General features: G+C 41.8%; 4 protein-coding genes across 4 annotated transcripts in view; 2 read left to right on the top strand and 2 right to left on the bottom strand.

Moving 5' to 3' along the window:
• chrnb5a (cholinergic receptor, nicotinic, beta 5a) overlaps positions 1–5881 on the bottom strand; it is an 11194-nt gene extending 5313 nt beyond the window's left edge. The window contains exon 1 of the mRNA XM_030053734.1: positions 5812–5881. Coding sequence (XP_029909594.1) covers positions 5812–5860 — 49 coding nt within the window. The 5' untranslated portion in view covers positions 5861–5881. The remainder of the gene's footprint in view (positions 1–5811) is intronic.
• Positions 5882–24866: 18985 nt separating this feature from the next.
• Positions 24867–50923, bottom strand: rnf38 (ring finger protein 38). Its single transcript, XM_030058203.1, is given in 14 exon segments — positions 24867–27879; positions 28059–28158; positions 28288–28409; positions 28637–28721; positions 28919–29022; positions 29159–29350; positions 30044–30214; positions 30611–30775; positions 31330–31702; positions 31801–31907; positions 31909–32004; positions 37767–37828; positions 49119–49778; positions 50800–50923. Coding segments are annotated over 13 exon segments (2223 nt in total). The 5' UTR covers positions 49702–49778; positions 50800–50923; the 3' UTR covers positions 24867–27816.
• A 7831-nt stretch (positions 50924–58754) lies between these two features.
• Positions 58755–60562, top strand: LOC115364787 (cysteine-rich protein 2). The gene is made up of 4 exons (XM_030059379.1): positions 58755–58860; positions 59849–59943; positions 60045–60099; positions 60225–60562. The coding sequence occupies exons 1-4, from the start codon at positions 58818–58820 to the stop codon at positions 60233–60235; spliced, it is 204 nt and encodes a 67-aa protein (XP_029915239.1). The 5' UTR covers positions 58755–58817; the 3' UTR covers positions 60236–60562.
• Positions 60563–62984: 2422 nt separating this feature from the next.
• Positions 62985–72089, top strand: part of pi4k2b (phosphatidylinositol 4-kinase type 2 beta) — a 19385-nt gene continuing 10280 nt past the window's right edge. The window contains exon 1 of the mRNA XM_030060328.1: positions 62985–63552. Coding sequence (XP_029916188.1) covers positions 63192–63552 — 361 coding nt within the window. The 5' untranslated portion in view covers positions 62985–63191. The remainder of the gene's footprint in view (positions 63553–72089) is intronic.

The raw sequence follows: 72089 nt of genomic DNA, 5'->3' as shown, positions 1-72089 counted from the left end.
TGCTGTGCTTTATTCACTGTTTAAAATCTTTATAATCTTAAAAAGCCTTCCAGCTGAGATACAGTTGCATGTCCCTTTGCTGTGCTGTTTAAAAAGAACTCGGTCATACGTGGTCAGCCAAAAGTAAATGCCAAAACTAAGTAAATGCCATATCTGCTAAGTGGTTTGTCTGTTTACAAAGCAGGAACACTGGGGGAGTGAGATGTGTTCCCCCAAGACGTAACACTGAAGACAGAAATGTCACCACATTGTGTGTGTGTGTGTGTGTGTGTGTGTGTGTGTGTGTGTGTGTGTGTTGCAGTTCCAAATGTGATAGCCTCTCTATCACAATATGTTTTCAGTCTAATGTCATCGTGAATGGGCCAGAATGAACAAGCTGGCTGTCAACCAAATAAACAACCAAGGGTATAAGGCTGAGTGACATATTTGTTTTAAAATCTGTGTGTGTGTGTGTGTGTGTGTGTGTGTGTGTGTGTGTGTGCATACACACCGTGTTGAACTGTGTGTATTCCACAGTATCACCCTTTACTGCAGGGTTTTAGAACAAAAGAACAAAACAAAATCCAGTCATGCGTTCCTCCGAGAGGATCCCCGAAGCTTTGTTTCTCTCAGCCCTAAATTATTGCTTATGTAAAAGCAGTCATATAAATTAATCAAAAGCAAAAATGCTTTTGGTTTGCTCTCTTGGCTTCCTCAGCCATTATGTCCACATTGTCAAACAGACTGACAACAGACAGAACAGCAAGCGTTTAATATTTTCACCTCCTCTGTGCTCTATGACTTGTCTGTTTGTATAAGATTACACACGGTGTTCAGGAAGGGTTGACTGAACATGTACCCTCTGTCTCAGCAACACCCTGCACTTTCAAGTTTTCATGACAGTCTCGACCAGCACTTCCAACTCTGTTAAGACGAAGGGAAACAAGGGAATCTAACAGGCCTCAGCAAAACACTGTGAGGTTCAGTTCACATTTTAACTTCAGAGCACAAGTGGTTTGCCGTGAAATAATGTGAGGGTGCTGCTGCCGTCCACATAAACAACAGTGACAAACTACATAGAAAAACTTTTGCTCAATATGTCATCTACTGTGTGCCATAAAATCAGTGTTTGCTGTCAAAACCTGTTGTTTTAGTGGCTGCACCTCCCACCTTTCCAAAATGCATAGATGACATACAATTTTATACTTTAAGAACAACAAGTGCAACAAGAACAGACAAGAAAATGTCAAAAAGAAAAGACAAAATAGTAACAACATATAGTACAAACAATATAGCCAATATTTTCAGTTTAAATCATTATAGTCCACCCTTCCTTGAGGTAAATTTTCTTACCATTTTTTCATACAGTGTTGTGCTGCCATGACTTGTGGGAAATCTTTTTCTTTTTTCTTTTCTTTCTTTTTTAAATTTGAATTCAAGGTATTTTTTAAACTGGGTTTTAAATACTTCTGTGTTACCTAAAAGAACAACTGTATTTATTATTTGGGGAAATGGATTTCTCAAATCACCTAACACAATATTTTGGGGTGCAGGTTAACATGACATTAACTGAAAGCGAAATCAGCCGATTTTGAATATTTGTGTATTGAATTATCACATGTAGGCAAAAGCAGAACAGAAGCATCTGAGCTTTGTCCTCCTTTACAAGTCTGCATAGTTTTTCGTTCTTTTTTGTTGCAGCAGAATCTTGTTAAGATCTTCCAATGAAAGACTTGAGACAACATATAGAATTCCCCTTGTAGTTGAAGTCAACAGTATAAATAATAATAGTAGTATGAAAAACAATAGTTATATAGTTAAACAGTAGTTATGAAAACATAACTTTGGCTTTAAATTCACTATCAAGCTCTCCTCCCGCACCTCTTTGTTCCTCCTACCTCAACGTGTGTACACCAGATCACATGCACTAACACACAAACACTAGTTAATTACAGGCTTTCAATATTCACACTGGCTATGTTCATGACATCAAGACCACAGTTAATTTACCCTACATTCCTATCAAATTGTTGGTGCATTTGGGTGGTCTTCATAAACTCATAGTCTCAAGTCAGAAATTTTCAAGCTTACCACTGGGCGTTAACACTCAAATCATGGATTATGAAGTTGTAAATACCATCGGCAAACCAGCAAAAGTTCCATGACACCTGAGTTGATGAGTTGTGAGGTATCACCTTGATACATACGGACAATTTCAACACAATGCGCCAAGTCATTGGTAATAATACTCAGATCACTTGCCTCGTTCAGTCATAGCGTGTGTAACAATGACCGATTCTGTCAAAAAGCAAGCAACAGTGATCTAAATCAGTCATGTAGATCTGTTTCAACCAATCAGTATTAAGCCCTAAATTGGATCATTTGTGCAAGAGAATAGCTGGAATAAAACTTGCAGGACAGGGGATCCTTAAAGAGTCCTGACATTCATAGTTTACATCTTTCAGTGGACAATGTCATTGGTCCCAACAGATAAAGGTACAATATACATCAGTGACCTGTTTCCAGCTAACCACAATTACCTGGGGAATGCCGGTTGGCCATGTGACATTTTTCAAACTTTCTGAGTCAATGAGGATTACCTCATTGTAGGTTTATACTACACTTTTCCACCCCTCCCCCTACAGTGCCCTTTTGTGCACTGCTGCATTGCTGGACTGGAGTTAAAAGTTGGGGCTCTGGAGGCACACTCATTCTCTATAACCCAACTGAAGAGTGTCTCTTTAGAGAGGTGAAATGAGAGAACCAGTGATGCTGCAACCACTTCACCACCCGTCTCACATAAAGCTCTGCAACTCATATCTTTAGCTTGGCTACCATGCAGTGTGTGTGTGTGTATGTGTGTGTGTGTGTGTTCACACATGTGCATAAGCAATGGGCTGCAATGAAGATTAAGTGTGTGTGTGTGTGTGTGTGTGTGTGTGTGTGTGTGTGTGTGAGTGAGAGAGAGACAGAGAGAGAGAGAGAGAGAGAGAGAGAGAGAGCTGTTAGCTAAAGTGAAGGTTAACCTTAAGAGTTAAATGCCTTTCACTACGCTTCCATTTCAACTGGCCTCAGGGAAGCGTGACATGTTTTCAGAGTATGTGTATGCCATGAGCAATTGTGCATGTGTGTGTATTGTGTTACAATTATAGCTTTAGAAAAGGGATATGTCAGTGTAAAGTGAGATGACAGACTGTTTGAAAACCATGTTGTGTGGAATTAGTGTGATTAAGTGTTTTGGTACATTAACTTAAGGTAAAATGCCGAGGCTGTGGTATACTTCTAAATCCCATGGAACAGAACACTACAGGGCCAGCTCAAATAAGGCGAAGATCCTTCAGGGAAACACACACACACCCAATATCTTGCATAAGTAAATACAACAACATGGTGAGAGACACAGAGAAGTGCAATATGCCCCCTAGGTGCATTACATCATTTAAATAATTTAGACTCAGATTTCAGAGTATCTTTGCCTTGATGGATGCTGCAGAGCAGAGGTTGAATATGTTGCCTGTCACACAGGGTCTTTGTCAAACAGTCGATTGTTTGGCAAAACCCACTTACACATTGATGGGTCCTGTTGCATTTGGATTGCAAAATCCTGTAGCATAGGAAAGTTTTGATCCTGCTGGATTTAACTATCTAGCCAGAGAAAGAAAGTTAAATAAAAGATAAAGAGAGTCAACACTCCTGACAGAACAAGCATCCAGAAACAGAGGCAAGGTGAAGGTAAACATTCCTTTTGCGACACACCATCTAAGGATCCTACCTGGAAGACAAGAGACAGAGCTTCAGTGGTGGTAGGTAGAAAATGGCCCTCAGTAAATTATTGAGAGAGACCATCTGCCATGGCTTCTGCTTATTTTAAAAGTAAGAACAGACAGAGTTTTTTAAGAACACGACTCTAAGGCCTAAGTTGCTGTAAGCGGTTTCATTGAGGCAGCATTTGATTCAGGAACACAGAGACAAAGACACACACACCGAATCACTAATGTAGCTCTTGTGTCGTACTCTGTTTTTGGTATACACAGGGGTCCTCTTAGTTTGTGTCTGCCTCTTTCTCTCAGTAAGAAAGTTTTTTTCCATTTCCATTAAATCCTAAACCAACTACTTGAATCACATAACACAGAATATGGTGCTTACAGGTGAGGCAGCTAATACTGTCTGATGGGCTCACACTGCTTATATGAGGAACACTGAACTAAAACACACACTGCAAAGTATTTATTATGTTGCCATTTATTTACTGTGATAGAAAATGAATAATGAAAATGGCTAAAGCAGATAGAAAAGGCCATTTGAAAAGCCAAATGTGTCACTGCAGTCGAAATTGCAATAAGCTTTGGCGTTTTGATGAAGAGCATTTTGCGCTTTTGAAAAGTGTTGAATATTGTTTTTTTTTTTATTTGTTTGTTTGTTTGTTTGTTTGTTTGTGCAAGATTTCCAGTCAGGCACTTCTGGTCATTTGTACCAACTGATTGTTTTTTGGAAGTGCTCCCACAATGTTGTCAAATAAGCTGGTCAGTGTAGTTAGCATGGAGATGACTGAACAAAAGTGCAGCACAAAATAAGCGTAAGTTCAACCAGCTATTTCCTTCCCCTTTCCAAAATAAGGTGGGTAGCTTAGAATAGGACAAATACTCAATATCACATCCCATTGTGCTAAATATAAGGTGTTCTTCATCTTGGAATTGCAGTACTTTACTAACAGCAACCTTGGGACTTTGTGGCATTTCTTAGTGTTTAGATATGAATCATATATTTGTGTGAAAGGTGGCACTTTATTGTGTTTTGGAAGCATTTCTTTGTATGTGTTTTTGCATATGTGTGATACTGGAGCACACTAATGATGCAGGACAAATTTCTTAGCAATTCACACAACATTTTATCATATATCAGATCAGATCATGCGGTTTTGTTCGATCAAGTTGAAGTTGTGGGCGCTGGTTACAGTGAGACTTTGTGGTGAAGACTGGCTATGGGAGGCCTTTCAAACATCCAACTGGTGATAATTTCAGGCAACTCGCTCTTCTCCAACTGTCCCCCGGTTGTGTGTGTGTGTGTGTGTGTGTGTGGTTGCTTGACCCCCTTGTCTCTCTATTTGCCTTTTTGCCCTGAGGTAAATACGAGGGACACCTGAGACAGTAAAACTTTGTCTTCTTTGGTGTAGGTCTGTGAGTGTGTGTGTGTGTGTGTGTGTGTGTGTGTGTGTGTGTGTGTGTGTGTGTGTGTGTGTGTGTCCCTATAGACCGTCTGTTCTACACAGACGGTCTATAGGGAAACCATCTGTTTGTGTGTGTGTGTGTGTGTGTGTGTGTGTGTGTATGAGAGAGAGAGAGAGAGAGAGAGAGAGTATGCGTGTTTCTACATTTACTGTTTGCATTTTTGTTTCTCAGGTGTTTTATATATGTTTACGTATATATATGCATAGTAGGATAATGTTAAGCGTCACAAACATACTCACACACACACAAACATCCAAGGGAGAATGTCGCGCATATAATCTTTCTCTCTGAAAAGATACACTTCGGCCAGCGTGTCTATCATTCAGCACCAGGGACAGCGAACTCACACTGCTGCTTTTCATCATGCAAGCTTCGCACAATAAGAAAATTATAAACCTTGAAAAACTGACTCTTTTGTCTTTTGAGTTGTTTTCCCTCATCTGAGCATAATGGTGTTGTCATCATCACTCACCTGCAAAACGTATTCCACCTGAATATCCTGCATAATACTTTTGAAAGCATGCTTAAACACATATAATAAAGAAGAAAAGAAATGAAACATATTGAGCTTATAACCAAGACCCGTGTAAAGTGCTATACTCACTTGTGAGAGACAGGATGAAGAGTAAGAGGACAGTACTGGTCGCAGTCATCTCCTCCCCGGACACTGGAAACTTGGTGGATTTTCAGATTGTCCCTGGGAAAGAACTGGCTTGCGTGCAGCGTGGAGCGGTGGTGATAAATCTCTACTCTGTGATGTTTCCTTTTTTTTATGCTGTCCGCCTGTCAGTGCCACACACCTGCTCACAATCTCGTCCTGCCACCCTGAGCAGCGCAAAAATATGAAGAAACTCCAATATTAGAGACAGACTATATTGCAGTGAAAATGTTAAATTGGTTTAACTAGATACTATTTTGTCCTTTATGTTCTACTTTGCCCACTGCCCGGCGCCGCTGTGTGCCTCCAGACTTGCCGCTTCAGCCACAAACCAGCCGCGTTGACATTTGAGGCACACTCGATCCAAATCCAATAGTCCAAATGAGTACACGGCTGTTGTCGTGGCCCCGAAGTAGGATAACACAATTTCCCGGGTAAAACTTCTTCTGTAAAACTCCTCTAAGCGGTTTGCCAGCTTTTAGTTGGATCTTGCTCTTTTCCCAAAAGAGACACCAACAACTTGTGGTGCGTTAAGCATTTGGCGCGGCTGCTGAAACTGAGACTCAAGGGCGCACCGACAGCGGGCTGGCTGTGCTTTGATTCCTTTGGGTACCTGCAGTCATTTATGGCCGTAGACGTCAGGAACAAATCTTCCATTAAACTCCGCTCTTGCTCCGGTGGAAAGCCTGGAGCAGGAGAGGTGGGGGTGGGGGGTGAGGGGGTTGTTGATTCCTGAGCCTCGGACTAAAGTGGAGACGGTCCACGTCACGGCTTCGACTAATGTTCAGCTGAGTGAGCCTGGCTGCCAGTTCGCTCTCGACGGCCACTGATGTTGCCAGGGCTTCCTGCCAATGACCTGCCGATAGTCTCCTATTCATGACACTGGCTCAACCCTAGATGACAGTCCAAAAGGCTGTGGGATATGACCGAAACTAACAATTAAGTAATGATCTCTTCCCGCAGGTACTGACACTTAGAAATTTGCATATGTTTTACAGACGTGGATTTTATTACTGCCCATCTTTTTCTATACTAGATAGTCTTATATAATAGGCGCCAGTAAATGAACTCTGCAAGAACTTAGTTTGAAACTGGGCATCACAGTTACTGGGACTGTCTTGAACTCATCGTGTGTACCAGACATCGTGTGTCAGGGAGCAGGTTGTAATAATGCAATGGCAAACAAAGTTGCTTCATAATAAAGTTGTGTCTCAGAGTTCTGTGTGAATACAATCTAAACCAAACCAAATTTTGTTAATCTAGCATATTTCATACAATAAAATGCAATGCAGGGTGTTTGGAATTTACACAAAATAGAATAATACGACATGGTATTTAGCAGCAAATCGTTTGTTGTTGAGTTGTGTCTTTCATCTTTATTTTGTTATAAATACAGTTTCTTAATGAAAAACTGTTCCTTTGAAATGTTATACAACCTTAGTCTTTTGGGAAACTGATGACTATAATAAGAAAAGCAAATAATAGCAAGAGCACAAGTCTGTAATCAAATCATATCAAGTGAGTAATCAGTGTAATTAAATTGTATTTGGTTTTATTTAACTTCTGTGCTCACTCTCTGTCTCTTATGATGATGAAACTGATGACAAATCAAGAGATTTACTCCTGTGCAATACCTGACAGGCTCAACTCATACATAAATCACTCACTATCCAGCACAGTACCTGTTTACACGGCCCACTGCAGATCTCAGTCTGTCTTAAAGGAAGTGTGTGTGGCTTCAGCTGGCATACAGAGCACCACAGTTTATATCAGTTCAATACTCTCTCTCCCTCTCTCTCATTCTCTCTCTCTCTCTCTCTGTCTCATACATACACACCCATAAACACAGATCATCATACGTCTTTGTGTGTAGATAGATAGATAGATAGATAGATAGATAGATAGATAGATAGATAGATATGTCTCTCCTCATCTTTGTCTGTTTCATCCATCCTCCCCCATCAAAACCGTATTCCACCTCAGCCCTGGTGTCTTTAAAAAACAGTTTCATCATCCTTGTATTCCTCTGTCATGTCATTATGAAGGATAAATACAAATCTAGAAGAGTTAAAAACAAACAAACAAAAACGAATCCTTGGAAAACTTTGACAGTTATAAGTAGATCATGAAAAATCAGAATATTTTCCTCTAGCCTTTATTAAAGAGGTAAGATAAGATAAGATATTCCTTTATTAGTCCCACGGTGGGGAAATTTCACGTATTACAGCAGCAAAGTGGATAGCAAGATATGAAGCATAATTTACACTATAAACAGTATAAACAGATAATAAGTACCAAAGAGCAATATAAACATTCTAAGCAAGGAATGTAGAAAAATACTATATGAACAATTTAAACAATAGAAGAAAATAACCTAAAACCTGGGGGACAACTTATGGGATCACCCCTTCCCTCCCGTCTTTACGTGTTATCTACCAGTAGTGCAGTGTGTGTGTGTGTGTGTGTGTGTGTGTGTGTGTGTGTGTGTTTGTGTGTGTTGTGTGTATATATATATATATATATATATATATATATAGATAGATAGATAGATAGATAGATAGATAGATATAGATATAGATATATATATATATATATAGATATATATATACAACACACACAAAACAATGTATATGAAATAATGAAAGTACATAAAAATTACAAATATATAAAACTTTTTTAAAATCAAAAATTAATAAGCCATAATGGATATACTAATAACAACAACAACAACAACAACAACAATAACAACAACAACAACAACAACAATAATAACTTCATTTATAGAGAACTTCAAAACAAGGGTTACAAAGTGCTTCACAATAAAACAAATAAGCCAAATGATAAAAGTGAGTTTTATGAAGAAGAGAGGTTGTGAGTTTACCTGCCTGAGATCTCCAGGCAGGGAATTCCACAACCAAGTGGCCAAACCAGAAAAGGCCCAGTCACCCTTTGTTACAAGCTGGGATCTGGGGACCACTAGTTGATCCCTGCTGGAGGGTGTCATGCAGCGATCAGGCTCATAAGGGAGCAACAGTTCATAGATACTGGCAGGAGCCTGACCATTCAATACCTTAAAAACAAGCAGCAAAATCTTAAAATCCATTCTAAAACTCACAGATAAACAGTGAGGAGCAGCAAGGATAGGTGTAATGTAGCAATGGAACCAGCACAATATGTCAACAGGAATACCTGGGTTTTATCCCTCATGACAGCAAGCATCTGCCCTGCTGAGTAGCCCTTGAGCAAGACCATGAGTGCCTACCAGCTCCAGGGGTGCTACTCTGTAGCTTGCCTCTCACAGTAACCTCCTTGTGAAGGGGTTCAACCAAAATACGAGTTTCACCCTGAAGTGTCAATAGGGCAGCACCTAAAATGTGAGTGCAGAGTATTTCAGTCACACGGAGAGTTATCCAGTCATTCACACTGTGAAGGGGTATACTGTATTTTTACCTGTTTTCTCATGCATGCAAACATGCACATACTAGTAATTTACTGTTGACTTGACATGTGCATACTTCAATGTCATTTGTGACGCCTTCATTAGGCACATTCATTTGCACCAGAGTTAATTTCTGTGGTTTAATTTACTATACCTCATTAGCTGTCTTATATCTGCTACTATACACTCAGTTAGTATGCATGCACATGTGCGCCAGTAGTATTTTTAAAAGTGAGACCGGGTGCATTTGTGTGATAGGACGATGAACTGACATGCGAGTAAGAGGAGAGCTGTGTCGCAAACCACTTAGCCATAGAAGTCACACTAGAAAGATGGAGACAAGGCTGGGGTGCAAAAGCAATAAAGAGGAGAAGGTATAAGCTGACTCCACCTCTCTTTTAGACATTTCTTCTTGTCCCTCATAAATAATCCATCTGCAGATTTGATATGTAACTCTGTTGAAAGCATGGATTTGCCTCAGTCGGGGGAGGGGAGAGGTCCTTTTTTGTTGGTTGTTTTACACAGCAGGGTTGTTGTTTACAGGGGTTTTCCCCAGGAGTAAACATGCAGATTTGCACAGCAGATGACAGAAAACTGGAGCATGTAGTTAGAATGGGTTTATCTTAAAAAGTTTGTGAGTGATTAAACTGTTATGAAAGTGAGGTGATAAAACAAGTCAGATACAATGATAAAAAAAACAAACTTTTAAAAATAAAAATCATTATAATATTGTACAAATAGTAATTATGCATACAGCATGGGAAATGTGTAGGACAACATGCACTAAATAAAAAGGAATTTTCCATAAAATAATATAAATAGAAAAATTTAACTTAAGGTACATGTGCGAGTGCATATCTTTGAGTTTGTGGGTGTGTGATCGAGCACTACAGGTGACGTCTCCCACCAGGATCTTTGTAATTCTTTTTTTTTTTTTTTTCTAATATCATTATGTTACTTTTCTCACTTGTCAGGAGACAAAAAATGAATATAGTACAGACTTTGCTTCTACTGACATAAATTATATATGCTTATGAGAAAACATATCGACAAATATACTGTGTGTTCTCAAATATAGGAGAGATTCTTAAAAAATGGATGATGTTAAGATAAAAACTGATGACAAATCAAGAGATTTATACTTGTGCCATACCCGACAGGCTCAACTCATACATAAATCACTCACTGTCCAGCACATGACCTGTTTACACGGCCCACTGCAGATCTCAGTGTGTCTTAATGGAAGTGTGTGTGGCTTCAGCTGGCATACAGAGCACCACAGTTTATGTCAATTCAATACTCACTCTCTCTCTCTATCTATCTATCTATCTATCTGTCTATCTCACTCTCTCTCTCTCTCACTCGCTCTCTCTCTCTGGTAATAAATAAATGATATGATATATGATAATGTAATCATGTCATCAATAATCAATTGTTAATTAATGGAAGTTAATAGTTATTTACACTTAATAAACAATGAAATTTGAATTAATTATGTTCATTTATAGTAAACTATGAAATGTTTGTTGCTGCATACATTGTAACAATTTTTATACTATGTTAAGTAACTGATGATGATTAATGATAAACCTTAAGAATTGTTTGTGAAACAGCTACTAACCTCACATAGATGGACCAGACTTTGTTAATGGTTAACAGTTGGTTACATTATTTGGATAGCTATTATAAAGTTACAACTACTGCTTATGCTTAATTGGCTAATGAATATAGCTACAAGTGGTGACTCCGGGGTTCAACAGCTTCATTAACAATTTTATAATCTTAGTAATGGCCATTAAAACAATGTTTGTAGATGAAGTAGCCAAGACAGTATTTATTAACATTTTAACAAGGTGTTTAATTACCAGTTAGATCTTTATAATAGCCATCCAAATAATGTTTCTAGATACTGTACATACCAATTATTAACTATTCACAAAGTGTTACATATATCTGGTCCATCTAGCTATGTAATGTTTGTATATGTTTTAAAAACAGTTCCGTAGAGATTTACAATTTATTTGGTAATCATTAACAAATACTTTACATATATCGTATAAAATGTTAGGGTTAGGGTTAGTTTGCAGTTTGCTAGCATAAATCCCGTCACCCTGCTGGTGTCTTCTCGTCAGTGTCTTCAGTATCTGTCTCAAAGGTTAATTCAGATATTTCCTGTTCACATAGCATTCATCAAGCATCTTTTTCACTCCTCTGTTTTGTTTTGTTTTGTTTTGTTTCGTTTGTTTTGTTTTACATTCTGATGATATTATTATGGCACAAGCCACATACATGCAACAATTACTGTTTTTAATGCTTTACAAGCATGTAGTTCTACTTGATATGGCTTACTGTTACAACAGTTGTCTGATTTGTGTTTGACACCACTTCATTTGCTTAGTTCTTATTTATACCCTTTTTATCTCTGCTGTGATTCTATTATTTTCTGCTGCTGCATTACATTTTCTCCATGGGGATCATTAACGTTCCATCTAATCTAAGAGCGTGCCACATAAAATCAATCTTTTCTGGAAAAGTCTCTCACAATCATCTAATCAAAAGAAATACACAGTATAGATTCATGGCTCAGTCACTGCCACACCTCTTGGCTCATCAAACAAAGGCCTTTTTTTTTTTTTTTTTTTTTTTTTTTTGGAGGGCTTGCTAGAGAATAGTTTTAACATCACAATTCTGCACAATAGGCACTGAATACCACAAACTTTCTTGGTGCTTTGGATCACTCAGAACAAAAAAACAATATGGAATACATGTAAAACTTGGAATATATACAAACAAAACACAAAATGAATGTCATTATTTGTAATTAGACTATTTCAAACCATAGCTAATAGTAACCATAACCCTGATCTTTTCCTAAGGTTAACTGTTTCCTTTCCCGAACCAAATGTTTTTAGTGGCTAGCAGGATAATGTTCCTCACCGAAAGTTAGCCATGCTCACTTGGGTCATACTAAAGACAGTAATGTTGTATGCACTACTAATTTAGGAAAAGGTCCTGTTGGTCGTATTAGAGGGTTGGAAAAAACAATCTTTGTGGATGTGTGGTTTGGAGGTCTTGTTGGTTTAGATGTGTATGTAAAAAATGGTATTGAGTCTTTATAAAAAAAAACTTTATTAAACAGTGCATTTGTTTTCTCACCAATGTCCATACTCCACAGTGGCTGTGATTTTATGTAATTCAGGAAAAAAAAAAAAAAAAAAACACTTAAGTAAAGCTGTGGAGCACTGAAATTGTTGGTGAACTCAAATGACCATAATTGTTTGTGCCTGTGACAGCACATTGTGTTTGTCAGACAATCTCTATTTGTGACTGGACAGGCAGTGACTGAAACGTACCCCGAGTGCCAGCCTCCGGGAAACACAGCTTCAGTAAATTTAAGATCATTTGGTTGAGTCAAATATAAAACATACCTGTCAGTTTTTTCAGGGCAGAGCTGCACCACAACTGCTTTTGCTGGCATTTTTCCCACAAGCTGTTTGGAAGTGGCGCAGCTCCATTTTAGTGTTTGATCCAATTTTTTTTAACCAGAAATGGCATTTTTCACTGTTATTAAAATACTGTGAAACCAATTCTCAGTAACTCTTTTCTAATAGGTTAGAGCTCTCTGTTATCAAAAAGCCAATGTGAAATGTCATTTCATGCTGCATTTAAGAGTTGCACCTTTCCTTTAGACCTAACTGCACTAACAGAGTAGGAGTATGCCTTTCCATGAAAAACCTCAGTGGAGCATTGGCCTGATCAAGTCCCTGTAATGTATATACAATCTATGTGAAATGAATGAAAATACTTTCAGACACATAGCACTGTTTTCAGTACAATCTACACAACACAAATAGAAATTCTCATGTGAAGACTTTATGTTAAGATGTTTACATATCAGATACAAGATTTCAGAAAACATTGCATCAGTTGTTATATGAAAAATGAGGAGTATCACTTCTCTGAGTTTTTCCCATGGCTGTGTGTTGCTGTCCAGTACCAGAAGGAAGAATGAAGCCAGTTTGTGAAGAATCTCCACAGCACCACCTCAGTGCTCCAGAGTCCTGTGATGTCACAGTCAGCGGAAACAAGCAAGACAGTTCACATCATAACAACTGCACTGACACACCTGGAGGATACACACATTCTTGATAGATGAGGTTTAAGTCTTTGTGTGAGTCTTACAATATGCTGTACTGCAATTGTAATATGCTGTATGCAATGCATCATATGCATAATTTATGGTATTACAGGTCACTATGTCTCCATTATCCAGATGCGGTGCAGTTGAGGTTTCAGTCTATTTAGGCTTAAAAGACACATCTGTATTTTTCTGTTTCAAACAAAACAGCATTTCAAAGTAAATCAGGTGTCATATGTGCAAAATAATATGGCATTTATTTGTAAAACAAACAAAAAAGCAATTCATTATACTTAAGACATAACACAGCAGACCACAGTGTAGCATTTGTTGATCTGATGTCTGGTGAATTATTGACACTTGTAAATGATATAAATGATTCAGTAATACAGACTTCACTCACAATATATATCAGTAATTCATTAGCTAAACATTCACAAATGATTTTTTCATGAATATACAGTAATTAACTCATTAACTCACAACAACTTTGTGACACTAACATCATATTAAATAATCATTAACAAAGGTGTATGTTTTGTTCATTACTTGTTCAGCATTAGCTTATGTCTTATAAATGACCTTACCTTACTAATGGTCGTTATTATAAAGTGTTAGCACATGCACATCCACACACACACACACACACACACACACACACACTCACACACACACACACACACAGGTTAAGGCTACTAAATAAGAGTCAAGGATGTGCCCTATTTATGTGTGTAGCTAAGACACTCTGTGAGTGGTTGCAGCAATATATCAACACAATCCACGAAGGAGGGGTTACATTTTTAGAGTAGTATAAGGAGCATGCAATGTACATGTTGGTTTATAATCCTTATTTATCCAGGGAAGTTTTGCTGAGCCTGCATGGTGGAAAGATTGCTGAGCCTGCAGCGAACACCCTCCTTCATAATTACACACGTTCACACCTGATAGCAGCCCGGTGCAACCACAGCCTTCTACTGCTCCACTGAAGCTGTTGCTCAAGGGCACCTGGAAGGCAGTTGTAGCTGATCAAGAGAATGCATTTACCCATCCAGATTTTGCCAGCCAGTGTGGGATATTTGAACCTGCAGCCCTCTGATAACAGGCCCACTTATCTATCCTTTAGTTTAGGCCATGATTTTCTGTAGAGGTGCAGTGCATAACCACAGAGAAAGCAAAGAAAAGAGCTGGGGCCAGGTTATTTGCTCTTGCAGAAAAGATAGAAAGACAGTTCATGCTTCACAACCGTCCAGTTCAGCACATTTGAACATGCTCCTTTATCTATGGGGCTGCTTGCCATAGATGTTTTTGTCATCATCTTTTAAACTGTCTACATGTGCAAACATGTAGCCATTCGTCAACCTCAGTTTCACAAACTGAAGATCACTGAGCAGTTCCTTGGATTGTGGCATGGCAGAATCCCTGTCAAACTGCATATGCTCCTCAATAATGTATGTAACCATATCATTTATGCTGATAACTGATAACCAGTCAGTCATAAAAGAATGCTGACAATCAGCAAGGTCAGCATGTGAAGCCATTAGTCTATAAAATGACAATCCAAGATCAATGAGTCTGATTCTGTCCTTCAGTAGATGACAGTTTTATGTCTTAGGTATTAAGTGCTAGGGAGATGCACTTCTATAAGAGTAAGGGTTTGTTCTGTTCTGTAATCAAATATTGTTTTTTTTTTGTTTTGTTTTGTTTTGTTTTGTTTTGCTTTGTTTTGTTTTGTTTTGTTTTGTTGTTTTATGTGTGATATGTGGCGTCTGAGACATCACTGCTAGAAGCTTTGGACTTTTTGGCCTGTTGGTGGCACAGTGCTGGGATAATCAGTTCCAGTTTGTGGACACTGAATATCAGTGTAAAAACACATCATTCCCCACAGGCTCATCAAATCTGACCCTGCAAACAGCATGCTCCAAGATACTGAGTGTGAGGTGTTTGTGACCCTGTTGACCTGGCGGCAGGGCTGTGGTAAGACAATCAGGTTTATATTCAAATTGCTGGACCCCAGTGTCAAAATCCATAATTTGCCCAAGTTTTGTGCAAAACACACCAGCGCTCAGAAATCACACCTGATTGATGGAAGGATCCCAGTCCACTGCCCTTTCCCCAGACATTGATCATAGATAGGAAGGAAGATAGAAAGATAGGATGGCTAGTGTGGTTTGCACTGTTTCTGTTACCCAAAAAGGGTTGTGAGTTTAAAAAGCTACTCTGTACCATTGGATTTCCCTTGGGTACTTCCTTGCACAGCCCAGACACATGCAGGTTTGGTGAACTGAAGATTATTAGTCACATGACTGTGAATGTGTTGATGTACTATGGTACATAATATAATATATGTGTATGATGTAGGGTCTGTCATATGTTTATGATGTTGTATGGTGTATGATATGATATGTAACACCCTGGAGACATACTTGTGCTCAAGCAATATATCAATACACCTGACAGTATGTACAGTTTGACCTGCGCACTATGTGCACCCATAAACCAAACGGTACATCACAGGTCACAGACATCATTTTCACCAGCAGATGGCCACATACCAGAAAGTGGCCCTGTGTGAAACTGTCACACTATTTGGGTGGACAGATCGCACTGTAGAGTAATGGAAAAATCTTTTCTATGTATTTGTTGTATTTTTCATGAAATAAACTCATTCCCACTCATTCACCCAAGCACCTAGAAAGCACTTGCACATTTGTTGTTATGTACCTATTTTCAGTAGCTTGCACTGAGCAAATATGTCTACTGGCAGAGGGCCTATGTAATACCATGCAGTCATACAGTGAAATGTGGATTTATTTACTGTGTGTTTTTATATAGGTGAATTCAAATACTGTATTGCTATATTTCTTCAGAGATACAAACTCGACAAAAGGGAGAGAGTTTGACAGAGAGAAGGAGGCCAGCTTTCCACCTGGCTTTTTAACATGCATCTCTGATGTATGCATTGAAATCAAATGGCTCCTTCCCACACAAAATGCAGATTGCAGTACACAACCCTCATCATAGTATTTACATTATTTATAAAGATGGCAAGCAGTTGGGAAATCTCGCTGCCATGTGCTCTTTATACATTTCAAAACAGAGGGACAAGAGGTAGACAGACAGGACAAACAACAGGTACACTACAGACAAAAGTTAAAGAATGTTAAGCAACTGTTGTTTCTACTGTTATTATTTACTTCTAATCATTATTTTCTGTGTTCTGTGGTGGTGTGAAGTCTTACTTGTTTCCAATTCGAGGCTATGCTGAGGCAATCATTACCACATCTATAATAAGTGAGACTAGTGGCAGAAAGAGTTCACTGAGGCAGCAGATCAGCTGGGATCTCAATTTTCAGCATTTCTTGGGTTTTTGGGTTGCCTGTAGCTTCTATACAGTTAATGCCATTTGGACATCTTTCACAGTTTTCATCTGGTATTTTGGACAAGCTGATAAGCTTTGATAAGCAGAGGACAAGTGATGAAGATAAACAGAGGCCTAGCAGACCCTCTGCTGTGTTCTGAATCTAAAGTTTGATCATTTACATTTGCATCCTGTGAAAAGAACAATGAAGTCAGAGGGGGAAAATGGAGAAGCCTATATTGGGAAACCCTGGGAAGAACAGAAGCAATTACTGATGACTTAAAAGATGTTATTTTTATATAGTCAGTGTAATAAATTAATAAATTAATTAATCCAAGCACACCAAACAGTCTTGCAGAGATGTGCACAGTTCAGAGGAGACATGTATGCTTCTAAATAGATTTCTGGTAGTTTTGCTTGGCCTTTCCTCTCCAATATAACAATAAAACAAAACAGAACTATAAGATTGATTTAGATTTGAACTTACCTATTGGTAAAGATGCAGCTGATGCCACCTTCTGCCACACCCAATGGCCCAGCAAAACCAGGTCCCCAGATCAACAAAGACCTTTATAAAGGCAATATGAACTGGCAAGATGTATGTTTATGTCGGGTGAAAAGGGGTCAGAAAAAGATTTATAAACTCAACAGATCATCTGTGTGCTGGCGCCTATCTTATTTTCTCATTTTCTCCATGTTTTTCTTTTTTTTTCCACGTCTGGGAGGACTAGTTAGCTGCAACTGGCAGCTAACTAGTGGCATGCTGATCTAATAAAAACATTGAAAGCAGTGACATAGTGGCATTCTGTATATCTTTACCATGCACCTAAGTATGTTAGCTGATATGTTTTTGTTCAGTGAATCAAGAACAAAGATTTTATTCCTCACCTGTATGCTTTCCACTAGTCCATTTCCATTTCCATTAATATTTTTTCCGATGGTTTTTTTTATCCTTCAGTTCCATTCCATTTGGCTCTGGTTTTCATGTTCATGACTGTTGTCAAAATACTAGATGAATCAGGAAGAACGGAGTCACATTTGACAGCAATAATATTATTAAGTGATCTTAAGACAGACAAAATGTTTTCAGCATTCTGGCACCTTTTCACAGTCACAATTAAACAAATGCTGCTTAAATATAGTTGCAGCATCCCAGGTTCAAGTCAACCTTTCTTTGCTGCATATCACGTTCTTTTATCTAATAATGAAAAATAATAAATAAATGGAATTCTAATTCAAAATAGAAGTACTTTGACTGAGCACAGCTTGCCTACCAGATAAAAACACACTTGTGACTGAGTGGTTAATTTAAATATTAACAGGCTACATTCATACTAACACTGATACTTTGCATATACTAAGCATATTTGCTGCTTAGCGACCCTGTTGTTTAGCTACAGTTCAACTGTGCTTGATACGCAAATGGGGACACACACACACACAAACACACACAGGTTATCTGTGCAATAAAATTACTGTGCAGTCAAATAGCTGTACAGATTATAGATGTTTTGTTATAGATGAATTGTTTGTCCTTGACAAGTGAGACCTCATCTTGGTGACCGTGGCTGGATTGGAACATCAAACAGCCTGAAGTGCCATTAAAAGGTGGAAAGTTACACCTGGATTCATGCACAGTTCCAGTCACACCCCATCTACAGCCTCAACCACAGCTAAAACCATTAAAACATCACTTTAGGGAGCAGAGAAGTGTGGGGGTGTTAGAAAAACAGGGAGGGAAGGAGGGATAAAAATGATGGTGTGGAACTGCATGGGCTTTCCAAGTGTTTTTCATTCCACAGCGAAAACTGAATTCCACTATGAAGATGTACTTGCTTTTAACTTGTTGAAATGATCCAAGAGAACAGAGCTCACAAATTACCATCAGATGAGACTTACTGTCACCCATTTTACCTTAAAAAATAATCTTCTCCTGGCACCATTTGTTCAGTGCTTTAAGCAACTCATCTCATTTCGTGGTGCTCTGGAAGTGTTGTACTTACCTTGGTTGGATTAGCTCAGGGTTGATTTAAACAACACCTTCCCGTCAACTGTGACACAAGCCTGAATCTGTATCAGTCATTCAGACACTTATTCCTAACCGATTTGAAGCAAACATCAGGAAAAGGGAAGTTTAATGAAATTACCAACACATTTCTATGGAATTTATTGAAAAATGATCAGTTTGGAAAAACATCTATAGAAAAACAATGATGATGATTTTTATTTTTTAAATAAAATAAAAAATGAAAAAGACTCGTTAAGACTTGTTAAGTAAAGCATAATTTAAACTATATCTAACCCCATCAATTTGAATAGGATAGTCATGAAATAAAATCTGACAATTCATCGTATTATCTAAACAAAGAGATTTCTTATTTTTATTTTCTAATTGTTTTCATGCAAGTTACTTTTTTCCATTGCCATCACTTTTAGGTTAGAGATTGCTTGCATTAAACAGTAGAGGGGCTTCTGTAAAAGGATAGCTACACATGCTAAATCCTCCTCTGTAATCACAGGTGGAGTCCACCTGCCTCAGTGCATTGAAATTTTAATGAATGTACTCAACCAGTCAGGGTTTGTGAGGGGAGTGTACCTATACACTCTGCCTCCACCAAGTCTTCAGCAATTCATGGAGCAGCAGGATGACACACAGGCTTCACCTTTTAGTGGGATTGGCTAAGGGCTGAGACCTGGTTACTTTTAAAATCTGTCACTTCCCCCAGGCAGGAAGTCTGAAGAGGGCACAATTTAAGGGGACACTCTAAGTGGTCAAGCCAAATCTACAAGGACACTAACACCACAACTTACTCTACAAAGAGGACTACAATGGAGGAATCTGAAATCCCCTCTCTTCTCGCATAAGTAATACATAACCAACAGAGATGAATGGAGAGTTGTTTGCACTGACAGAGGAACAAATTCTTTCAAAGATCTTTGTTGCTGACCCACAATAAATGAGGCAAATGGGGCTTCGTGTTTACTGAACAGACTCTGACAAAGTTATAGGCTTCACATGAGCCCTAGCATTAGTCTCTTTTATGTCCCTTGCCCTGGGATTAGTTATATCCTTGTTTATAAGAATAAACCAGACTTATTAGTAGAGACAGGTTCACCAGCTGGGTCTTAAGACTTCAGGTGAGAATAGAAAAGAAATATAGCCACAAGGTATTCAGCTATTCCAGCAGTGGAAATGAGTTAAAGGAGAAGAATCAGAAATCCTCTCTCATTTGTTTGGATGGAAGAACAGGCAGAAATTAAGCACCAAAACTTGAAAAATGTGTTAAAATTGTTAGATCACTGTCTAAGGTCATTGAGTTGGATAACCAACATTGTAGTCTCAGGAGTTATGGGCCAAAACATAAATACACTATATTATTAGAGTGCCACCATTGGCTGAGATGTGACTCTGCTCTTTAAAAAATGAGGACACACTGGGCCCAGGTGTGTTTCATGCCACCAAGACCCCTTCTGCTCTGGCCTGCAGGCCCTTGTGAAAGAAAACACAAGAAAGAAAACACAAGACAAGTCACCAACAGACAGAGCCGAGTGCCACCCTCCACTTCCCAACTCTGCAACCTGGACGGGACTTCATTCAGTATTATCAGAGCCTTTAATGGTGAATATCTAAAGAATAGGACTGCAAAGACCGCTGCATGAGTCTTTGGTTTGGGCACAGCAAAAAATGCAGAAAGATTAGTTGATTGTGGTCTTTGTAAACCACAAGGGGTACTACACCTCAGGCCACCTAAACCTCAAAGTTCTGCAATGCCTAAGTGGGCACAAGGGCTTCCTTCTGTCACTTACTAGTTGATTTGGTAGGAGTTCAATTTCTTTGAAAAGAGACTGTGTGGGGATGTACTCATGAGAGATGCGATGCTGAAACAAAAATGCATTGACATAAAGTTACAGCACAGTAATGAGTGTTTGGAAAAGGAAATCTCACTCTTCTGAGGTTTGACTCTGTTTCTTGAGGTCACACCTGGCCCAGGTGTGTCTTCATGCCACTGATGACCTTCGCTGCTCTGTCTGCCAGGCAAAGAAAACACAAGACAGGATATCAGCTGGCAGAGCGGAGGGGTGTCACATCACTGAACCCACCCACCCCTTCGTGGGTCTGAACATATTCATGAGCTAAAAAAGCAGTTTCTGTTATTATAGCAATATGATCTGCTATGAGATCATTATCCTGCTCAAGCACAAGTTTTTCAAGTCCTCATGAGAGTCCAGGGGGCATCCAGGTGACTCAGTGGTTCAAGATGCATACCATATAGCTGCAATATCCCTGGTCCAGATCCAAATCAAAGCCATTGCTGCAGGTCAACTCTCTCAATGTTTTCTCTCTCCTCACTATCAACTCAAGCCAAAATGACCACTGTGCAGTATTTAAAAAGACAAACCCTTTGGATAATGCTGGTTTGCCAAGTTTTGACATGTCTGCTCATTTGCTTTTGCTGTTCAGACAAAGAAGCAAACACGATCTTCTTTTCATTGTTAATTCAAGTGTCACTTCCTAAATATTTGACTCTGAATGTCCTCTCTGCAGTGTGTGCAGACTGGGGAAGGACAGGAAGCTTCTTCTGCCCTTAGTCCTGCAGAATATCAGCTGCTCAACTGATAAATGAGCACTCCAAGTTTCAGAAACTAATTTGAACTTGAAAAACGGGGGCAAAATGTAAAATGTACTTGGGATTTGCTGTCATTTTAGAAGACCGGTGTCTTTTATTAAAGATAGTATGTGTTTTTGCCACACAGCTAGGTTGGTGGTATTTGTCTACAGTACACCATGGAAGCTCTGAATACAGGCACACTTTTTCTTTCCTGTTACAGTTTCAAATGTAATTTCATTGTCCCTTGTTCAATGTGCCACATCTAGTCTCCCTGCTGCTCAAAATTAAAAACACAAGCAGAAGCAAAGGATGAATGACCTCTGCTTCACCAGGATGGAGCCCAATTTAACTCAAATCATCCTGCAACATAAATGTAACACGGTCTTTGAGATTTCAGCACAAAATGACATTATTTTTTCAACAGCTGTTCTTTGGAGTCCAGCAACATTTCAGCAGGAGCCCAGATGAAACCCTCCACCATTTCAGTAATTTCCTTTTGGCCTATTATTTACTATTTGTCAATATCATAAATACCCCGACCTCTTCAATTCCACAAATATGCTCGGAACTGAAGGCAGACACAACGCAACACCATCCGGGCTGAGGTATGCACTGGAGAAGTCATGGTGATATTTAAAACCAAGTGATGCTCCATCTTCTCTGGCCTCTGGAACAGGCGATTTTGTTTGCTAAATCATCGTTTCTGGTGTGTCTCTCCACTTGTGGCCGGGGAGTGCGGAGTGTAACAGAGCCTCTGTTAGACTATGGTGGTATTTTTTATTTATTTATTTATCCTTTATTTAACCAGATAAAACTTATTGAGATAAAATGCAATCTCTTTTTCAAGAGTGACCTGGCCAAGAGGGCAGCACATTAAACACATGACCAAACAAGTTCCATGACATGGAAAAACAAAACAAACAAAAAACAGTTACAAGGCTTCGATGTAGTAGGCAGCAAATGAGTAAATGGCATCTGAATACATGCATCTGAAGATATTGTTCAGACAGGATTGCAGTGCCAATGTGCGCATGCAAAATATTGATCCCAGCACTGCAATGCACATAATTACAAGTTACAATTAAGTCAACTAGCCTTTTCACTTGTTTCGACAAGTTGAGTCACTGAAGAGCAGAAAAATAACTGTTTAGGGTAAAACGATGTTATGATTATGAAAACACAGGCAAGCTTTTGTTTTTGTGGAAATGTTTTGGAAAACTATAAATTTGTTTGAATATATTGGCATTTGTGCTGACCGGCAAGGGTTCATTCTACAGTATGCTGCAATGGATAAAAAGCTGAGGTTTCCTCCCTTTCCTCTCTTTAATCAAAAGGTCAAGTCTCAAGTCTTCTTGGGTCAGAATTCACAACGTTGTTCGACATAGATTAGGGCTAACATTTTCTCCAAACCCCGAGTAGTATTTGATTCCAGACAATCACCACATCAGCAGATTTCACTGTTCAGTTCCTCTCTGGTTGAAGGCCTGATAAGCAGTGAAATGAGCGGGTGTAATGTTCGGATGGACTGAACATCTGCATACTCCATAGCACAGAAATGGAGACCACTTGCTTAGAGGAAAGACTGACTATGGCAAATATTTGCACGTTGGCAACATGACGCATGCCCTGTCAGGCATAGGTAATCGGAAACAAAAAATTTCCACTGCCACCTTTTCCCATTGCCCTTCAACAGCACTGTCCACTTGAGGAATTTCCAACTGTGTTGAGGCAAACTTATTTTAGTATTTTTTTTTTAATACAGGAACAGAATGACATGCTTTATGATACCAAACTGCTACCAGCATTGCAGAAAGTAATGGTATGCTGACTCACAAGCACACACAAAGTGGGTGAGATAACAATTTTACCTGCCGTGTCTTTGCTTGTCTCCTCTGTGCCATCTGATGATGCTCCGTCACACAGACTGCACTCTATTAGGACCTGCAGACTGAGGGCTCCTTTGCAATATCGCCATCTACTGGTCTAACAATTTATATTCTATAGATTAAATGTTAGACCAGAGATGGTCTGACATTTTCTTATATCATGAATCTTAATCTGAGGAAATTATTTCCAGTCCAACAAAGAAGAAATTGATGTTTGAACTTTAACCTTGAGATAAATGTGAAATTTCTCAAAAAGCTTTTTGTTAGTATGTCTCATCAGTATCTTTATTACTGGGTTCCCACCATCTGAAAAATATCAATTCATTTACCCAGCATTTGATGTTGCCCTACTGTCACAGGTACCAAGACATTCAGCAGATATTCAATAATGTGGGATATCTGCATTACTGTATAACTATCTCGTGATAACTATCTCATGCTTCATAAATATTTTATTTGCTCCAAAATTATTCTTTAGCTACTTGGTTGCTTAGAAAACTCAGTTTTGTTTTTACGTTCAGTGTAAAAGCATAATAATGATTAACTTGAAAATGCTACAGACTTGATTGCATTTCCTGTAAGAAAATGAGAGGAGCCTTTCATCTCCTGTAAAAACAAGTGAACTTAATCAAATTAAAGTGATTTTGCAGTAGAGGCAAAACACTGAAAAGGACATAGTTGGAAGATGCCTCAAGTTTTATCTCATGTATTGCATTTAAAGCTAACTAAGTTAAGTGTCATTGTTATTCACCTATTTTCTTCAAGATCCAAGCGCCTGCAGTTTGAGGTTAATCTCTGTTCTGGGTGCATATCAGGCAGAGGAGCCTGAAAGTCTGCTCTGCCAAACTCATTCCTCCATTTTTCTCCCTCACTACCACTTATCTCTTGGAAGGCACCAAGGAGAGGAGGAAAGAAAACCTTGGACCGTTTCTGCACTTTTGTCACTGGAGATGGAAAGTCAGTTGATGAAAACCAACGGCCATGCCCATATGTCCTCAGTGTCCTCATAAAGAGGCTTTTAAGTCAATATCTAATGGCATTCAAGCCGTCATCAACTTTAAGTATCTAAAATTGCCAGCTTTTACTGTTTATCCAAACATATCATTCAAGTAGTTGTGACTTCTCATAACTGATGGGCTTTAATTAATGGCATTCAGTCTGGATTCTATTCCTTAAGTTGGATGAACATCACTAGCAACACTGATCACTGAATGTTGCCTTTGCAAATGAATAAAAATGAAAATTGACAAGATGACCTGCTTCACTGTACCTAAATTACCACTCACAGGAGACTCATTTGCACATTTGCACCCTTTACATATAACTTAACTAACTGACACAGAAATGGTAACAGGCGAAACACAGAACATACTGAAAAGGCATTTGAGGTGCAACTAAAACAGAAACTGAAAACAGGGCTTCGCTGGATGCAGACCCACGCTGCCACCAAGAGGTTAGCACTGAAAATATCTCACACAAAACCAACTGGCATCACTTTAGAGACGAAAATGCTAAAAGCCAACAGCGATGAAAGGAGTACTCTTGGAAAAATGAGCAGAAACACAATGTATTAGAAGAGGATGTTATACATTTATTATTGAACCAGCCTTTGAAATCCAAAAGACAGGGGAGGGGATTAAAAAAAAATCATTGCACTACTTAATAAAGTATTACTAGTAATAACTCTCATAAAAAATTTACAAATGTTCGTTAAAAATTTCATCATCATCACCATCATCATAACAGATGTTCAAATGATTTTGGTTACAGATATAATACAGAATGAAACTACTATGACACCATATTTAATGATAGAGTTCCATGTATTTTTTAAGGAAAAATCTTGAGACAATTCAACAACTTATATGGGAACAAAAATCAAAATGATTTAATGAGCATCAATCATACTGGTTGTGCCATATTCTGAAGACATAAATAGTAGAACTGAGGTAATTGCTAGTGTACCAGGCAGAAGAAAGCCGAACATCATCAAAACTTAAAAAAAAAAAAAAAAAAAAAAACAATGACACAAATTGGATGCCTACAGTAACCAAGAAGACCTTTGACCCCAAGAAAGAAGTGAACAGGAAATATAATTTTCCTCCACTACCATGGATATTGCATGGCTTCATACTCTGACAACACTGAAAAGAAGAGTTTTAGACATAAATCGCTTTTCTCCCAAGACACTGAGCTACCAGTTTGCATTTCCTCTAAATGCTTCAGGGTAAAAAAAATTGGTCTGATGTGGTGACAGTGGGTAGATACAACTTGCACTCTGGGAAAATGAGTTTGTATAAAAAGGCATCTCACATTTAAGACACTGTAGGTGCCTGGCTGAAATTTACTCACAATACCCTTTCTCTTTATGCCATTTTATTGGTCTCTGATCAGTGACAAGGCCTAAGTTAGGTTGTCATAAACTTGACACAAAACACCCACTGTGATACATAGTGATAAATTGCATTAGAAAGTCTGTACATAAGGTGAACATTGCAATTAGGTCATGACAGGCTAGCATAGGTCTTAGAGAGGTTAATGAAGATACAGAGACCAAAAAGTCCAAAGGTGAAATCCGAGGGATGTGCATTGAGAAGACAAAGGAACTGACAAATCATATTGCAATGTGTGCTGGAAGTTCACATGAAGAACGCCTATTGGCAAAGTGTGGTAACTTTCTCAATATTTCCCAGCCACTAACCGCTTCACATGAGCATTGGCTGATAAAGGTACCTTAACCTAAAGTAGCTTTATCAGCCCTTCACAATCTGTCAACACTTGTATGTTCATTGCAGGCGTACAGCAGCAAACAATACTGAGTGACCAACACAGCACACAACCACAGCCAAGAACCCTCATCTAAAGTCCACAGTCTTTTAAAATGCATGTTATAGTTGATGTGACACACATGTATTGGTGAAACGGATCAGTGGTTTGTTCAGAATGCCTACAGAATAGAGATCTTAAGCTAATTAAAGTGCTCAAGTGTCCATTTCACGGTCTGATCAGAGATAGAGAGATTGGTCTGTCTGTCTGTGACCCTCACTGCTCCCTTTAAACTTACTCCCTGTCTGTACTGAAGAAAACCTTTATCTGTTTCTGCAAGCACTTATGGACCTGAAAAAAGCTGCTTGGGTGCAAACAGGTGATGATAGAAGCACTTTATCAATGGCCTTATTCCCAAAGTATTCCCAAAGTGAATGACAGTTTTTCAGTAAGCGTTTGGAATCCACTCAGTCGGATATGTCTGATAGAGATGAACTGTCCTGAACTGTTTCCTTAATGTTAATAAAGCAGGAGAGAATGTAAGGATAAGATGTGTGGCCTAAAGTGAAAAAACAAATTTAAAAACATGAGATTTGCATTCTCAGCTTCTCTGGAATTGTACATCTTCCTTCTCGCCTGACATTTCCTTGCCCACCCACTTGGCTTTTCATAGTAAGATCTAGCAAAACTTACAAGGAAGGGAACAAATTTCATCAGTTTGTATTTAGCTCTGCCAAGTTCTGAAGCCACACCTCTACTCCTAGCGAGGCAATCAGAAGCAGAGTGGAAACACAGGAACCAGGAAGTCAGTGTACTGTACCACAAACTGTATAAATAACACAAAGGAGGAGCAGAACACACATACACACACATGCACGCAAGCACACATACACACACCTGCACATGGACATGCGCATCGAGAAAATAAAGTATATTATTCACTTTTTTTCCACTGTTCCAACATAGCTCATTCTTTGACACACAGTGTACAGTGTCTTTGTTTTGACTCAATACAGAATGCTTTTGCACAAGGAATGCTATTATACACACAGAAATTAAAATTAAATGAACATCATTCAGAAACTGCAATTATAATGATTTTTGTGAAAACAGACAGTCTCTCAAAGTCAAGGTGTGAATACTTACTCATGATCGGAGTAATGACGATGAAATAATCCTAATCTTTGGACTTCCAATTCTCCCTCAGGGTTTGTTAGTACAACTACGCAGAAGTTTATCACTTAAATCTTTTTTCTGTCCATCATACAGAAGACTAATTGAATCACTTCAGTTTGGAAGGGCTGGAGCGGAATTCAAAAATATATATATATATGTATGTATATATGTCCACCTGCACATGAAGAGTGAGTGTATGTGTGCGTGTGTGTGTGTGTGTGTGTGTGTGTGTGTGTGTGTGTGTGTTTTAAAGGCCATTAATAGTAAGGAGTAACCATGAGTAGAAGGCAGAGTAGTAGGGGCATAATAGTCCAAGTTAGGAGGCCTGGGAAGTCCAGCGATAAAGTCAGCACAAGTCAGTAGAAAGTTTTCCCACCCCTAAATGCTGATCCCAGGTCAGAAGGACTGTTCAGCATCCTGGGGGCATAAACAGTAAAAGATTACGATGCACTGGTCCCGGATCTATGGCTAAATGTGTGAGCAGAGCCATATGAGAAAAGGAGATTAGTTCACTGATTGGTTTATACATCCAAAAGAGATTCAGTGATTGGGCGGTGGCTGTCGATGTGGGTCAAAGGTCACTCAGAATCTCTCTGGACCTCAGAGGCATCGGCGCGACAGATAGGACAAGTCCGATTAGCCTGGAGAGAGAGGGCAATAGAAGGAGTGGCGGGTTAAACTTTTAACATACCTAAAGCATCAGTGGTGTATCAACTCACAGTATATTTGCTACTACTATGTTCAAAGTTGCATTCGATGAAAGCAGTGATGGAAAAGTGTTTATAAACTTTTATTAAAGTATCAGAGTGTCTTCACTCACCTTAAGCCACTTGTCAACACACTTGGCATGGAACTCATGGTTACAGGGCAGGACCCTTAGGAGTTGGCGAGACTCAAAGTCACACATACATACCACACATCTGTAAGAAAACAGAAGGTTACCACCACGCTATACAGCATGTACATACATTTTAACCAAGGCCATCAGCTTTAAAAAAAAAAAAAAAATATAATAATAAAAAAAAACTCAGAGACAACAGGAAACTCACAGCGTTTGCTCAGATTGGTGGTTGTTGGGGTTGAACCTGTATGATGGTAGCTGTTCAATGTCTGCCTTGGTCAGACCGCGGGGCTTGGCCTCTCCTAGACGCTCTGCTAGATTCAACAGGGCCTGAGTGATGAACGCACAAGGGCCAATGTTAGACGTCAAAGCTAGTGATGGAAATGGTGTGTACAACAATAACACAGGTGTTTAAGATAGAAATACAAACACAAAATAGATTCTCATTAGTCCAGTTAAGATGTTAACATGAGGAGAAAATAAAAAGTAACATCATATCTGTAATACTACTTTTACATATGTTGCTGTATGATGAAGCGAAATGAAATCTGTCCTACCTCATAGTTCTCCACCTCTCCATCATCCACATCCAGCTCTAGACTGATAGTGGGGCCAACGGTGGGGGTCACTGGAAGCATGGACCTGAGATGAGAGGATAGGAGGACAGGCAAAGGAAGAGAAATTTAATTCCAAAAACTGTAATCATTAACTCTCTGTGCCATCTTTATCTACACACTTAAGTTTACACACAAACATGTTGAGTATACTGATCTACATCAGACTCTGTTTAGTATCATTTTTGATTTTGATATAAGCCAAAAGAAGCAGAAAGTGCTTACAAGAAGTAAGGCAGGAAGCTGGGGTGGTAGGGCGACGGGGGTATAGCCTGCTGCGAGCGGTAACGTCGGCCTGTGATTCGACGAGGCATGAAATGGGGGTAGGGCTGTAGGACAAGAGAGTAGGACAAGAAAACTCACTTATTCCAACGGACATAACCAAAAATGTCAACATCAAAACATATGCAAATACAAACTATGAGAGTATTTAGGCAAATGTGTGCATTTTATTGATATGCTGACCACTGTGAAGAGCTCCTGGGACAGGGGGTCATGGTGCGAGAGGAACTGCAGTGGGGTGGAGGGGGGCAGGGTGGAGGGAGGCTGGTGGTGATGGTGGTGGTGGTGGTGGTGATGGTGGGCGTAGCTGAAGCCCCCACTCACTGACAGCTGCTCCCCAAGAAGCTCGACCTCATTCTCAATCCTCTGTAAGGGCTGGAAAGAAACACACTATGTTAGAAACTATGGCGATTATGCCATCATGTGAAGGTACAACACCTGGGTCAAACAGTGTTTGCAACTATTTATGTTGTATGTCTGTCATTCAACTGTGTGAGTGAAAAGTCACACTAGTTGTTTACCCTCTTGGCGCACTCTTGTACAATTTCCCAGTTCCCCAGTTTTGGGGAATTTCCCGGTTTGGGACCAATAAAGTAAACCAATAAAGATCAATAAAGTAAATCTATCGATCTATCTATCTATCTACAAGCTGACATAATTTTACAGTCCTGTTAAACTGTAACTGTCAGGAAATTCCTGATGAATGTCAATGGCCAATACATGTTGGTGACAAAATAAACAACATATTGTCCAACTAATAATATATAAATGTTTATGATACAGTATTCTCCAACAAAAAGGCTTCAAAACACACATTAAGAATCAAATGCAAATACTATGCAGAAACCAAGGTATTTTCTGGCTAGGAAAAAAAAATCAAAAGGATAAGCTCGTACTCTTTAATACCCATAAATATATTAATAACAAAGATCCACTATTTTGACGACTACAAAAAAAGTATTTCTTTTATTTGTTTATTTTAGTTCCACCATAGTCACTGTGTTGTAATTGTGTTCATGACAAACTGTCACTAGTTTTAATACAGCTAAATGATAGTTGCTTACTCACCGATCGTGGCTGTTGCGTCTGGAAGGGCAGGAACTGTCCAGGTGGAGGGAGGTGAGGTGGGTGGTGGGAGAGGTGGGGTGGAGGGGGAAGCAGGAACTGAGGGTCACTGGACAGCAACGAGGGAAAGGCATAGGGTACTGGCAAGTGTTGCATCGAACATGCCTGCAGCATCTGGAGGAAGGCAGACGGTGAGAAAGAGAGAAAGAAAAACCCAAAAGAAAAGGTTCAGTTGGATATTTTTGCAATGAAGCTGATTCCATGCTGACTGTCGCCACAAGGTGGCAGCCAATAACTAAAAGCTTATCAGGCCACTTCAACCACAAAATACTCTCCATGTCCATGGTACATCTCCCCCCCCCGCTCTCCTGTAACTGACTTTGTTGAGCAGATTTACAAACTGTACACCGCAGATAAAGTTCTGTACAAAGTGTAGTCTATTTGTATTCTATGTATATATACATACACACACATTTTATATACACACACATACATATGTGTATGTGTGTGTGTGTGTGTGTGTGTGTGTACACACACGCTCACAAAATCACACTCCTGTCCTCTTCTCACCGGGTGGTAGTGCTGTCCAGTGCTGAAAACCACACTGCAGGCAGGAACCTGCTGTTGCGAGGAGCAGGTGGGGGGAAGGTGTTGACTGCTGCACAAAGGCGCAGCCAGGCCGTGAGGAGGGACTGGGGTCACTGTGTAGGAGACTGGGACGCTACCCTGTTGCAGCTGCAGAGAAATGAGAGTTAATATGCAGCTGCACAAACAAACACAACAAACAACTACAGAATATCGACTATTACGGATAGCCCAGTCAATTTTGTCCCAAATCCTGATCCTGGGTTAGGGTTAGTAATTCAATATTTAGTATGTGCCGAAACCAAGTCCCGATCTAAATTCTCTCTCTCTTATCTGTGTATATATGAATGAATTTCCACTTACAAGATGGTTAAGATTAAGCAGTTACTGTGCTTTAAGAAAAACGGCCTACAGCTAGAATCTTTCCTTCAATGTTTTTTATTGTATACCCCTATAAACAGAAAGTTAAAAATAAAACTAAAAACAGTAATTAATTAAATAAGTTACTTAAAATGTTATTTTAAATATAATTTGTTTGAGGATCTGTTGTTGCCTCTACAAATGCTTGTGTTGTTGAATTTGATCCTTTATATCATTCTGTAGCTGATCCTGACCCTTTAAAAATGCCTGAATCAGGCCCCAGAACTGATGTTTGATACAGGTGATACATAGTAGTGAAAGGTTGAGGGTTTTCACAAACACACCTGTTCATGTAAGTCCATGACCATGGCTCCTTGCTGCTGTTGTGTGGCATGGTGCTGTTGCTGATGGTGGTGATGGTGGTGGTGGTGAGCAGCTGGATGCAGAAGCCGTGGGGACAAAGTAGGAGGGTGGAAAGCCCGCGGCTCCTCTGACGCTGCACCTCCGCTCCCTGCTGAGGGAGGCTGGCCGTATGTGCTGGGGGTGTGCGTTGGGTATATCTGATGTGTGGAGAGGTGAGGGTTGTGGTGGTAGTTCTCGTCCTGGAGCTCCGATGGCGACAGGCGAGGTGTGGGGCCTTGCGTCGAGGGGTGGTGATGGGGAGGTGGGTGGCGAGTGGGTCGAGAGAGACGGCCACGCTGACGCCTTGCTGGTGGGCTGCAGGTGGAGAACAAAAGGAAACTTGGTTAATTTTGGGACTGAGCTATTTAAATAGTTAAATTACAGCAGTACATAATTCGTTCCCCTCATCTTACCTGCGCCTGTGCCGGGCAGGCGTGTGGCATCTCTCCTGGTGGTAGTGTGTGTGGGAATGAGGTTGCCTCCGACTGGGGGGTCCTAGCTCCCAGGGGCGAATGGGGGGGAGAAGGGGTAGATGGTGGAGGTGCAGATGAGGACAGCTGTTCCAGGACAGACTGACTGGACAGCCTCTGGCGTTTAGGACTGGGACTGTCTTCACTCTGCAGAGGGAACAGCAGGAGGAGGACGAGAGGCAGGAGGAAGGAAAAAGGGGGCAAGAGAAGGGATGGGCATTATGGTTAGTGACCCATAGCATTCATACTTGTATCAAATAAATCAATTTTGCTATGCTTTACACTCCCTCTAGCCTGCAATCCATACTATTGCACAATCAGACATTGTTCTCCTTTGTGACTTATGGCATTTCCTGTGTGGGCCAGTGTATGTGTATGCATGTGTGTGTGTGTTCGCCACCAGTGCTCTGTGGCCCTGAGGGTTCAAAGTCACTTCCTCTTGGAGTGAGGAAATCCAAACACAAGACAAGCACTCACAGGCCCACATGTACGTCACACATACACACCCCAAACTGGAGAGCTTAACAAATACTTTCTCAGAGTCGTGGCAAAAAACAGAGAATAAAAAGAACCCGCTGATGCGTACAAGCAGAGTGACATTGCTGTGTGTGTAGTCATTCAGGTTTAGTTCAACTGTCCTGGAGGAGTTATCACAAACTCTCTCTGTTTCAATCCAATCTACTCATCTGTGAGTCACTTCACTTACTGGCAAGGGCTGACTCTCACACCCGGCACTTCGCAAAGCATGAACACATGCACAAACACATGCGCGCGCGTGTGTGCACACACACACACACTTTATCCCCTCCTACCCCCACCTCCACCCTTCCCCTCATCGTGGGAGAGGCACGTTTTAAAAGTGTGATAAAAATGACTCAGCGGCTGTGACTTTTAACACACACACACACACACACACACACACACAGCTCAGCAGCCTTGAAAGCAGCATGATAGCTAACAGGAAACAGCTGGAGAGCAGGCTGCAGAAACACACACACACAGTTATGGAAACACCCGCAGACATGCGCAAATTCACATTCACACATCATGGGCAGCTGCCACTGTTTGAGTTCGTCAGCCTATAAAGCACAATACCTTCTGAAGCCGTTTCATTTGGAGCAGATTCTGCTGTACGAACAAAGCTGAACAAAATGTATTTTTACTGCCAGGCCAAACACACTGTAGCTATGCCACTCTCCCTCTCTACTGTCACACACACACACACACACACACACACACACACACACACACACACACACACACACACACACATCAATCGTATGGTGGCACTGGATTTGACCCTAGCTTGGCCAGCTTATGGGAAACTCTAATGATAACAATGACCTCACTTAGTCTTGAAAGCAGTGGGCTATATGATAGGAGACGACTGGAGAAAAGAGAGGGGATCAAAAGGAGTAGAAGAGAGAGAGAGAGAGAGAGAGAGAGAGAGAGAGAGAGAGAGAGAGAGAGAGAGAGAGAGAGAGAGAGAGAGAGAGAGAGAGATGAAAAGCAGCGGAGAAGGAGTGAGGTCAGAAGCTTGGCGGAGCCTCAGGGCCCACCAGACCCTTCATGACAGGACAAATTTGGGTTGTAGCTGAGCATTACATACCATGGCATGATTCTAATGTGCATGTGTGTGTCACCATGTCTGTCTGTCTGTCTATAAGATGTGTGTAAATCACCATGACTGCACATTTGGCTCCAGGGGGACCAGTGCATCAGTAAGCCTCTCCCTCTCCCAGCCGCATAGATGCCACAACACTTTTCAAGCCATCCAGCCCTGCCCTATCCATCTCTCAAAAACATTTACTTATTCCTTCCTTCATTGTCAACTCATAGCTGCCATCTTTTCGAGGCAGCTATGAGTTGACAAAAGCATATGATAGGTTAACAAGTAATGGCCTCATTTCTTTGACAGTCAGCATATGATAGGTTAACATGTTTGAAAGTTTTTAGCTGCAACCTGCGAACAGTCAGTCCATTCAGCTAGTCCCCAAAATTTACTCTACATATGCATAGCTCTGGACTGCATCACTTTGACTATGAATGTAACTATGCATTGTGGCATGCAAACCATTGTGTGAACACAGAATTTATTTATCAACAGTTACTATTTAACTATTCATTTTTATATGCAAAACTAACAAACAGTTGTGTGGCATTAGTTCAAAAGGCCACGATCTTTATGTGCCTGGTCTATTCCTTAGGCCCGGGCAAATCAATTAAAAGTGAATTTCATTCAAAATTTGAGAACTGTATCTCTTGCAAATATAAGGTTCCTCAAACCTATCTTGAGAAAATGAAACCTGAGTATTGTAATGGAATCTGGAAGTCAACTGAACTCAGCTGCACAATAAATGAAGAGATGCTTTTTTATCGATTTAAAAATTATCTTGTAAAAACTCAAAGCTTAGAGTATGAGAGAGAGAGTGAATAAGCTGAGATATTTTTAAAAATTTAAAAGGTAACATATCATTATCTCTGGGGTGGTACTCATGCAGAAAGGGGAGGTTAATGATTCTCTAAGTCTATATAACTAACTTTAGCGACAAGACGACTGTTGTTTGATTTAATTAATATTCTAACACTGTGAACTGATCCTAGCACTCATTCAGAGTTCATTTTCAAAATGTTACAAATCCATTATTTATTTTTATTTTTATTTATTTTTTTTGGTAAAGTTACCTACTGTTTAAAATTTATCATAAATTACTGTACCATAATTGTACTATCACAGACATTACCTACTCCCAGTGGTGGGTATTGCCTGTGGAACAAACCTCTTCATGCTAACATTTGTAAAGGTTTTAAAAAACAGAAAAAAAACTCCAACCCAAAGCCTTTGTAGGACCTATTTTGTTAAATGTGATATAGAAGATAGGAGCTATCCATGCATATGTCTACATGGGTTGGCAGGTCCCAGTCATGTGCCCCCACCCCCAGCTCTCTCTTCCTCTGTTCCTCTCAACACCCCCTCCCTGTGCCCACCCCCCACCATCCAGACTCAACACCCCACAACCTCTCTACCAGTCTAGCCCCAGCCACGAACCCCTAGGGACATCCTCTGTGCCCATTTTCATATCTAAGCCAGCCTCTTCCAACCCAAGGCTGAAATGTTCCCTCCTGCCTACCAGGCCCCCACCCACCCCCTTCGACAGTCTCCTCCCATCCCCCCTTCCTTCCATCAGATGTGTGAACCCCACCAGACCCCTCAATAGTCCCCTCTTCCTCTCCATCCCTCCCCCTCTTCCTCTATGCATCTGACTGTCCTGCCCAAGACCTCAGCCTGAAATCTGAGGGGACAAGACAAGAAGTTCTCAGACAGGACACACACACACACACACACACACACACACACACACACACACACACACACACACACACACACACACACACACACACACACACACACACACACACACACACACACACACACACACACACAGTCTGTCTTAACACATGCAGAGTATCGCCCATTAGTATGAAAGTTTGATGGGCCTGTCTGCCTGTGTTAGTGGGAGGGGAGTAGTGTCAGACAAAGATGTCTGTGTGTGTGTGTGTGTGTGTGTGTGTGTGTGTGTCCTCAAGCAATATAGCTTAACATGGCTTTGTGTTAAAATAAAATGAATCTTGTGAACATACATCCACACGTACACATGCCTGGGACAAAAAAAAAATACAAAAACAGAACAAAAACAAAACATGCCACTTTTCACAAGTCAGGCACACATGAAACATAAACAGAACTAGTTACTAGTTACACGGCCCCAACACATTCTATCCTGCTCTATGGCTGCTATTACATTCTGCAATGCTCATTGTGGACCACACACCCCCTTCCTATTCCTTTTCATTCTGTCCACATTCTGCATGCACACACACAGCGAGCTGGACAGACATCCTGAAGCAGTGAGAACAGACACACCCTCCCTCATTCTATTTCACTCTGTCCACATTTGGGACGTACACAGAGAAAGAGAGGCAGAGACACAGAGAGAAAGAGAGAGAGAGGAAGTGTGGAGAGCAGCTGTTCTGGTTTCGCCGTCAACACTGCGAACCAAAATAAAGAGAGGCCCCTGCCCAGAGTGCATGCTAGCACACACACACACACACACACACACACACACAGACCTAAAGCTAAGAAATAACCCTGAACCGAGAGACACTCCTCCTTTCAAACATTCATACACAACAAACTGTGCATGCATATGCACACTGCACATGAAGCAAATGCGGTCATTTGCTTGTGCAGATTCATTAATATTTGCAGACAGGCTTCCACTAACACTCAAAAAATGAATACACACAAACACACACACACACACACACACACACACACTTCTCCCTCCCCCACTTATTTTTTTTCCATCAAGATTTCAAAGCCCATTTTGTTTCCTCTGCCACTGTTCCTCCCTTCCTTCCCCTCCCACCCCTCTTCCCTCTCTCACACCAACCAAGTCCCACAGCTGGAGGTGAAATCATTAGCAATACCCCCTCCCTCTTTTTGTCCTCGCCTCCCTCCCTCCTCTCCCTCTCTCCCTCCAAGCTTTCTGCAACACCTTTCTCAGCATCCTGCCTCCCCTTTTCTCTCCCCTCAGTGTTTTCCTAATCGTCTGCTCTCTTTTTACCTAGGCTTTCTTCCATGACACAACTGTTATTTATTAGGGTAGGTCTGAACACCCCAATTATTTTTAAGTATGCCAGTATGATCTGCAAAAACAGTTCTTAAAATATCATCTTCTATGATACTTTATGGAGTGTTTAAATTAGTTTCCAAATAAGGATTATGGAAGTTAATACATATTCTGATTTGTTTTCTCCCCTTCTAATGCAATTTCACCATTAAAGCTAAAACAGTAAGCAATGTAGATGAAAAAAAACTACTTGCTATGTGGGAATTTAGTGACTGACATGCTAATTATTTACTGTAAAAAAAATAATCAAATAAATGTCACCAAAACTAAAAGACCTTGATTACTGATACTCAGAGTGCATGTGCATTCTGTTTCGACTCCATTATATTCAGTCTGAAATTGCACCTGTGTTAGCTTATTTCTACAGGTGGAGGGATTTTAATCCAACTAACCAGTCACTAGCAACTGATGTGTCAAACCACTGTGACATAGTTTTCAGTGCTACTGCAAATCAGTGTAACTTAGCAACTTAAGCCAAAAATTCAACATTTGCCAAACCCCATCAACAGAAGGCAAAAAAAACCCTCTCAGAAATGACTTCAGAGCACAACACTACTCCGTTTTGAGTGTTTTTAGTTTTCATTCATTTAAAACAACATCAAGAACACCATCTACAACTTTATCATCAATTTTCTTCAGTGAGTGTTAGCCCTACAGCAGCATTGATTGGCCGGTTTGTTTTTCAACTGGGAAACTTAAATTCACTTAAATTAGGCTACATCAGACCAGTACGGATTGCTTGAAGTTTTTTAAAGTGAATGTGCGACTTACAGGTCTGGAACCAGCCTACCTCATTACAAGACTTCAAGACAACCGCAGCACCAAACACAGCTCCTGTCTGTTTGACTATGACTTCACTGGGGAAGCATGAGACTCACATCATGTATTTTGGTACCTACACACATTCACACAGTGCCAGGATTCGGTCTGTGTGCGTCTGTGTTAGTGTCTCATCCCATCACTCCATGTCAGCTGAGAGAGAATGTCCTCTGATATTTAAGTCACAGTTGCAGAATGATCCAAATCAGATGCCACAATTCTCTACTTTATGCAATTTTGTGCAGTTTGCATGCAGCTGAAAGCTTAATGTAGAGCTGAACCAATCTTGGTGATGTGTGCAACTTTGAAAGTTTCTGATTTCATCTTTATGTTTTGTGTCTCTGAACTTTCTGAGATGATGCAAATATTTATAAGTTATTAAAACGTGTATATTACCTTGTCACTCTCCTCTCCATATGCATGGTCCGGGTGACAGTGATAGGACCCTCCAATAGCTCCTACACAGAGAAAAAAAGAGCAGAACACAACAGAGGGTCACACACAGCGCCTAAAATGTGGCTAATTTGTGGTTTAAAGCCTGGTGCTTATCACCTGTCCTGCACCTTACAATCATAGAAATCATGTCTTACACCTGCGTGTCAAAGCTTGACAGGGACTCTCATAATCTCCATTTCAAAAGGTTCATAAAATGTGTAGTTGTGTTGTGTTCCTTTAGAACTGAGGAAAACAAGATCCGCACCCCACTCCACTCTCATGAAGACTTACTTTAATGTAATGACGTTTGTTTTCTCTATACTTTGGACATTCTTTTGATCCAGCATCCAACTGAACGTTTTAGTGGGATGTGCGTGTCATTATTTTTGTTGTTTCTATTTAGAACTGAACAACAGCTTATTTTGGTAAAATTTTCAGATATTTTCCTGTCTTCCAAAGCTGAGACCTCTTAGACCTGGTAATTAAAGCCTTTTCCACCCTCATGCTATCCCGTACATTCAGATCTGCACAGGAACTCTGCTCATAGTCATCGCTGTGGTTAAGCCTAGTAATAATAAAGTCTTATCCCTGAGTGAGTTTGAATGGGTTTGACTGACATGCACTTCTATATTAAAACTTCTCTTCTCTCATTTAATTTTTTCATCCCAGTTTAGCATAGCCATGACTGGACTGCCTGACCCCTGTTACAATGGGCTGCTACTGTTATCTTATATTTGACAGTGTCAAATATAAAGACAAAACTGGCAACAGTTTGACACCAACCAGAAAAGTCTAAAAGGCCTATTTATTTCATCCAAGTATACATAAATCAATTTATATGTATCTCTGATCATGGGACTAAAATCACTCTTCACAAATCTTCATATTCATTAGCAACAAAAATCCAATATTGTTTTTGTAAACTCACACAAAAGCTCATAGTCTACTCTTCTCTAATACTCTGACCATTGTGGGCTGGCTTTATCCATATAGATTTCATCCTTTTGTTGTTACAGTTCTCGTGCAACTGGATTTAAAACAACAACAGAAAAAACTGACAACATGTTTGTGAGAACGAGTCCTGATCCTGTGTGAACAGCAAAAAAAAAAAAAAAAAAAGAAAGTAAGTGAAATGCATATGGTATTGCCTTGTCTCTAAGATCAGAAGCAGTAGGAGCACACACACACACACACACACACACACACACACACACACACACACACACACACACACACACACACACACACACACACACACACACACACACACACACACACACACACACACACACACAAATGGAGTAAACACAGTAATCCTGGATTAGAGAAGCTTTCTGATGACACCGCCGCTTGCATCACCACAAGACTTCTACTCTTTTGTTTTTCCCAATCCTTTCATCTTTTTATCGTCTATTCTGTTTGTTTTGGCTTTTGTTTTTCCTTTTGTCTCCTGCACGTCTTTAGCTGGAGACGTCCCCATCACAGGTGGTGGCAGTGGTATACACTCCAAGGGTAAGCACTCCCAAGGGCACTCAAGGGAAGGCTACCTTTACGACAGAGGGGAGGTGAAGAAAGCAAGACTAGAAGGAAGAGATGCAAAGAGCCTTTTGGAGAGCATTTTTCACCTCTCGGCTGTTTGTTTGTGGGGGTTTTTCCTGCTCACAGCTTCTCTCTTTGAAGAAGAGCTGCGATTGACAACAAAGAAGGGGGAAGAGAGAGGAAGAGAAATAGAGGCAGACAGAGAGAGAGATTTTCACAACTGAATTCCTCAATCCTTAAAAAAACCCTTCTCTCTCATACTCCAATCCCTAGAGCAGGCAAATAAATGTATTGAAAAGGTTCAGGTAAGTAAAGCTTATATTAGTGTAGTGAAAACCAGCTAAAAGGCTATTTTTGCTTAGATGATTTGGGCCAGAATACTAGTGAGGCATTCAAGAGACAAGCCGACTGCTTAGCGCTCTCCTGTACGACACTTATTCACCAATCACAAAAGGCAAAAATCCAGCTCCCTCCCTGAATAAGGTCTCACTTGCTCATTGTCAGAGTCCGGTGAATTGAGTCAGAGACGAGTCATTCAGCGGGAGTCACCCAATGGATTGCAACATAGAAGTTACAGAACAGGTTTAGAACGTTTTGGTGACATCCTGTCCCCTGTTACAATAACACACACTGCATACACAGCATAATGTTCCTCATCTAGATAGCTTCAAAGTTCAGGACACAAATGAAGTTTGTGATGAACACTGATTACAAAATGAACTGCAATGCATGCAGACACGGGGATTTCTTCTTTTAAATCTAGGTGGCAGATTGACTGTGCTCAGAAAACAAGTGAGGAGCTACCTTAAACGAGCGTAGGATCTATGGAAGCTGAGCTACCATGCTCTCTCTAATAAAAACTGTTTGATGAGAATTCAAGTAGCAACTGAAACATCACAGTTTAAATATGTCTTTTTTATCTTCTTTAATAATTATGAATGGTTAATAAAGGAATGTAAATAAATATTTCCTCAGATATAACACTATTTGTGACAGGCAGGAATTCTGAACAGCACAAGTATACCTTGTTTTCAAAGGTATATGAATCACCTAGCCCCTCTCAAGGGAAAAAAAAATAAAAAATACACCACCTCTTACGGCTGGGAAATTGAGGTGATCAATGTTGAAGTGATTTTCTTTCTTTTTTTTATTAGCTGTGGAACCGAGCTCTCGTTCTTTAGTGACTAGGTGTCAAGTGAGAGCTAGGCCTTGAAACAGCAGCACAGCTCAAAAGCACAGACACTTCAGTGCAGTGAGACATAAAGACAAGAACCAGGGCGGGACTGACTGTATGGTACACACCGTGACCAGCACCTCCTCACAGAGCACAAGCAAACACGCACTTCTACGGTCAAGAGATGTGCTTGGGGGAGATACTGGGGTTAAATGACAAAAAATTACATACAGAGACACATATACTGTGCAGTGTGGATGTCAGCGTTGCAAACATTAGGGGATAAGGGATAAACAGTGAGGAGAATGCAGCACTGTGATGAGGAACATGAAGAATCACTAATTAAAAAAAAAATTACAAATGAATGGACTTTTCTTAAGTAAAAATAAAATAAAGACAAAAAATGCCAGAGAAGAGAGAAAAAGAAGTGGAGGTATGGTAGACGTAAAGAAGATGCCTTGGAGAGAAAGGGCGAAAGACAAGAATAGTGATGCGAGGAGTGGATGGAGTGTGAAGGAGAGAAGAGAAAAAGGGAGAAAGAGAGAGAGAACGGGGGGATAATGTGGAAGAGGAGGGCAATGAGGAGGTGGAGAAGAAGAGTACGAGGCTGGGAATGCACATGAAGGGGTGAGAGCAGGGAGGAAGAGAAGGGAAAAAAATAAAGGGTGGAGGAATAAGAGATGATAAGGTAGAGGACTGGAGAGAGAGGGAGAGAGAGAGGGAGCAGGGTGGGGGTTGTGGCTTCCCCTCTTGACTGCTATTGATTTTCTGTAAGCCTGAGAGTGCATCAGCTATTTCTATCCATTTCCTCCACCTCTCCCCTCCTCGTTCCCTCCCTCTCATCCCTCTCTCTCCCCCCTGCGCTCAGCTCAGACACCCTCCTCACACCTCCTCCTCCTCGCTCCCATCCTCCTTCTCACACTCTCCATCACTTCATCACCACCCCTCCCTGCCTCCGATCTATTTCCCTATCTGCCGGCCTGTCCCTCTCCCATCCACTCCTTTGCTTTATCGCAGCACATCCACATTTCCTTGCTTTCCCTATCACACCATCTCTGTCCATGCTCTCTATCACATGCACACTCTCTCTCTCTCTCTCCCTCTCCAACTATGTTTCTCTCTCTTTCAAAGCAAAAAAAAAAAAACACAGGAGATAGTGGATGAATAGAAAAGTGGGATGATGGCTAAGAAAACATGATAAAGGAGAATTGACAGGCTTGCTTAATAAATCACCAGCCCGACAGCCTCAAATGGCAAAACAGACAGAAACCCAGTTGTCTAGTGCAGAACGTAAATATCATACAGACAGTAAAGAAATTTTCAGCCTTGCTCATGTTTAACAACACACACATATACATACACACACATACACACCCATCACCCCACCCCCTGAACACATGCCACAGCACACTTCACACCCTAGCACAGAGCTGAGTCGAGTAACAAGCTGACATACAGGCTTAAAATAAGCGGGCATGTTACGTCTGCCCAGCCATTACCTGCCTAAAGCTACTTCACAGACACCTGATGGCAAGCCTGTGTATAGAAATGGGAATGAGTCTCCTTCTCTCCCACCTCAGAGCACTTTCCCATCCCTCTGTTGTTTTCTCCATACCCATTCTCTGTTTCTCTTCATTCTCCCGTTGGAGGTCTTGAGGTCACTCCCGACTGTCTCCCTTTCAATCCATAGTCTATTTTCACTTGTTTTTTAATACCCTTTAATATAAAAACAAGCCCCCCCCCCCCCCCCCCCCCCCCCCCCCCCAAAAAAAACACAAATGCATACCTCACCTTTGTATTTTTAATAATACAACACATTTCAAGACAGCATATGGTGTAACATCATTCTTCCTCCCTTTCCTCTCTCACTTCTATCATTTTCCTCTCAGTGCAGCAGTAGAGGAAAAGTTTCCTAGGGTGACGTCACCGTGTGTGTACATTTCTGATGGTCCTGTTCTTGCTCCCAGCCCACCCAGGCAGCAAGTAAACAAGGCATGCACACATACACACGCATCCAGGAGAGTATGTGCACACACTACACACCCCAACGCTCCTTCACACTCCTTACTTCTTCTGTCCTCACATTCTCTCCATCCTCCTCCTCCCAGTGAAAGACAGAAAAGACAGACCAGCAGAAAGAGAGAGAAAATACAGAGGGATACTGAGAGAGTAATGCACAAGTGTTAGGTAAGAGAGAGACAAATGGATAGAGAGCTGGAGAAAGATTACACTCTTGATCCCTTCAATCATAAATCTACACTAGCACCAGAAAGTGAGCTCACAACTCATTTAGGCTTCAATGTGAAGAGTTAATTGGTCAAAGTTAATCAGTCAGAAACTCCATATATTTGGACTGGCTAATGCACTATTTATGAACCCTCTATCAATCCTCAGTATACTGATATGATTGGAAATGATATTATATAAAATACTGTTCATTTTCTATATTTCCATGGTGGCTCATGAGAAGGTTGCTCTCTTGGGCTGTTTGATTACCAAATTACTCATAATCATAGTAAAGAACACACTCACTGGTATACAACAATTACCAATACATGTGCAAGGTATGAAAAGATGTCTTCAAAGCGGTGTATGTACATAAAATAAGAAAGATCCACAACTAGCTCCATGGTTACCACATTCGTTGACCGAGCAACCAGTAAAGCTCATCTAGCCATACAGGAATTAACAACACAGTCAAATTAGTCTGACAAATCAGACTGCTTGGGTGAGACTTCCCACTGCATAGCAGGTAATAATACCAGTGTATCTATGTATGTGGTAGCCCCACAGACCCTATCTTAGTCCTGATTTGAAATGCAAAACATTCCTGATGATACTGCAAGCTGAGTGGTATCAGCCTCCCTCCCCTAATAGGCCTACTCTAATTTCCATTCTACTCCAAAGAGTAGCCAAATGAATAAGGCTCTTCACATTCAAAACAAACACGTTGCTTTGTGTCAGATATTTTGTGTCTACAACACTGTGTAAGAACTACAACAAACTTATTCACTGCCTCAACCAACACATACACACAGCCTCGCAGTGGGGCAGGGAGGTCTGGTTGCAGAGAGGACACACACACATATACAGGCAGTGCCAATTCACTTTGCATAACGGTTACAACAGAGGCTAAAAGAGGACAACAAGAGGTAGATGGAAATGGGGAAGGACACAGAAAGGATGGGTGGCGGTACTGTTGAAATGGCAAGCAGAAGCTGAAGATGTTAAACTGTTGAGAAAGAGCAGGTACGAAAATAACTGAGGCCTGAAATACAGGAGGGAGAGCGAGAAACAAGAGTTGATGTAGTTTGTACCCCTGGCTGGTGAGAACTAACTCATCAACAGGGAAAAGAGGAAAAGATGCCAAGAACACGAGCAGCCAACATCTCTCTCCCTCCCTCCCTCCTTTCAACTCGTTCAACATTCATCCGTCCCTTTCTCACATGTTCACTTTACCTACAAACTCACTGCCCTCTTGTCTCTCCCTCCCAATGCATGCCTGCCTCTGCTCTCAACCAATCTTTCGAATTGCTCTCCCCACCCCTTCCCAGGTCGCATACTTCCTTCCTCTCCGTAAAGTATGCTTCCTCTCCTTCCTTTGCTTACACCAACACTTATGACAAACTCTAGCCCTCTCAGAGTCTGCTTTATTCCATGAAACTTGCTCACTTCCTTCTTTTGCTCTAACTCACTTGCTCCAGTCTAATTATCTCTCTCCTCCTCCCTTTCCCTTCCCTCTGACCTTCCTAAAACTCATGCACTGCGCTCCCTCCCTCCATCAACCTCTGTGCCTCCCTAATCCAGCCCACAACTCCTTTCCTTTCACAAACCAGCAGCTCTCCTCTTTCCCTTCAAACACTGCCTCTCCTTTCCTCCCTTCCAGTTCACTTTCTGCACTCACTAATTTCACTTTTTCCTTCTTCTTCTCCTCAACTTTCCCTAAATACTTTGAGTTCTTGAAGAAATCAGGTAAGACACTATGATGAAGCTGAAAGCTGATATGAACTGGTGTTCTTAATATAATATGTACTGTGTCCTGTCTTAATTATGGCTTTTTAAAGTTTTGAACTTTACAAGTTCCTGACATGGGATGTGTTTCTTTTTTTTTTCAGTTTTCTAGACTGTTTGGCATCCTCGTTCTCCCTCCTTCCCTCTAAAGTACGCCCTTTTTTAGAGCCAAGTCAAAGACCATCACTCAGACTTGGGGCTAATTCGAGGTCATTCTCCTCCACCCCCAGGAGCCCCTCTTGCTGACCAAAGTGACCGCTTTATGCATGAAATGACAAAGTAGCAAGGAAATCCCAAAAAAGGAGTTTCTCTCCAAACACGAGGTGGTTGCCAGGGTGACAGGACAAAGGCAAGTAAAGATGGAGTGCATGTTTCCCCTTCTGTTTTAGACAGAGGAGTAGAGAGGACAGGAGTGGTGCGGAGGGGTAAAGGCAGAGTGGCAGAATGGCAGAGAGAAGCGTCTGTCCCTCTGCTGCTCTGAGCAATCCATTAAAACGATCCCTCCATTAGACAAATGTCAGGGAGATGAGGACAGAGAGAATGACCCTGAGGGGTCCAAACAACCAAAACCCATTCTAGCAAAGGGAAGGGAAGGGCTGCTGTTCTTATAAGAAAGGTGTGTAACGCCAGGTAAGGCCCTACTAGTCAGCTACATCACAACTGTGAGAGAACATTCCATTATAACTTAGTCGTAAGCCAACACCTAGCCAAGCTGACAATAAAAAAGTACTCCTAAATGAAGTGAGGGCTGTCTAAGCTTCACGCCTAATAAAGGAAGTAGAACCATTTTATGCTTTTGCTTCAGTCTGATTTTTTATCTTTTATTGCTTGTACACTGTACAAGCAGTAATATGTATGCCTACACACACACCTGTTTTGTTTTTTGTTGTTTTTTTTGTTTGTTTTTTGAGAGGAACACCGTTCTTTGTATGGTGTGCGTTTCCAGTCTGACTGAAATGAGTCCAGATAGTGAGTGAGCATCTATAGAAATCTCTAGCCAGTGGCTCTCCCCTTCTGAATCAAAATCCATTTGGAAGGAAACACAATACGGCCATCAATTTGTGCTATTCTATGTGTCATAGCTAAGCTACCACAGCACAGACAAAGTTGTAGGTCACAGTAGACTAAACACTCAAAACATTGCTAGTTCAACTTCCTTGCTGAAGCAGTGTGACTTGATAAACTGTTTTGGTTCTTTTTTTTTATTCTCCTTCACACAGAAACACACACATTTTGATTTCCCCACTACCAAGCAAGCCTACATACAGCTAGATGCATGACACAAGTACTGTGAGACAACCTGCAGGCTGGGAGTCCAGAAAGAGCCTTTGTGTGTGTGTGTGTGTGTGTGTGTGTGTGTGTGTGTGTGTGTGTGTGTGTGTGTGAGTGAGTGAGAGAGAGAGTTCAGCTCTGAACATTTTTTTTTTTCACTCTCAATCTCCAAAACAGGTAATTCCAGTCTCCATACACAGATGCTTAGTTTCTCTCTCTCACACACACACACACACACACACATACCTTTTTGTAGTGCAGCATTTCATTAAATGCATTTGACTTGCTCAATCGCAGGCAAAATATAGTGTTGACCTACAGCTATCAGTAAACCTACGCTGAATGCTAGGCTGGACATATTCAGTAAAAGCTGAACCATACAGAAACACAGTTCACATGTTTTGCCAATGACTTAAGACCTCAACCGATGTTTATGAACATGAGCAACTCTCTGAAAAAACAGAAACTGGAGAGTCAAGATTATGAGCCAACTGAATGCTGTCATAAAAAGACAAAAAATATGGAGTTACTCCACTAACAATGAATTTTGAAAATGAACTTTGTGGACCAATTTATGTTTCTGCTTTTACATCCGAACAAATTTATTTCACTGTCAACCTAACTTGTGTGAACCAAAAAAAAAATCTACTCACATTTACTAAACTAAATCTTGGGTACCACTGCTGTCCATACAACATCCCCGGTTCACTGTCAAGGAAGCAGCCCCAGCATTATGGCCAGTTTACAGCATTCAAGTGACGTAGCTGACGGCGGCGTGCATATGTTATAGCTTTCAGTTCATGGTTCTTCGAGTGTTCACAGTCAGACATATTTGTTGGTGTCCAAGCCAATGTTTTGGAATATTTCTTATGATGTATTTAGTAAGATTTGGTTCAAAATTTGGTGATGAAGTGTTGAACAAATGAAAATATTTGTGAACCTCCTCAGTTAGTCTCTCTTTGGTCCCCTCCATGTGTTTTCACTGCCAGCAGAAATCAAATTGAAAAACAAAGCAGCCCAAGCAGACCAATCACAGGTATGGCAGTTTTGTTTCACCTTACAATCACTTACATTTTGGGTGCACATAAGTTACAATGGCAGCATCTGTGAGGTACACCAACACATATCTATGGTGACAGTTTGATGGTGACACAAAGAAAATGATACTCACATTCAAAAAACAAGTTGGATGGGTACTGAATCCAGAAAATAACTTAAGACTAACTAATAAATAACTTGAGAAGTCTGAGGAAGAGCCTTGCGGCTCTGAACATTACACAGCAGAAAACAATTAAAATCCTATATGGGAGGTACTTGGTGTGCGGCTCTATCTGTTCTACATTTGTCAGTTTGAAGGTGAACCATAAATTAGTCATTTAATCATGTAACCAGCATCAAAAGAATCTTGGCTATCTTCTGTCTTGGTTCAGAAGATTTATACAAACCAGTTATGTACTGTCCCTCTGCTTTAGAGTGCCTTTTTGAGGTTAAAATAAATGAAGCCAACAATCGGCAAAATTGTGTAATGAGTGACAAGAGCAATGGATAGTCAGTCTTAGTTGATTTCCATAGCTAGACTTGCTAAGTATAGTAATTAATTCCAACATGCAGAATCAGTGTCAACAGTCAGTCAGTTCTGGGTAAAGCCACCAAATCACTGGGCTTTGTATGCTTTTGAGTAGTGTTGTAGAGATGTCTAAAACAAAATTCTGCCCAAAAGAGAAAATGACACTGCTGACTGAGTTTTTTATACACCTCTTTTAGGTTTTGTTATATGTTCTAATTTCCTCTTAAGTCAGTTTCATCCAGGTGTCTATGTATGGTAAATTATTTTTTTTCTAGTGTTCATTTTCACATTTAAATCTATTTTGTTGATAAATTGCAATCTCATTATTTGCTTTAGAGCATTCTGTTTTTAGTGCTGCGAAAAATTTGTAGCAGGTCAACGAAATGCTTGTAGGCTACATCGTCTGCAAAGGACCACAGCCGACCATGAAAGACTGAGTATTTCCCCAGCCTTAGTAGTCTGTTAGGTGTGCTAGTAGCTCAGTGAAAGAGAAGCTTTCCAATGGTGTCGCTGAGACTGAAACTCTAGCTGAGGTGTTTCTATGTTGTCTGGTTCACTGCACTGCAGTCACTGTGTGAGAGCACCCTCAAACACGTTCTACACCCACCAGCAGTCTACACACACACACACACACACACACACACACAAACCTACCAACAAGTTAAATCAGGATTTGCACTGTAGTGCAAATATCATGGGATGACTTGCTCAGGGAGTCAACCAGTTAGGAATTCCTGTCTCTGAAACAGAATATGCCCCTCTTGTGCACAGGAGATTATCTGTCTGTTAATTATTACATACAGACCGTGCCCAACCCTTTTCGTATGACATAACACATCCTATTTTGTGGTTTGGTAGATACTCTTATTCAAAGCACTACTAAATGAATGTTTACAGCACTGTGAATTCCCACATTTTTTGTATGGGTGGCCCTGGTGGAAGATGAACCCCCTACCCCCTGAGGAGTTCCTGCAATACTTCCACACAGTGCTTCCTTGGGAGCATCATGTGGGCAGTACTGTTACTGTGTACTTCTATGTTAGTTCAAAAGAAAGAACAGACTATATATCCAATTTAGACAGAAACTGGCATATGTTACACACTGTGATACCCGTTTCCTAGCAATGTCAATATTTGACTCATTGAGTTAGAAAGACATGCCACAGCATCTTATTTAAGACACGGTCTGGGTGACTAACTATTCACAGCCGTTCCATGGGCTTAAGGCTACCTCAAACCACATCACAGGCTGCTGCTGTTCATTTACCTACTGTATGTGTTAACTGTGCACTACATCCCAGACTGCAGCTCTGTGGCAAGCACATAAAACACCCTGTCTAATTAGAATACAACTAATGTTTTGGCTCTCTCTCTCTCTGTCCCCCTCTCTCTCTCTCTCTCTCTCTCTCTCTCACACACACACACACTCACACACACACACACACACACACACACACACACACACACACACACACACACTATTGCCATGCCAACCCCTGGACACCCCCAACTCCCCCAATCCCCTGTGTTCACCTCTCAAACGCCTTGCCAAATAGCACATTAAAACAGCTTGACTTCTATATGGTGAGTATGCTTTAGCATTAAAAGTCTAATGAGACGCGTATGTCTCTCTCCCCTCTTTGGTGAAGGGTAGATTGCGTTAAACACACACACACACACACACACACACACACACACACACACACACACACACACAGTATCAATGATTATCACAGGTGGGGGCATTTACCTGCGGCCGAGATACGGTGCGCTCCGGGGGCCGCCGAAAGCCTCTGGATACCGGGGGAGGCGTTAGTTCCTGGGGCTCGCTGTTGGTTCTCGGAGTGGTTGCTGTGTGCTCCAAGTGGTGCGCACCCGGCACCGTGCTGCTGCTGTTGATGTAGTTGTTGCTGCTGATGGTGGTGGTTAGATCCCATGACTCCGTTACCGGTAATTCCAGTGCCATTCCCACCACCGTACTGCTGGTAGTATCCAGACCGGGAACGCGATCGAGTCCTTGGGGGCTCCATGGCCATTTGGTGGGGATGGAGGGGATGAAACAGGAAAGAGGAGGACGAGGGAGGGGATTGCGGCGGAGAGCCGTTGGTGGATCCGGGCTGTACACAGCCCCTAGCGCCGCTCTGGCTGTAACTATAGCCCCCGAGTCCCCTGCCCCCCTCCGCGCCCCCGTATTCTGTTCGCTCCGCCGATTCTGCCGCCCCCGCGTCGTCGAATAAATCAGCCCCTTTAGGGACGGGCTCCGGGGTGGAGGGCAGCCGGGGGTAAACTCTAGGCTCCTGAGTCGTTGGTTGTCCAGCGGCTGCGATTGGCATTTCCTTTCGGGGATTTCCTCTCTTTCTTTTTGCCCTTTTTTCCTCTCGTTTCCTCTCACAGAAGAAGCTTTAAGACACTGTTTAAAACACAGAATCGACGTTGAAGACAGGCTAACAGTTGAACTGGACCCTGAGATGTCGTCTCACTGAAACATTCACCAGATAAAACTATATTTAGAGGATAAACATTTTGACGTTAGCAACCCATGTGCTTAAAATCCCCAAAGAGCCTATTTGTTTTAACTTTGTACCACTTCCCCCCCAAGTTTGTGAAAGTCGCACCAACCAACAGCACCATCCCTTAAACTCGTGTAACGAATGAATGCGGTGGTATATTAAGAAATCCTCAATATATCTCGTTGTGCTTTTTTAATAATCTCAAACGTGGGCGAGTTAAAATACATCGGAAAGTTGAGTTAAAAGAGCACACTTCCATTGAGAGGCAACGTTAGTGCTCCTGGCGAGGGTAAGTTCACAACAAGCCAGGAGCAGGCACGGCCATGGCTAGCTAGCTACACAGCTAACGTAAGGGGACATGCTAGTGCGTATAGCATACAATGGTAAACAGGTTAATGTGCTTGCTTTAACCGTACAGTAACGCCCTGTGGGTGCGCGGCGTTTTTTCCATATCCGTGTTTACCTCCGAGCTGAGTTTAAGATAACTTTAACCACTTTTACAGGCATTTAAACTTGTTAAGCCAGTCTGCGTAATGTCGTTCGCTAGCTGGCAAGCCGTATCAACCCCTCCTCCTCCCCGACCAGCACTACACAGAGAAAAATCCCGTAGCTAGCCACCCACGCCTTGAATCCCTTTAAATGGCTTGGTTAATAGAAAGAAAATAAAAAAGGCACTATGTGAAAGTTATTAAGTGTGAAGTCCCTTGGCGAGTTAGTGTGTCCGGGTAGGTTTTCCCCCACTGGAATAGAGCAAAACAGTAAAAGCGCACAGGAGATGGATAAAAAGTGGTCAACCTAAATTTACAAAGAAAGAACCACGGCTAAAAATTAATGCGACCTTAATGAAGAACTCCGCCTCTGAGTCTCCATTGGATTCCGCAATATTTTCCCCACCAGAAGTAGTTTTTTAAAACAACTTACGTTCACTGTGCTCCTCTCAGCTGTACTCCTGACTCGGATCTGGCGATAATGTTGTGAGCCGTATGTGTGTGTGTGTGTGTGTGTGTGAGTGTGTGTGTGAGCGTGTGTGTATGCGCCCCGTGTTCGCTTGGTGTCAGCGTGAAATGTGACAGACCGTCAACGCTCAAGTCGGATTTCACTCAGGCCTGTCGCATCGAAACCAGAGCACAGAGAGGGTTTGTAGTTGTGTGTTTTTGTCGCTCGCTATTCTCACATGATCACCGTGGACAAACAGCCGTGAAACAGCTACTATACTTTTCAAATACGCTTTAATGTTGTTATATTATTTTGAATCACGTTTAAAGGAGGTATCCGGCAATATTGAGTTGTCGGAGATCGGCAATCGATTGTTTCGGTCTGGTAAATCAGAAGCTGTGGATAGCAGAGGGGCAGGCTAAAAGGGGCTTTAAATTATTTATTTACAAATACCAAGCCTTCCCATTGCAGCTGTTTCTTTTGGAGCCGAAAGTTCGTTTTAAAAATACATATTTGTTGTGTTGGCAAACGTTTAACACTATTTTGCCTCGGAGGGAAAAGGACATAGGAAATAATGAGTGACAAACCCAGAGGATAATTTAGCCCACGTCTGAAAAAATATAGGCTAATGCAAATGAGATCCTAAAGGCTACAATGCCAGTTAATCTATTTGTGTAACCTAAGACAACTTCCTCTTTGATCAAACTGATTTTGTGAGCAGTCTGTGTCTGCATCACTTCCCAACCAAATAAACCCTTCACTTCCTTACTGTAGTGAAATGTGTTGGAAATATGAGTGTTTCCTTTACTTTCCCACAGCCGGTGAAGACAGAGAAAACATAAGCTAACACTTTCTGTAGAGACATTTGAGAGGGGGTTGTGTCAGCGGTCAACGGCGGGGACTGTGAGGTGTATGAAACATCTTTGTCAAAGAGTGTAGACAATGCAAAACAGTAAGCACAGCAACAAGGCAGCGATACCATGTGTAAACAATGTGTTGTGTTGATTTGCTGTGCAGCCTCTGCATTCAGTATTTCTGGCCCAAGACCAGAGAGGCTCAATCTCACACATACTATGCCAGGTAATAGTTATGTTTGTGTGTGAGTGTGGAGTGTGTGGGTGTGGGTGTGAGGATGGTGTGATGGATGGCATGTAGGGAGACACATGTGATCCCTCCCTCTCTCTCTCTTTCTCTCTCTCTCTCTCTCTCTCTCTCTCTCTCTCTCTCTCTCTGATTCGTTCTTTCTCCTCACACACACACTACCCAACCCAGCACATCTCACCTCCCAAACCCTATTCCCGTGGTTTTGTTCTCTCATTTCACACACAGTCAACCCAACCCACCACCACTCCTAATACACACATACACACAACTCACACATACACACACACACTCCTCATTACACCCCCCTTTCCCTACTTTGATGATATGCAAATATTCCTCCCTCCCTCCCTCCTCCCTCTCTCTCTTCCTCCCTCCTCCTCTCCTCCCTCACTCTCCCGCAAGCAGCAAGCCTCCACACACACACACACACACACACACACACACACACATGCACACACACATGCACACACACTCACTCTCACACATGGGCTAATACGCTGTGGCAGTGTCCACAGACAGGCGGGGAGGATCAATTTTTCACCCAGTGTGCTACTGATATTCATAAGATAAGGCCACAGAAGAGAGAGAGAGAGAGAGAGAGAGAGAGAGAGGAGGAGGAAGGGAGGGGGGAGAAAGGGGAGAAAGGGAGATGAGCCGAGATGGGGATAAGAAAAATGGCGAAGGGGTGTAATAAAGAGGAGGGTGGTAGAAGGAGGGGTGTCCAGGAAAAAGGGTGAGTGTGTAGGTTTAGGAGGCAGAAAGAGAGAGCAAGAGAGAGAATGGAGTGAGGAGAATGACTACAGAGGGGTTGTGAGTATGTTGGGGAGGGTGAGCACGGGTGAGCCGGGGTGAGAAAGGAGAGAGGGTGGGGAGGTCTCGTGGGTGTTTGGGGGTGTAGGAGGGTGGATGCAGGATGAGTAAGTGGGTTAGGGGTGGAAGGAAAGGGGGATGGGGTGTAGAAAGAGAGTGAGAGAGGGCTCTGGGGGATGGGGTAGGGGATGGATGGGGTGGTAAGGGAAAAGGAGGGGTGAGGCGGTGGTGGTGGTGGAGGGGTTATTTTGCTGACGTGCTCTCTTATTGGCTTGTTCAAACGTTGGGGGAGGGGCAGCCACAAACCATACTCTCACCAGCTGTAGGGAAGAGCAGAGAAACAAAGAGAGAGAGAGGGGTTTAGAGGGAGGAAGAGAGAAAAGAGGGGGGGGTATGTGTTTTAATGTTGATATTCTGGTCTAATTAGATTCCAGTCTAAGTGGCAGAATGAATGGCGCTGATCAGATAGAAGCGGGTATAGTAGAAAAGAGAACAGGCTTTGTTTGAGTTGGAGAATGCAGTGCTTCTGTTTTAGCGCACACAAGGGGTCTTGATCTATAACTCAATTTCACTTGAAAAATACACAGGAGCAAATGACCAGTGTTGTCTCATTTGAATACATTCACCCCATTTTGTGTAGAAACTGCCAGACCAAGATATCCAGTGTCGATAAGATGAATTTCTGATGACACGTCATTGCCTTAATATGTCTTGTGTTAAATAATCATTATGCAATATGTTGTTGATGGTTGCAGCTGACAATAAACACATTGCAAGTCATCTTAGTCATTGAAATATGTGGCATTTTACTCATTTAAGTAGATAAAAAAAAAAAGCTTAATAGTAAATCCAGAGCAGAAGAGGAAAACATGGCTAGATATATGTCCCTATATATGTCATAATTACCTCCTTCATATATGTGAAAATATGTGTGAAATGAAAAATATTTCATTTTCTCTATATGTAAATCTCTAGATGTGCATCCAGTAAATCAAGAGAAGGTAAAATAGAAAGGATTAAGAGTAAAAGAAAAAAGAAATACCATTCCAGCACACACATGAAGGCAGATTGTGAGCCATGTGTTCATGGAGCCCAGCTGAACCCCCGCCTGCTAAACCAGTCTACTGGCTGAGACAGACTGACAGGCAGGGAAATAGAGAGGGTGATGTGTGTGTGTGTGTGTGAGAGAGAGAGAGAGAGAGAGAGAGAGAGAGAGAGAGAGAGAGAGAGAGTATGTGTGTGTGTATTTGAGAGAATTAGAGAACAAGAGAAACCAAAATGAGAAATTGAGACAAAGACATGCCGGCAGACTGACCAACACAGACAGACAGAAAAATACAAAGCAAGTAAAAAAGAAGAGAGACAAATAAGAGTGACAGAGAGAAATAAATACAAAGAGAGAGGAATAGGGGTATGTATACATGGAGAGAGAGAGAGAGAGAGAGAGAGAGAGAGAGAGAGAGAGCTGAAAGTAGAGGGAGCCAAGCTTTCTGTGGCTTAGCCAGACTGGAGCGGTGGGACTTGGCTGGCTGTGGACCCTTGGCTTCACTATTAAAGCAGGGGAAAAAAATCACAGTCAAAAAATGAAAAGGGCAAAGAGCTATGCCAAGAATGCACAGGCAAGAAGCAACACATTAGGCTCTTTCCTTCTGCCTGCCTTTCTGTTTCCCCAAGCAGATCTAAACAAAAGGTGGGGACAACCCTCGAGAACCAAGTGCTGCACTGAGAGTCCTGTTGAATGACTGGAGGCAGATTCTAGAAGTTTGAAACTTTGTACAATGAGTTTTGTTTGCCTAAAGATATGAGAAGAGAAAATCAAATGTGAATTCACATCACCTATCACGTTTTGGAAATGTCTTACTTGTGAACAACAATATCTCAATTTGTAGGTGTGTGTGTGTGTGTGTGTGTGTGTGTGTGTGTGTGTGTGTGTGTGTGTGTGTGTGTGTGTGTGTGTGTGTGTGTGTGTGTGTTTGTAGCATTAAATGAGCAGTGGTGTCAGTACCTGTGTATTTTATGCTGCAGGCGTATACATACTCACCGACTGACTGACTTACTGACTCACCAACTGACTGCCTGACTCACTCACTCACTCACTCACACTAAAAAAGTTATGTTAGCAAGTCATTCAGAGTCATACTGAGAAACAAAATCTTTTATTACTTCAAACAAGTGAACAAATCTGCCATTGGGATAAGATAACCCCCCTTGTTTCCAATGTTAATCAAAATGTTTTCAGAATTTTCATGAATCAAGTGTAATTTTCTTGATATCAGTGGGTTGACCTGCCTAATTCTGCCTTATTTCAACATATTTATACATGTCACCAGAAAAAAAATCTAAAACACTCAGGACTTAGGAACTTAAGAAATCTCTGCCGATATAAACTATGTGTGCAGAAGTTGTTAAACCCTATTTCTTCCCTCTATTTTTCTTCCCCTTGAGTTAAACTCCTATTGGCTTTTGCTATAGGATCCCTCAGGTTTCAGTTTTGGTGAGGCTTTGACTATTTTCACTACATGAACCAGACTGCATCCAGCAAAATAATACATGTGAGAGCAAATTTTGATGGACTCCGACACTGCAAGAAATCTCCATCGTAACAAGTTATTGAGTCTCATAAACAGCCTTAAAAATCTTGTTTGCCTTAAAATAAATAATAATAAAAAAAAAATCTGCCAGTAGACTGAGATAATCCCACTTGTTTCTAATGCTAATCAACTTGTTTCCAGAATTTGGACTTGTTTCCAGACCAGTGGGCTGATCTGCCATATTCTTCTATGTTTCAACATATTTATATTTGTTCCCAGAATAAATTCTGAAACAAATGAAACTTCATTGGAAACAAGTGGATTATCTCATCCCCCAGTGGATTTTTTTTTTTTTTTCATTTCTTGGAAAAACAAAATTTTACCACCGAACATGAGATAGAGATTTTTTTTACAGTGCAATCAGTAACTCACTGACTCTGTCTTATTGACTCACTCCATCACTCATTCACTCACTATTTTTCTGTTTTTGAACAATACAAACAACAGTATATCCCATAATGCAATTGAAGTGACCCAGCCACTCACAGCTACTAATCATGTAGTAATAGCCGCCATGCCATAATCATATCACTACATAGAGGCATGAGGGGACTTATAGGCTTTGCCAGATTAATGGCAAAAAAACAAGGAATTATTTTTGAGATTTTTCCATCCGCTGATACCCTGAGTAGAGGATTATAGCCTTCAGATTGCTTTACTCCAGAATGGCTGTCATAAAGGGGGATGTTTGTGGAAAACACACCCCAAAATGGCACACCACACCATGGTGCACGCCGTACCAAAATATCTATCCAACTGCACCAAATTGAGCACCAGAATGGTGTCCTCACAGTTCAGGGTGAGGCTACGGTTTTGGTTCAAAAAGCCTTTAAGCTATTTTCCCTTGACTGAGAATCTCTCTGATGACTCAAAGTAGCAAGGGCAGGTCATAATTTTCATATCACCAAATGAAAATATCAGAGGCAAAAGTAAAATCTGTTCTACCTCAAACAGGTACCACAAATCAAATCACCATGTGGTGCTGTCCTTATCTTAAATCGTAAGTGTTTGAAATTATGCTTTATTCTGGCTGCCATATGTCTTGTAGTGTAGGCCTGAATGTGTGCATGCAGCTGAGATGCAACCCCAAAACCATGTCATATTCTGGGCTCTGAAGGGAGAGAAGGATGCCAAGAACTGAAACGTGATGACGAGTGGGTGTGTGAGAGTGAGTGGGGAAAAGGAATGCTTCCAAGCTCTTTTTGCTCTGTGTGTGCATGCGCACACGTGCGTGTGTGTGTGTTCGCACACGTGTGTGTGTGTGTGTGTGTGTGCACATGCAGCCATGTGTGTGTTTATGTGTGGGAAGAAGGAATCCTTCCAGCCGTCTTCTTTCCTGAACCTCTTCCTGTGTCCCCCCCCCCCTCCTTCAGCACACACAATTCTCGGAGCCGGCGTCAGAGGGTTTGGCTTCGGCAAGATCCAACCCACCAGAGGAGAGGAAGGAGAGGAGCCAGTGTTTCTCCCTCTCTTTCAAGCTCTGTCTGTTTCCACCACTCATTGAATGTTTCTATAAATCCCGTTCACGCACTCACACACTAACATTCACACACATACACACACACACAAACATCCACATGCACGCATCTCTCCTTCCAGTGTGTCAGTGTATCTCATGTGACTTGGCAGAATTGAACCATGCATATGTGTGTGCCTGTGCGTGAACGTGTGTGTTAAGAGTTTTGGCAGTTTTCTCAATGCTGCCTAACCAAAAGATCCACTGGGAAATGTGGTTTTAACGCCCCCTCGCTTCTCTCCTCTTGTTTCCTTTCTCTCTCCGTTTCACAATTATATCTCCTCTGTCTCTCCTTGTTCTGCCCCCTCTTTCTTTTTTATTCCTTCATTCCTTTCCATCTTCCTGAAATTCATTCCCTCCTTTCTCCACCCCCCCCAACCTCCCCATCTCACTTCACTCTAACACCCATCTTTTTTTGTGTTGCTTCTCTATCTGCTCTTTATTAAAACAACATCATTTGCATTAAAAAAACACTGTATGTTGTGCATGCCTATGGTTCTCATGGCTCAGTATGTAACTCTCCTCGAGCTGTCCACACACAATGAATGCTGATGGAGAGACATGATAGGTTATCCTGTGGGGAGAGCTGGTCAGATGAAATAGCTACTTGGTATTCTACCCCTATCCAAACCGTGACACACAGGAGAGGGATGCTGGCAAATATGCAAATGAAGTAATACTTCATATATTTTGTGGCCTTCTGAAGTTCATCAGCTCATCTTGCAAACAGAAATGGCATGCAGCTGTATGTGTGATGTCTCAGGAGTGGAGGGGGGGAACACACCAGTGAATTCCAGCACACCAGAGGAATTGGAGGATACGTGTACACACGTGCATTTGTGTACATATTCTATAATAAATGGGCCTGTATGTACATGTACATTGCTTGTATGTGTTTGGGGCTGTCTATTTTGGACATTCACGAGTCAGAAACAAACCCCTGCTGACAGCGATTGTGATCAAATCGCACAGACATTTGCCTTGTCCTCCATGGCGACTTCAGCAGGCCGTTTGGCTCTGCGAAGTTCATCAGAGTTCATCTTCTTTGTCCCTGCTGAGCTGAGGCCAGCTACTGTCTCTACCCTTGTCTCGCTCATCTCTCCACACCCCTCTCCCTCCCTGGGTCTCCTCCTACCTCCTGTCCCAAGGGGAACCCCCATCCCCCCAACTCAGCCCCACCGCCCCACCCGGCCTCACCCTGCCTCTCCCTGCTCTTTGGCTGTGGCCTCTTTATGTGATGTCATTGAAGGCTTTTCTCTCTCTCCCTCTCTCTCTCTCTCTCTCTCTGTGTGTGTGTGTGTGTGTGTGTGTGTGTGTGTGTGTAAGTGTGACAGGGAGAGACAGAAAGACAGTGGGAGAGGACAGTGGGGAAAAGATTGGGAATGAGTGAGAAAGAGAGAGAGGTGCAAGTGTCAGGTTTCCCTTTTCAATTGAGAGGCTCAACTCCTTGTTTTTAATCTAGAAAAGAGGGTGAAAAGAACAGGAAAGGAGAGAAGATGGCTGGGAATTTGAGCTGCTGACAGCTGTTTTTTGTTCCTGTCTCCTCACCCCCTCACTCTTTCTCTCTCTTCTCTTTTCTTCTGTTCCCCGCCTTTCTCTCTTTATTACAATATCATGGCTTTCTGGTACCAAAAGCAATTGATAGAGCGCATGTATGTATGCAAAATTGCAGCCGACTGTGAAAAGTGACGGCTTCTTATCTGATCATAGAGTAGACATGATTGAAGACGCTGACTGTTTTCCCACTCGTGACAGCATTTACTTGTGAAATCACATTTCTTCTCTTCCTGTGACGTCCCACTGACCACATCCTGGTTTTGACTTCAGAAGACAACATATCTGCAGTTTAACGGTTTTCCTGTCAATGTTCATTTCACACACCCAAACACACACATATGCTCTTTTAGGATTCTTCTCTCTCTCACACACACACACACACATACACACTGCACTGGTACGATAAATGATAACAATATACTATCATGGTAAACTACTGTCCAATCTGTGGGAAGCCTGTCTACTTTGGTAAGTCTGATCTCTTTTGGTTTTTCTTTTTTTATATTTGCCTGTCTCTCTCCCTCTCTGTCTTTCTCTGTCTCTGTCTCTCTCTCTCTCTCTCTCCCACTCTCTCTCGCTTTCTCTCTTTCTCTCTGTGAGTCTTAATTCTGTGATTCATTTGAATAAGAAAACATAGTAGGTCAGATGTTACAACAGAATGTGACACCATGTGACATGTGCAATGTGCATATAAGGCAACTAATGAATGAATAATATAATAATTCTGTGACGCCATGCTGTTCTGCTTTCTCTCCTCCACCGTCAATTCTGTTAAGTGTTTGGAGAAAAAAAAGGAGGCTCACCTCGTGCTTCTACACTTCAAAAATCTCTCTCACTCTTTCTTGCTTTCTGACACACACAGACACACATGCAGACACAGACACAGACATGCACATCCATGATAACAACAGGATGTGGGTCTAGCCAAATGAGCGAGCATGCTGTTCTCTGGGTTTCCTCCTTACCTTCTGTCTCTTGTAGCCAGGTCCTCTCCCACACTCAGACCTCACCATACAAGTACAATAGCATACAAAACAGTTGGGCAGTTTCAAGTCTATTCTGTGGTCTTCTGATTCCTGGTTTTACCTTCCTATTCATGTACCAGTGAAGTTCAAATTCTCTGATGTGATCTGGCCTACTTACCTCTTTTTCCTTCACCACCACATCCCGTGGCCTAGTTGCTCAGATGAGAGTAGCAGTACATTCTACATATTCTGAACCACACACTTTTCATGCTATTTCTTGTACATAATATGTCAAAAAAAAAATAAAAATTGTGTCCCATGTCGTGTGTGTAAAATGCAAATTTGAAAGAAACCACACAGTGACATTGCATAATATACATGTGCATGTTGATACATGTGGATACAAAAGTATGCATACTTTATGATTTTAATGCCTGTAATCCTCCCATCCTGCCTGGCGCTGACATGGTTCTCTTCTCCCATTGGTCCAGGTGAAAAGAAGCGGTCGTTAGGGCGGGACTACCACCCCTTGTGTCTGAAGTGTCAGATGTGCAACAGACAGCTCACAGCTGGACAACATGCTGAGGTATATGAGGAAAATATGTCAGGGATAGGAGAGGAAAATGTGGACAGAGAGGCTGAGGAATGAATGGATGCAGTAAATATCTTGTCCTGTCTGTGTTTCAGTACGATGAGAAGCCATATTGTTCCAACTGCTACCTGAGGATGTTTGGTCCAAGAGGTACTGCCTTCTTTCTCTAAATGCACACACACACACACACACACACACATATACACACATGGACACACACACACACACACACACACATTTTCTGACTCTTCTTTTGTGTGAATTTCTCTTGACAGGTAACAGGTGACTCGTGTCACCACGGCACAGTGTGGTCCTGTCACAGAAACCAGACTAAACCAAACCGGACAAATGCTGACACACAAAAGACACAGACCCAGTTTACAGTGAAATGAACCATAAAAAGAACAGTTAATAAGAATGGTAAACACAAACCTAATAGGGACAACAATATGTATTTCGTCCAGTCCATTATCATTGTTTTTGGCCAAAAAGATAAGCTTGTCATGATGTCTTGATTCCATTTGTATGTGTTTGTTCCCCTTTACACTGTAAATAAATGTTGCTTGTGCAGTAAGATGTCAGTCTGTATTAGTAAATGCAGTGTGAACGCTCAAATCTGGTGGTGGTCTCAGTGGCTGTGTTGGACTTTATAAAGCGGATGCAAGCACAAAGCATTTATATGGGCATGCAGAGAGGATGCATGCACCCACAAAACAAAAAATAATCTCAGCACTGAATGCAGATACACACACACACAAATACACACACAATATGAGTTGATCCATGGGGTTCTCCCTCTCTGTCTCATCCACCAACCAGGGGAAAAGAGAAAGAAGGAATGAGGGATGAAGGGGGGTTGGTTGCTGCTGGCAGGGTAAACCAGGTCTCATGCCAGCAGAATCTGCTGGAATGGGTGCTAACAGTGAGGCAAAGATGGATCTTACACACACACACACACACACACACACACACACAACACACACATACACACATGCATCCACACAGTGTGTCTGCAGTGTGCCTTGAACTGCTGCAGGGCCTTGTCACCCTATGGTGGACGAGGTACATGGATTTGACACACACACATAGAGAGAGAGAGAGAGAGAGAGAGAGAGAGAGAGAGAGAGAGAGAGAGAGAGACAGACAGACAGACAGACAGACAGACAGACAGACAGACAGAGAGAGAGTGAGAGAGAGAGAGAGAGAGAGAGAGAGAGAGAGAGAGAGAGAGAGAGACCTGTCACTGCTTTTGCTGATGTGCTACCCTGTAAAGTGTCATGTGTCATATAAGTGACATTTCAGGTATTTGTCCTTGGAGGAGAGACAGACAGACAGACAGACAGACAGACAGACAGAGAAGGGGAGGCTAGCAGGATATAGAAATAAAGGGTAAAAGGGGCTGCGGCAGAAGCCATACAGAGAAAGCAGAATTGATGGACAGAGGGAGAGGAGAATGCGGGATGATAGGATTATTCTAACGAAGAGGTAGCAGAGGGATGCCTGTGCGTCTCTGCTGCATGTCTTTGAACCTGTCCCTCTCCCTCTCATCACCCAGTCCTTCCTTCATCCTCCCTCCCTCCCTCCTGTCTCCTTCACCCCCTAACCCCCACCTTGACAGATCACATGACTGCTGTGATACCAGCTGGCTGACTGCTCATTTGCATGTGTTTTAGCTACACTCCCTTATTAGAGAAACAGTTGGGTGGGGGTGAGAGGGTGGGGGGTTACAGGAGACAGAGGTGCTGTGGAGAAAGCTTGGAGACTGAGGTGTACAGTGATGCAATATAAGGAGGCTAGAAAGCACGGGGCTCCATGAATCCAGAGAAGAGACAGGAAAGGAGAAGGGAGAAAAAAAGGAGTGTTGGAAATTAACCATCCTAATCCTACTTAACTTAAAGTAGATCAAAACAGTGGTCCTTGACCCATTGTTTATCTTGGTCGTAAAACTGGAAAATGTGCCATCCTGCCCTGGGATATAGAGAAGTAGCTTAGGATTCTGCCTGAGTAAAGCTTAAAGTTGACTAAACTGTGAGGCTGGTGACTCCTGACTAAAAACAGGCAAATGTGCAGTGATTTAAATGAGGCCTTGATATTTTACAGCAGAAAACGGAAAGAAAGAGCAGGCCTTGAATTTATCTAATATGATGTGATAAGTAAAGGGGTTGGAATATGGGTCGAGAGGCCAATGAATAAGCAGAGTGAAACTTCGAAAGAAACAAGTCAGTTTGTGTTGCAGTCAACACTTTCATCATTTGTGAATCACTATCAACGCCTAGTGGCCATTAAGGTTATTGCAACATATCACAGGCAAGCAGCAGTGGCAAAAGTAGGACTGTGGACAGTGAAGTGAAGGACTGTTTCAGCTGTCCTGTATGATGTATATAATGCGAGAAAATAAATGAACGAATAAACAGATGAAAACATGAAAACAGAAGGAGGGTATTTCTGAGGGCTTTTGCGTCCTAAATCGATGTCATTGACTTATGATGCTGACTTTATGTACAGTCAAAAAATCATATTTTCTTGAACCACCAAAACAAATAGTGTACGGTGATGGGGGAAAAAATCGTTTAGCGGGTGAAGAGTCTGAAAGACTCATGAAGTGATGGTAAACTAATAATAATAATAATAATAATGTTGTAGTAACAGGTTTGTGTTTGCCATTCTTTGTAAGTCATTTGATTTTTGTATATTTCTATATTTCCTCCTTAGTTTAACGCATACTTGCAAGCTGCCCTCCTGATTTAACAAAAACACAATAATTTTTCTTCACAAACTCAGTTCATAAATCCTCAGTTACGGGTCTGATAGAGTTTCTTAGCCTTTTTGTTTTGCCACGTCAACAAAAACAGCTCCGCGCCACTACAAACAACAAAGAATCGATCTCGAAGACCTATTTTTGTCACGGGTTGTATGTTGTTAATCTATCAAACACACGACTGTTCATAAATGCTCGACATGTTGGACTGACCTCTTCTAACCCGGGAAAGAAACATTTACGAGGAGTACCTGAGGGCAGCATTGGCCAACGGGGCTGTAATCTGGTGCGCATGCGTCGTCCTCTAACAAGGAAGCAGGCAAGCTTGACGGATTATGTGGACACTCAGTGGGCGAAAGCTGCCGCTTTCCAACAATTCATTTTGGGTTTATGTGCTCGGAGATAGGGGAGGTCTTTGTAGAATGGAAAGCTGAAATCTTTTAGAGGAATATCTGTAGTTTATCTAAATCAAACGTGACCGACAATGATGTCAGAATGCGACCCGAGGGAGACAGAGACCATCGAGCCGGCGCTAACGTTAGACAGCGGAGCAACAGCGGTGTCTGCGTCGGAGTCCAACTTTCACCCGCCAGACCCCCCGACTGTGTTGTTTGACAGGAACCGGATAGGTCTGGGGCTTGGGGCGAGCCCCGGGGCCGCCGTACGTATTTCGGACTCTTGTGAGAGCGTCCTGACCGAGCTGGAGACGGACGGCTCCGGGGAAGAGGCGCTGCTCCTCCCGTGCCTAGCAGGAAGCTCGTCGTCCCCGCGCGGCGCGAGAGAGAAGCGGAGCAGGCGGAACAGACACAGCTCCTCGTCGGACAAAGACACCTTGGCCTCGCCAGGTACATGTTGGGTTACGGCCTTCCAAAGCTTTATATGGCAAAGGCCCACAAATAGAAGTGTTTAGGTGACATGTTTTGTCTTGAGGAACCATATTTAAGAAGACTCTTCTCGCATAGGTATAGTTTAGCAGCAGCTATGCAAACGTCTCTGTCGCTTGTTGTTGTGTAGAGGCAACAGTGAGGAGTGAAACCTTTGGCCATAACACTCATTCTTACTCATTTTACCGCTGTGTGACTCGTCTGAGAGTTAAATGAGAACAACTCTTATCTTTTCATCGGACGACCTCTTAGAGCCCCTTCAAGAATCCTTGGCGGTCTTTGGACCTCATGTTGGGAACCATTATGTTCGATAAAGAAAAGTACACGGAGCACTAACTGTTTGGGTTACAGCAGGAAAAAGTCCCCGATTGCACAAGGAAACTGGCAGCTCTGTGAATGCTTTAAACCTGTGTGTGTGTGTGTGTGTGTGTGTGTGTGTGTGTGTGTGTGTGTGTGTGTGTGTGTGTGTGTGAGAGATAGAGCGAGCGAGCGAGAGAGAATATTGACGCAAAGGTACAATGCAAAATTGCCATCGGTTGAAGTGAGGACCATTTAGACTCAGCTGCCAAAAACGTGGAATAAGCACGTGAGCTGTCAGGTAGCAGGCCAATTATGAGGATCATATAGATTCAGCCATGTTACGTGTTTAATTCACATGTGTGTTTGTTTGTTTGTTTACATTAGTTGAGCCCAAAGGATCCTCATTTCAGTTGACCTTTGGCATTTTTAGCGAGGCTTCTCTTTAAGGCAGCGATATTTGGACTGTTTGTAGAAAGAGGAAGTCAAAGATCTACAAAAGACATCTTTATTCGCACTCGCACAGAGAACACCTGAAATACTCAGAGGAACGCTTCTCCTGTTTCTTGACATCACTGTGTTTTCAAAGAAGCTCCACTGCTTACTAAGTACACTGGGGCCTTTATCTTTTTGTTTGCCTGGAGTCATAGTGTGTGTGTGTGTGTGTGTGTGTGTGTGTGTGTGTGTGTGTGTGTGTGTTCTAATTAGGTGACCTAATTGCTCCAAGTCGCCCTCCACGTGGCTGACATGAGCTGGTACTTTCACCTGCTGACCTGAACACTGCATGCTGGGCAGTTGGGCCCTGTCACCTAAAAAAAAAACGAACACCGTGATTAGTTTGAAAATGTCGCTTTAACAGTCTAGTTGTACTGCACACTTCTGTTATTGTGTACCCACTAGTATTTTTTATTATTATTATTATTAGTAGTAGTAGTAAATTAGCACCTCAAGCATCCATACAAAAGGATTTGTACGAACATCATGATCTATTTTTTGCTCACTTATTGCCCATCTGTCGTCACATGTTCATAACACTAGGTGAGTTTGGAGCTATAAAAAGACAAGGTGGGAAAGGGGGCAAAAAGAAAAGATTATCTAGTCACCATGGAAACAGCACATCTCTGATTTTATTGCTAATTGGATTTTACCACCACTCCTGTCCTACCATGCACCTCATCCCCCGCAAGACCACTTTAAGTGATTTGTGTTTTTTCTTGCCATATTTCTGTGTGTCAGTTGGTCTTTCTCTGCTGAGATCTATTATTCTACTACGCTCTATCAGAGCCTATAATCTAGGCCACAGGTAGACAGGTAGAGGCTGAACTCACAGGAGTAAGTGTCCTATTTCCCGGTGGCTTTTTTGGAATCACAGTGTCCTAATCTAGCGTAGCAAGGCTGTTTTTGTTCAGTGTATCACAAACTTGGAGTCACCTCTCTCTAATACATGCTGTTCTCTCTCTCTTTTTGTGTGAGATACAGTGTTACATTGTTAGATGTTACCTTTCAAACCTTGCAGAACACAACTCATACCATTACTCCAATCCTAAGGGTTCACTGGTAAAAATGACATGCATCTCGTTTATTTCAGCAAAGTGTCAGCTTCTATCACTATCCTGCCTGGTATTCTTACAGTCTGCAACAAGAATACACTGTGGAAGGTGTCAGTACCTAGTGCAAATCAGTATTATGTAAGGTTAAGCGAGGTAACATTCAACTGCCAGAATCCCCAGTGGAGTGCGCATTAATTGACTGGATGGTCTGTCTAGGGTTATGACACCCGCACACTGATGGCATTATTTATCAAAACAACATGTTTTTTAAATGTATTTGATCCGCTTCTAATGCATCCAGGCTGCAAGCAAGCAGTGACTTCCTTTTTTAAATTAGAGCTCTTGTTCACTGTTGCCTTGCCAGGCATCTTGACAATAGTACAGTGCCTTTCTTCTTCCTAGTTGTGTAGCAACACCACACACACTTTTCTTCACAGCAGGCATCTAACCTGGACCTATTCTGCATTTGTCTTGGCTTGTTTGATTATTTGTTTTAAATTGACACATGTGGGGAAATGTTCTCCTCAAATGCCGCTTTTCCACAGGGAGGTCAGAGCACAGGGTCGGCTACAGAGCAGCACCCCTGCAGCTGGCAGAGATTCAGTGTGTTGCTCAAGGACATTTTCAGCCGAGTGGATTTCAAATCCTTCAGTTCATGGACAGTTTCCCTATCTACTGTGCCACCATGTTGCCCCAAACTGTGGCTATGAAGAAAATATTCTGGTGATTTCCATTGTGGCCAAGCTATATCTAGGACGGCTCCATCTTGACCCAAATTTTGTTTCAGTTGCAATTGTCCCTAGTTGATTCCTGTCCTCCGAACCTGATGACTTAATCAACACAGGGATATTGCTAACTGACAATAAAAGGCAAACTCCTGCAGAAATTAGAATCATTAAAAACATTACGTCCATCTCTGTGTGTGCAGGTGCAAGCCAGTAAGGGTATCATATTTTATATTGGATATATAGTATTTTATCTTGGATATTCATAATAATGTGATAGATTAAATAAAGTACAGTAAGGGCAGTCTGATAGCGAAGACATGCTTAGACTAGATTGGACTATTGATGATCGGAGTGCATGATAGTATCTTTGTGTAGCATGACTATCAGAGGCAGGATCTCTGTGTTTCTTTGTCCTTCCCTCTCACCCTGCAGAAGGCCAGAGTGTAAGCGAACACACACACATTGTCCTCAACATCATTTTCACTATACTGGAGTGTATGGTGTGTGTGTGTGTGTGTGTGTGTGTGTGTGTGTGTGTGTGTGTGTGTGTGTGTGTGTGTGTGTGCCTTTGTGTGTGTGTGTGCCTTTGTGTGTGTGTGTGTGTGTGTGTGTGCCTTTGTGTGCCTGTGTATTTGGTTGTGTGATGGCCTTTTGCATATTTAATGTCCATCTTGCAGTGCCCTTGGTCAGTTAATGGGCCTAGTAGAGCTCTTTCACAGCAGCTCACTCAGACTACCAGGCTGACTGACTGTATAGGGGCCTAACATAGAAAGAGGCCTACTGGTTAATGACTGGGGTTGAGTAAATGTTTGCCGTCCCTTTGGGAAGTTTTGCAAACGTGGCAAAGAGGAAAATATGCTTTGTTAAATTTGACACCAAAGAAACACACATTACCCATTTTTTTCATTTGGGGCATTTTCTCATTTGTCCAAAACTGTCCGTTGTAATTTTCCATTAGAAATAGCTATTCCGTCGTTTCTTGCTTCATGGTACACAAGTTATAATACACTGTTAAATTACAAATCCATTTTGATGTGTGCGAGTATTTGACTATATTCACTATCAAGCCTTAACCACGTTGCACCCAGCAATATAATACAGGTTGAGCAAATTTAATGGACTTAAACAGTACAAGAAATCTCCATCTGATCAAGTCATTTAGTCTCATGTTCAGCCTTAAAAAAATCTTATTTGCCTTAAAACAAATTTTTTAAAAATCTGCTACTGGATAAGATAATCCCACTTGTTCTCAATGTTTAGTGTCATTTTCTTGATCATAGTGGGCTGATCTGCCTTAGTCTAACATGTTTCAGCATATTCATACATCATGTTTGCTATTTAAAAAAAAAAAAAAAAACTTAAAACAAGTGAAACTACATTGGAAACAAGTGGGATTATCTTCCTCTGGCAGATTTTTGCACTTGCTAAAATGGAGTGAATTGGTCTGGTGTTGTCAGTGGGGCCAGGCTCCAGCCTCCTGATGAAAGCCTAAGAAGTTGTTTTTGTTTTTGTTTTTTTTTGTTTTTTTTTTTAAAAACAAAAACAGAATTGGAACTCCTCAGAAGCTCTAAGCAGGTAAAAGCCTAGTCTGAAATTGTCCAAACATACTATGCAAGGAATAAATGTAAAATTTGTGTATCTCATTTTCTCTCAAATAATCTGTAGCCTGGATCTGATTTCTAGATATATCTCCTCCATTCTCCCATCTTCCTCTTCCTGCTTACCTTTCAGCTGGTTCTATCTGCACCTTCCCTCAAGTGAATTAGGCTCAGAGCTGTCTCTGTTGCTCCTTATCTCCCTGTGACAAATGGCATGTTGAATGTCCTTCCATCCTTCTGTCCACCCTCTCCTCCCTCCTCTCAGCATCCATCCCCTCATCTCTCCCTCCATCCCTCTGTGACTCAGTGTGACTGATGGTGAACATATGGAGCTGTGTTGTCAGCTGACTGTTCTGCCCTGTTTCGGGAGGAGAAGGTAGATGAGGTGTCATGTCATATGATCGGGCCATACGGCCTGTGTGCTAGTGTGTTTGTTTCTGTCTTTATCTGGCCTGCAGGGAAGAGGTAGAATATATGTCTCCAACTAATTTCATGGCTTCTTTGCTTTTTTTTTTTACGTCTTACTTCTATACTTCTTTCAGCTCTCCTCTACTTGTACAGTCAGAATACCAGCCTCACCTCATTAGCCTTGTCCTATATATTTTTTCCTCCATTTGTTTTTATATTTTCTTACATGAAAGGAACTGTTCAACCAAAGATGAAAATTTTGTCACAATATATTCATTATTGCACAGCAAACGTATCAGTCAGTTGATATTATTGGCCAGCATATTTAATATAATAAATTAATAAAATATTCTATTATATTTTAATTATTTGTGTAACAGCATTTGACTGATACTGAACAGTGCTGCTGTTTATTTAGCTATTTGTTTATTCTTGATTTTCTTTCTTTGTTTGATGACGTATAATATTGAATATTCTTTAATAAAGATATTCATTTAAGAGAGCAGACATCAGTGCAAAATCAGTGTACAATCGATATATAAAAGTATTTTCACTCTAGTTTAAAAATTCACTTTATCGACTATCATGTCAGCAATCTTTACATCTTTACCCTCTAAAAATCTGTATCAGTCTCAAAAATCCCATACTGGTCAGACACTCCTACTCAGCCCTGTGCCAGTTGACACACATGTGAAGTGCCTTTGTCTATACAACGCATAGCACTTTCATGTCCATATTCTGCCTAAAGAGTCCTTGCAAGAGTTATTTTGTAACATGCAAAGTCACTTTGAAACTTAAGGTTACAGGTCAGGGGTGTCCAAACGTGTGCCATGGAAGGCCAAGAGGCTGCAGGTTTTCATTCCAACCAAAAATTTCACCAGGTGATTTCACTGATCACCTCACCTTCAAGCAGAGAGGAGGAACCAATCAGTAAAATCATCTGGTGGAGTTTTTGGCTGGAATGAAAACCTGCAGCCTCGGCACATGTTCAGACACTCCTGTTATAGATATATCTCGGCGGACCAATCATAGCTCTTGTGGTCTGCGTAAGGTCTGTGTAGTTTCAACGCGTAGTTTAAATTTTTGGGAGGTGCGCGGCACATCTCTGCGGTGGTCGCAGAGGGCCCGCAAGGGACGCATTTGCTACGCAAACCCTCCTTAAGTTACGCGTACGCAGAACCATAAATCAGCCTTCACTCATGCTGATCAACCAGGATTATACCTGTAACCTTAGGATCTGTTTCATAGCATTCATTTTGCATCTCAGTATTGGAAAATACTGACTTCTGGATTGCCTGACATGCCTGTTAGGACGACTCTCCCCCTTAACACTCCACTAACAAGGAGCCACATCCTGAGCCGGCACTGAGAACCAGAATGTGCCAAAGTTGGTGCCTTGGCATCAAACTTAAAAAGTGAAGCAAACCTATGTGGTGAGGCCCAGCATGTGGCTGCGCACACATCTTAAATACAAATTCCCATAAATAGAGCACACAAGGTTTCTAAACCCCTGGTGGAATTTGCGCACAAGCCACCCGGAGGCTGTAGTCCGCTGCTACTGTAAGCCAGAGAAATAGCCCCCAGTATCCAGTGGAAAAGACATTCTTTGGACACAGGCCTTCCCATGTGTGGCTTTGCTGAAGACACAAACATCTGGTTGCCCTTTCTAAAACCCTGGGTCCTGTCCAAATAAATTTGGAGTGCACAAACTGGAGACACAGTGTGCAAATGCCGGTGCACCTCCCAGGATAATGGTGGAGAGTAAAGAGCAGCCAGTTCTATAGGGGAGCATGAGCCTATAACCTTTAGGATAAATGCTGGGTAAGGCTTCAGACAAATTTTGTACATGTATAGTGCACCGAAAAGGCATGAATTTCGCCTACACACTAAGCCGAAGCTAAAGAAAGCAATAATGCTGTCTTCAGGGACACTTTTTACTCCACTTGCTCCAAGGTTTCAAAAGGGGAACAAAAGAGAGCATTTGGTGCAGTGGGAAGGTCCCATGATGGAGCCGATGGTCTAGATGTTGGCAGTTTACAGCATGCGCCCTTAAAGAATCGACATACTAAAGGGTATTGTTCCACCATCTTTCCATCAAAACCATTATGGCAGGTTGAAATTGCTGCCAGGTACACCTTGATAGTTGAGAAAGCTTTACCCTTCTCAAAAAGGTCTTGTAAAAAAAGACAGAATCACTGCCATAGAACACTGAAAAGGAATGGCTTGTGACTCTGAGCACTAAGCTTGGGTCGATTGACGATTGCAGTGGCAATCGCCTATGGATGGAATCCATTGCGATTGCCAGTTTAGCTGCCAATGCTGTGCAATGATGCCCCTCCCACCAGACTCTGTCAGGACTGTGCGCACTTGGCATAGTCTACCTGCCTGTGCGTGAGACAGCAGGTCCCTGCATAGTGGTAATGGCTAAGGCTGGCCAGAAAAGAGTTATAAACAAGCAATAAAAAAGCCAGTGTCTCCTTGGCCAGTGTGAGGCTACCAGAATTACAGGCAGATCTCCACAATTCAGAACGCCTGGTACATGAGTTGCTCATAGGGTCTGCAAGTGTACACTGCTCCAAACTATCAGTCTGTGTGTCAGTGAGTGTAACCAGGGGGACCTCAGTCCCTCTTCCCTGTTGATGTAAGCCACAATGGTATTGTCTGTCCTCACTAAAACATTATGACCCCTCAGTCGGGGTGGGGGTAGGGGGGCAGGTAAAGCCAAGTAGACAGCTAGCAGCTCCAGACAGAGTATGTGAGTAGAACACATGTAAGGGTTTCATCTCCCATTCAGTTATCCCCTCGTGAGTGGCAGCCCAGCCTACCAGAGAGGTGTCAGTGCTAATCACATTCCCGGCCAAGACAATTCCTATATCCATCTGGGCTCTGCCACTGGCGAAGGGCCAGTGAGCAGTCTGTGGAAACCCTCACCCGACGGTGGCCATCACTGTGGGGATCCAGACCCAGACAGGCTACCCAACGTTGGATACTTCTCATATAAAGGCGTCCCAGTGGTATAGCTACAGAGGAGGCCATCAGGCCCAACAGGCTCTGGCATTGTTTGAGAGTAACCATGTTACCCCCGCGAAACAGAGTTAGATTTCTCCACATGGTCTTTACCCTTTCTGGGAATAAAAAGGCTTTGCTTGGACAGAGTCCAGAGTGAGCCCAATGAAAGTGATGCATTGAGTTGGTGTTAACATGCTCTTCTCCACATTTATCTGAAAGCCCAGATTCACCAGGTGTTGTGAGAGAGCCTCTGTGTGACAAGGCACCTCCTGGCAAGTGGGACCTGTCACTAGGCCGTTGTCAATGTATGTAGCTACTTGAATACTCCTCTCCCTGAGTGAGGCTACTATTGCCTCTGAGCATTTTACAAACACTCTTTGGGCTCAGTTACAGACTCAGTGGCAGAACCATGTACTCGTAGGTTATTCCCTGAGAAGTGAATCTGAGATATTTCCTGTGTGGGGCATACATGGAAATGTGAAAATAAGCATCCCTCAGGTCGACTGATTTGAACCAGTCTTCAGCATGCACAAACTGCAGCAGGGAAGCATGTGTCAACATCCTGAATTTGTATTTCCTTAAATGACGGTTTAGCCTGGCAGGCCAAGGCGGTGGAGTAGCTTATAGGGGAAAGCAGCGCAGTGAATACATCTGTTGGTGGATGCTAAGGCAGGCAGGGCATGGGGTAAGCCCAGATACACCACATGCACGGAGTGAGTGTCCCATCTAGATATTTTATTGCCACAGTTTGTGTCCTTTTCCAGCTTCGCTGGAGATGTTAGCCATAGCTATGGTTAGCTAGTGGGCTGCAGATACTAGCAAAATCACTAAATAGCTCATGCAGCTACCATTCGCGAAAATTTGGCTATATTGCTATCTTCCCGCTAGCATAGGGGCGAAAAGTACTG

The sequence above is a fragment of the Myripristis murdjan genome, chromosome 1, assembly GCF_902150065.1.
Source record: "Myripristis murdjan chromosome 1, fMyrMur1.1, whole genome shotgun sequence".
NCBI classification, from domain to species: Eukaryota; Metazoa; Chordata; class Actinopteri; order Holocentriformes; family Holocentridae; genus Myripristis; species Myripristis murdjan.
The sequence above is the reverse complement of the archived record's forward strand: the minus strand, read 5'-3'. Positions and strand labels throughout refer to the sequence as shown.

What these genes read in the sequence shown, in the direction of transcription:
- LOC115364787 (XM_030059379.1), top strand. Translation starts at nt 58,818, where the DNA reads ATGGTAAACTACTGTCCAATCTGTGGGAAGCCTGTCTACTTTG. An exon ending in TGGGAAGCCTGTCTACTTTG is followed by an intron (nt 58,861 to 59,848) that starts GTAAGTCTGATC and finishes CCATTGGTCCAG; the next exon opens with GTGAAAAGAAGCGGTCGTTA. An exon ending in CAGCTGGACAACATGCTGAG is followed by an intron (nt 59,944 to 60,044) that starts GTATATGAGGAA and finishes TCTGTGTTTCAG; the next exon opens with TACGATGAGAAGCCATATTG.